At 39.1% G+C, this 72,089-nt stretch overlaps 6 protein-coding genes across 7 annotated transcripts; 2 read left to right on the forward strand and 4 right to left on the reverse strand.

Moving 5' to 3' along the window:
• Positions 1 to 1,105: 1,105 nt before the first annotated feature.
• Positions 1,106 to 10,925, reverse strand: LOC141910484 (serine/threonine-protein phosphatase 2A regulatory subunit B'' subunit alpha-like). Its single transcript, XM_074801176.1, has 12 exons — positions 10,671 to 10,925; positions 9,773 to 9,876; positions 9,253 to 9,355; positions 8,712 to 8,786; positions 8,535 to 8,621; positions 8,145 to 8,301; positions 7,003 to 7,051; positions 6,295 to 6,381; positions 5,479 to 5,623; positions 4,901 to 5,050; positions 4,375 to 4,478; positions 1,106 to 1,319 (listed from the first exon to the last, which is right to left on the reverse strand). Exons 1-12 carry the CDS (start codon positions 10,785 to 10,787, stop codon positions 1,106 to 1,108), a joined length of 1,392 nt encoding a protein of 463 aa, XP_074657277.1. The 5' UTR covers positions 10,788 to 10,925.
• A 36-nt stretch (positions 10,926 to 10,961) lies between these two features.
• On the reverse strand, positions 10,962 to 26,972 carry LOC141910485 (uncharacterized; the record flags this gene model as incomplete). The annotated part of the gene is made up of 3 exons (XM_074801177.1): positions 26,871 to 26,972; positions 25,405 to 25,846; positions 10,962 to 11,027 (listed from the first exon to the last, which is right to left on the reverse strand). Coding segments are annotated over exons 2-3 (387 nt in total), but the record flags the coding sequence as incomplete, so codon positions are not given.
• A 503-nt stretch (positions 26,973 to 27,475) lies between these two features.
• LOC141910743 (uncharacterized protein CG5902-like) lies at positions 27,476 to 38,585 on the forward strand. Its single transcript, XM_074801495.1, has 5 exons — positions 27,476 to 27,913; positions 35,268 to 35,378; positions 35,949 to 36,063; positions 36,587 to 36,677; positions 37,442 to 38,585. Exons 1-5 carry the CDS (start codon positions 27,501 to 27,503, stop codon positions 37,627 to 37,629), a joined length of 918 nt encoding a protein of 305 aa, XP_074657596.1. The 5' UTR covers positions 27,476 to 27,500; the 3' UTR covers positions 37,630 to 38,585.
• Positions 38,586 to 47,331: 8,746 nt separating this feature from the next.
• LOC141910760 (soma ferritin-like) lies at positions 47,332 to 51,230 on the reverse strand. Of its 2 annotated transcripts, none has more exons than XM_074801540.1 (4): positions 51,164 to 51,230; positions 50,343 to 50,575; positions 49,386 to 49,584; positions 47,332 to 48,809 (listed from the first exon to the last, which is right to left on the reverse strand). In XM_074801540.1, the coding sequence occupies exons 2-4, from the start codon at positions 50,535 to 50,537 to the stop codon at positions 48,682 to 48,684; spliced, it is 522 nt and encodes a 173-aa protein (XP_074657641.1). In that variant the 5' UTR covers positions 50,538 to 50,575; positions 51,164 to 51,230; the 3' UTR covers positions 47,332 to 48,681. The 2 variants fall into 2 exon arrangements, with proteins under 2 accessions (XP_074657641.1, XP_074657642.1); XM_074801541.1 differs by lacking the exon at positions 51,164 to 51,230 and adding an exon at positions 50,721 to 50,859.
• A 7,509-nt stretch (positions 51,231 to 58,739) lies between these two features.
• Positions 58,740 to 59,732, forward strand: LOC141910486 (uncharacterized). Its single transcript, XM_074801178.1, has one exon. The coding sequence runs from the start codon at positions 58,740 to 58,742 to the stop codon at positions 59,730 to 59,732; it is 993 nt and encodes a 330-aa protein (XP_074657279.1).
• An 11,236-nt stretch (positions 59,733 to 70,968) lies between these two features.
• On the reverse strand, positions 70,969 to 71,451 carry LOC141910487 (beta-1,3-galactosyltransferase 4-like). Its single transcript, XM_074801179.1, has one exon. The coding sequence runs from the start codon at positions 71,449 to 71,451 to the stop codon at positions 70,969 to 70,971; it is 483 nt and encodes a 160-aa protein (XP_074657280.1).
• Positions 71,452 to 72,089: the final 638 nt, after the last annotated feature.

Genomic DNA, 72,089 nt, shown 5'->3' on the forward strand with positions numbered 1-72,089 from the left:
GTCCGAGGCGGATCAGTTTAACCCTCTCCCGCCATACACGGTTGCGCACACAGTGGGAGCGACTGTATAGCATTTTCCAGTAAATTCGCCTGATCTTCGTAGGTGGTGCTGCCCTCTGAATACTTCCTACAATGAGGACTCTACGTTCACCTGGGGCAATCGAGGATTCCACCAGTGGCAAGCGTGGATCCACCAGGTTCGCTAGCAAGCATTTAGACAGCAACTCTCGGATTTCTTCTCAGATTCAATTAAAATCTAACCATGATTTCTCAAATTCTTTGAATGATGATTAGTAAAATTCAGCTATATATGAACCTAAAGATCATCTGAGTTTATCAAGAGGAGTGATTTCGCTAATTTTTTATGAGGGAGGCTAAAAATCGAGATGAAAGTTCATTTAACTAGATTTTGAAAGAGTTGTCGCTCTGATACGCACACCATGTAATGGGATAGCTGGTGGCATGGAGTCCTCATAAATTGATGATTTAAAACAGCGCCGACTAATTCCTACCCTGAAGTGCTGGAGATAATTTGAAAATTCCACCCCAACGCATTAAATTCATCATATATCCTTATATTCCACAATGAATGCTGCGATCAAGTATACACTGTGATGCGGTGTATTAGTTGAGTCGATTGCCGATTCATACATCACTGTGCGGTGTAGACGATGTTATTGTGTAAAGAAAACACTGAGCCACAAAAATTCCCAAATACGTTCGCAGTAACATAGAAAAGGGGCCAGGAAAGGGTTGAACTCTTCTAACAGAATTATCCGAAATCTAATTCGGACATTATTCACTACAGCAGTTAAGAAAAAAATAAGTAGAAACCAATTTCTTCAACGCGGATTTCTGTATAGTCCGGATCAATTCAATGCAATCGATCTGGATTAAGCGGGTTACGCTGAACTTAGATCTGATACGTAATTTTCCTTTGCGACTAATCGAGAGATATTCACCCGGTTTCGGAGAGAAGAGAGGCATATTTTTTTTCCCTACGCATCTTTTTTCGTCGCGATCGAAATCGTAGAATTTCCCCAGAAACGAAGCGTTCGCCGTCTTCCATCTCACGAGCGCGAGTCCGAAAGAAAAAATACGACTTATCAGTAGCCGAGGCCTTTCGACGAAAAATCGTACAGATCGTCCTCCGGATCGACGGTCGATGTCGTACCGGTGGCGCCACCGCCTCGTTGTAGCTGCGTATCTCCGGCGCCACCGATGCTGCCGTGGTTTTGTAGTTTAAAGTTCTGATTCGAGACAGAGTTCAAAGCGATCAGTTCCTCGTCGTCGTCCGGCGAAAAATCGTCCTCGTAATTACTGAAAAAAAAGAAAGAAAAAAGAAATGACATTTTTATCGCATTTTCATTCGCCTTTTTGGCATTTTTAGCTTAGTTGTATTGCGGTATCACGAGGGGATCGAGGGTCCTAAAGCTTCATCAGCCATGAACGCATTTTGCCATTTCTGGGATCCAGTTTCAGTCATGAGTTAAGAGTTAAATCAGAGTTAAAATTAGTTCATTTTCAATTAGTTAACTCCCGAGTCAAATCTTAACTCAGAACTGTGGAACTGGGTCCGGATGGACAGCTGTATTCACCATCGTACTACCGCGTACAAACTGAGCACAATCTCATCTGGAGGTTAAAGTCAAAGAAGGGCTTTGATTTTTTCTATAATTTTTTATTTTACACTAGGAGCTCGTTGGTGAAGTTTACTTGTAGGTAAAAAATGTAGCTTAGATAAAAAATTCCAGGTACTCTGGTCGTCCTTAAACTACAACTACGAGCCCCTGTGGTTACCCATCGCTTTATGTCATTTGACATCTTGGTTTCCCGAGACTAACCCTATTTTGACTACGCATTTAACCCCATAGCAGGACCACGGCTTTTGAAGTGATGCCCACACGCTATTAGCAGCCGTCGGGACTTGAGCCCACTTGTCGCTCAGCACTGATAGTGGATGCTACAGCATCACGCCTTATCTCACTGATCTACCGAGGCCGCTTAAAGATTTCGGCACCAAACCTGTCCTCCACACTTTTGTTAATAGATATTACGGTGTGTCCGTGAGTTAAGTGCAAATGATATATAAGTTGAAAATATCATTTAACTATATTGAATAACACTACCCTGAGATGAACACGCAGTGATATACAAAACTTACAGACACTTATAACCAAGTGAATATTTCAGCATTCAATCTGTCATTAGTTTAATGATTATATCCACATGCAGCAGGCATAAACGAAGAAAACAGAGAAAAAAACATGAATGGGTTGTGGGCTAAATACACAACAATTAAATTGTACACAACAGTTGCGTGGGTTTTATTTGACTCTGGATCCTATGCCACAGTTATGGGAGTTTGATTTGACTTTGAACCCAGTTCCACATGGGCGTGGGTATCATTTTACTGTGGATCCAGTTTCAGAGTAGTGTGGATTTAATTTAACTCTGAACCCAGTTCCACGTCAGTTGTGTGTAGGTTCAATTTGACTCTGGATCCAATTTCAAGTCGTTTATAATTTCGATCCTGAGTCAAAATATTTCTGTAATAAATATTTACAAGGCGATAATATAGAAGCTTGAACGTATGGATTTTGCTGTAACTATCGTCTGGTATTTACCGCTAGTTCTGAAGGAGACAATGAGACAATCTACGTACTTATGATAGAAAAACAAAAAGGAGACAGAGAAGAATGAACAGATACCCAGTAGATAGATAACGAAACAACGACCTTGTACATACAAAGTCAAACCAGATCTTATACAAGTATCAATCTATACTCCTGAATTACCACGTTAGATAGTGTGAAGTGTGGACGATAAGTTGTTGCAAGTGCACTGACAAAATGTGTATTGTCTGGTGTTTTAGTTCGTTTTTATTTGAAATGTCTCAGGTGAAGCTCTGAACACTTGACAAGTGCTGGACAATCAGTTTTTGAAAGTATGCTTATTAAAAGTCTCGAGTTTGCAATTCATTTTCTGAGATGTCTCAGGTGAAGCACTGAACACATGTGAAGTACTGGACGATCAGTTTTTGAAAGACAAAGTGTGCTAATTAGATGTCTCGAGTTTGTAATTCATTTTCAATGATGTCTCAGTTGAAGTACTGAACACATGTGTGAAGTGTGGACGATCAGTTTTGAAAGTATCCTGATAGAATGTCTAATGTTAAGTGTTTGTTGGTAATTTTCAATTTAGAATATCTCAGGTGAAGTTTTGAACCTCGAGTGAAGTGTGGGCGATCAGTTTTTGAAAGTGTGCAGATAAAATGTCTAATGTCTGGTGTTTGTTGTTCATTTTCAAACAAAAATTTCTAAGGTGATGTTCTGAACACATGTGAAGTGCGAATGATCAGTTTTTGAAAGTGTGCAGATAAAATGTCTAATGTCTGGTGTGTATACAATGTAGTTCATTTTCAAACAAAAATGTCTAAGGTGATGTCCTGAACACATGCGAAGTGTGAATGATCAGTTTTCGAATGTGTGCTGATGAAATGCCTAAAGTCTGGTGTTTTTAGTTCATTTTCTATTAGAGAAATGTCTCGGGTCACATGAAGTCTCCGTGCACTGAAGGCACAGTGATTAAGCGTCGAATGTTCGGGGGCGTCCGAGGGTCCAGGCTGTGTAGATTGATACCGGCATCAGATGCACAAATGACGCACAGACAGATACGTAGATATAACACATGTAAAACACGTTGCTGTGAATGTCGATATTTTACCGGAACGACGACGGTGCAGAATAAAGTTGTTGACATTGGTGCTGAAGTTGCCGTTGCAGATAAATTCTACAATAATTAGTTCCCGAAAAAAAGAGTTAATCCATTAATTCGTTAATAGTTAAGTGTTATACAATCACCGATTTAATGAGGAGCCATTGCAACCCCAGCTATCCTACCAGATGGCGTGCGTAGCAATATAACAACTTGTTCGAAACCTAGCTCACCAAGTCCTGGCTTTTTCATTTTGTTGTCTTGTGGATTTTTTAAAAGGTGAGTTTCATGTCAGGGGGTGAAATAAAAATATGAATACAATCGATTTCTCATATTTCTTTTCTAAATGATTGTTTACCCGATTTTATAAATAGATATTTTGCTATCTGGGGCAAGACCCACTAGCCAACCTTTCATCACCTGATAGTAACAGCACCTGCCTGATACTTTTTACATAGTATAAAGAAATGATCTTCTTCGCAAAATTGTCCGACTAATTCTTGGGCAAATATTATAACAGATTTCGAAAAGATTTTTACTGAATCGGAGAGGAAAAGCCGGCATTGTTGTCCGAATGCACACTAGCACCACCTGGTGGATCCCCTACTGGGGAGTCGTTACATATAAGTGAATGATTCGTTAAATTCTTTTCACTCACATTTCATCGTCATCGTTTTGACCGCCGCCTTCCTCAGCGACTAAAACTTCGTATTCCTCAGCTGCGAAGCGTTCCCAATCCGACATCTCCGGACCGTCTAAATCCTGCGGGAACAACAATAAGAATTGAATTACCATGAGCTGAGGGAACTGTGAAACGTGTTAACAGTTGTTGATGGAAATGTTGTCAACAGTTGACACCCATGAGTCAATAGTTCATGGAAACGTCTCAACATTCAATGGAAATGTTATCAATTGTTGACAGAAATATGTCAACAGCTGACAGCAATGTTGTCAACAGTTAATGGAAATTTGTCAACAGTCAATGGAAATGTTCTCAACAATCGACATGTGTCAACAGTTGACAGCAATGTTGTCAACAGCTGATGGAAATGTGTCGAAGTTGGCAGAATTGTGTCAACAGTCAATGGAAATGTTGTCAACAAGTGATGGAAATGTATCAACAGCCGATGGAAATTTCTCGAAAGACGAAAATGTGTGAACAGTTGCTGGAAATGTCAACTTACGCGAGTGTTCGCAAACGGATCTCGCTGTTCGTGGTCGAGATATTTCTCCAAGTTGAAAAACGTGTCGAAGAATATCGGCGTCAGTTTACACGCCTTCAAATCGCTCAGCGTGATTTTACCATCGTGTTTCGGTTTAACGATGTCCAGCATCTAGAAATAGAGAAATTCCGAAACGTAATTTTAAGAAGACCCTCGAATATTCAGTAGGGGAAAGTTGTTCAAAATTTCATAGCTGGTGGATAGCTAATAATTGATAAGTGACATGAGGACCCTGTCACTCCAGCTCTACTACCAGATGGTGTGTACCGTATTTTCCGGCCAATAAAGCGACTCGCCTAATAGGCCGAGTGCAGATTTAAGTCTAAAATACAATTATTCCTGCATATATACTATTCTTCTGGACCCAGTAACTCAAAAAGTTGGTTAAAAATAACTGGCTGATAAATACCACTTACATAGTAACAATGAACTTTAACTGTCATTATGTCAACTCTCCGCGGGTTAATTCAAACCAACTTTCAAGCAACCGACAACCAACAGGTTTTTATACCGTGATCGTAAATGTGAAAAAAACGCACCTGACACAAACAGTCTTCGAAAGGCAGCGTTTCGATTCCCATCGATTCCATGCGTTGTACTTGTTCCTCATAGAAATATTCCATTTCGTACATCGATAATATGCCGTCTCCGTCAAGGTCCATACATCGAAACCAGTACTCAATACTATACGCACACAGAAAAACAACAACAAAAACCTTTAGACAGCTGCCTCAAATAAATACCCCAACGACATCATCAAATTAGCCATATCGCTTTAACTATAGGGTTGTTACAGACCAAGGAAGCGAAAATTCCCTGGTATTTCCCAGACCCTTTGATCGATAATTCCCAAATTTAATCAAAAGAAATCCTCAGGGGGCTATTCTTTCGTAAAAGGGTGGCTGCACAAACAACACTCATCACCAAGATCAACAAGACACCAAAAATTGAAACTCCCTGATATTTCCGTGAACCTCGACCAAAAATTCAATTAAATCACAAGATATCCTCAGTGGGGGTGGACAGTCTGTTCACAAAAGGTTCCATGTGCCAATCATCAAGAACAGGGCAAAAAATCAAAATTCCCTGACCTTTTCCAGATCTCAAGAATTCCCAGATTTTCTTGTTCTGTACGAACTCTGCATTACAGAAAAGATGTCTGTCCCTTTATACATCACATTTGCCCTTTTCTATCAAGGATAGATGACTGCTTCAACCATGAATACCCCTACGATGCCATTAATTCCCTTATGCTTTCAGAAAAGATGGCTGCCACCATAAATCCCCGTGATACGATAGAATTTGCGCTTTTCGTTGCCTCCACTAATCAACATGGCAAGAAATTTCGTAATTACCTGGTGTGATGTCGTTTGTCCTCTTCCGATATCAAAAACCAAACGAAATCCGTATAACTCATCTGTCCATCCTTCTGAGATTTACCCCTGTGTAAAGAGAATGATAGAAAAATCTATGATGCATGCTGTGGTATTGCATGATGTTGCATGTTGATGAATGGTATTGCACTTCGTTGCATGTTGATCCATGCTATTCTAATTTGTTGCATGTTGATGAATGCTATTGTACTTTGTTGCATGTTGATGAATGCTATTGCACGTTTTTGCGTGTTGATCCATGCTATTCTATTTTGATGCATGTTGCTGTATGGTATTGCATGATGTTGCACGTTGATGAATGCTATTGCACTTTGTTGCATGTTGACCAATGCTATTCTATTTTCATGCATGTTGCTGTATGGTATTGCATGATGTTGCAGGTTAATGAATGGTATTGCACTTTGTTGCATGTTGATCCATGCTATTTTACTTAGATGCATGTTGATGAATGCTATTGCACTTTGTAGCATGCTGATCCATGCTATTTTACGTTGTTGCATGTTGATGCATGCTATTGTAAGGTCTTGAATGATGCTGTGCCGTTGTATGCTAATCGTATGGTGTATCATGGCATCACATAACCATGGGTCATGTTGCGTCGTAGTAGTCTAGTACTACCGACGTTCAACTAAGAATATACATTCATCTACTAAAAGGGAAGTTCCCTACCTAGTCACAGCGCCGGAGAATATTCGATCGATCATACGTGTAGATATAGCTGAAACAAACAATCAAAACATACTAGAATTAACCATAGTTGAAACACTGCGACCGTGTTGCGGTGCCTGCTTCCTGATATCTTAAATTGTAGAAGTCGTCACCGAAAACGAGAGTAATTTGACAACGAAAATAGTAGTTGAGTTGAACTAGAAATTATTCTGATTTTGAGAATAATTCAATATTTTCGGAATCAGTTGAGGTTTTAAAAAGAGTAGAAACTACTATCAAATAGTAGTCGTAGTCAGGTGTGGTGTTATAAAGACACATGTAATATAGAAAAATATATTTTTCATAGCTTATATTCACTATTGTATGATGTAAGTACCCCTACGTAGTATGCTAAGCTTTAGTTTTTAACCGGTTTTAATGCTGGACCTGGTCCCGCAGCTATTATTTCCAACTCAATACTAAATTCATTCCCAATATTTCAACTGTCATACTTCAACCAGATTTTAGCCCTTGTTTTTATCATAAAGTGTTATGTGGTCTCATCATTCTGGACTGTTGATATATCTCATTAGGCCTATCTAGTTATAACACTAGTATTCCCATACAGGAGAACATGACTAATATGGTATATTCGATATGTCGAACAGATATCAGCTCAGTGAAATATTTCATTCAGACTCCCTTTTGATTCCTTGTTTGGGATTATGTACAATATCAGAACACATGTCATCCTCCCCCGGCAGGGATTCAAACCTGATGGCATCGAAATTGCCACGGTACGAAACCCTGCCACACTAGACCAAGTGCGCAGCTACACGCGCAGCTTAGATGAAGTCATTATTAGCCAATAAGAAATCCTGTTTTATTTTAGCCCGGGTTTTCCAAGCTATAGTTCTTCCTTGAAATCTACCTCAGCGATTATACAATGAGCTATCTGATTGGTGCCGCGAGTTTTTGGGCGGCAAAGCTGCGCATATACCTGCACACCCGGTCTACTGTGGCAGGGGTCCTTTCCGTGGCTCAGCGAAGCGATGCCATCAGGTTCGAATCCCTGCCAATGAACACATGTAAACTCAGGGATTGAGATGGAGTAATGAAGGTTCGATTTTTTCATCCGAATCATGAGAAATAGTTTCACGCACCTGCGTCGTTATGTCGTCCGAGGTCCTCTTTACTGATGAACAAATCGTGGTCTTTGTCGAGTTCCCAGAATTTACAGTAAATCACGTAGAAATGTTCGTACGAAAAATAGTCGACGATTTGGTTGATGTCTTCTTCTTCCTCAATACTGCTTATAACCTGTAATTAGATCACGAATGCGTGTATGATGTCACTTTAACCACGGCCCACAAGATATTATATACCCTTGTTTTTAGTCAATATCTCATCACACCCTACGATGATCTCTGGGGTGAGATCGAAACGTCGCGGTGTCTTAGTATTTCGAAATGAATAAATTTTTGATTTTAAAATTCTTTTGATTTGTACATAGTAGGTTTTTATCTCAGTACACGTTGTATCTGTGTACTCACTTGTAATAGATTACTACGCCGTAGTTCGGGGATAGTGATTCGCCCGGTCCACGACCGATTCACGCAGTAGAATATGCGCGCTATTACCTGCAAAATAATACGAACAGTTAGAACGATGACATCTTGAAGGTCACGCGGGGACGGCGTCTGCCGCGGCGTGGAGTCCGCTATACTTACGGTGCTGACGTATCGCGAATGGAATTCAGGAGCGTCTTGTAGAAAGCTAAGACCGGGATGAGTTTCGACGACGTCCTGCAAAATAAATCGAATGTTTTCCATTCGTTTACAAACGTTTTCCTAAATCGGCGTCGACACTGGTCCGGCTAGATGCAAAACTGCGATTGATTGGCAATCAAAGCTCAGTTTCTATTAACACATGGAGAAATGGTCTGATTCTAGAATCTAGAAAAGACCTCGATCACTCTTGTGGCGTGTTCTAAAATGGAACCGATTTAGAACGGACTTTTCACTAGTGTGAAATGCTTGGCCGACTCATTGAGCCATCTTTTAAGGAAGGTTCTTTATCAACAAGGTAATTAGTGATGTCAAGGGAATTCTATGGAGTGCACCATCATTTCGATAGATGCCTATATATAAAATGACTAGGCAATTTGATGATGCTTTTAGGCAGCTTTGGAGGTCGGCCATCTATTCTGGAAGAGCATCACAACTCTCCCAAAACAGTCTTGAAAGAAAGACAAAATCATGTTTCGTTTACCTGAACTAAAGGAATGAAATCATCGCTTTCTAGATAATTTGTGTTGGGTTTTGCGGCCAATTTAACAAACCGCGACGTTTCATCAAAACTACTCTGACAAATTCTGGAACAAAAAAAAAACAACAAAATAGTATTGAGAAATAATTGTATGCAGTAGAAAAATATTACGAGTTGATTTAAGACCAGTATAAGCCTATTCTGGTTATAGGGACAATCTAAAAACAGAAGACCAGTCCAAGCTCATTTCGGTTCCATAGCCAAATCTCAACAACTGAAGACCAGTCTAAGCACATTTTGGTTCTATGGCCAATCAAAAAACTTAAGAAAAGTCTAAGAAGCTAATTTTGGTTAGTAGCCAATTTAACAACTTAAGACCAGTCAAAGCTCACTTTGATTCATAGTCAACCCAAAAACTTAAGAAAAGTCTAAGCTCAATTTGGTTCTATAGTTGTTCTAGCAACATAACACCGGTCTAAACCAATTTTGGTTCTAACAAGATTTTCTTATGAATAAAACTGACTTTTTCCACACGGCAGTAAATGTTTGATGCGTTATGTAACCATTCTTTTCTCCATCGCACGCTATATACATGAGATTCTTCCAGTAGAGGGGGACACCGCATGCCTAGAACAATAAATAAACAAATGATTAATGAGGCATGGAGTCAGGAGCCGTGGAACCGGGTTCAGAACAGTTGGTGATATGAATCTTAGCAGTACCGATGAAATGGAATGTTTACATCCTCATTTGGCTTCTTTTTTTTACATTTTTCACATCAAAATACCAAGATCTTTCACACAGTTTTTCCAAATTGTTCACATTTTTCCACATCAAGTTTCGATAAGATAAGCACTGGTTATACTCTGTACGGATTAATACAAATATTATAATCCTTCATACAGCTTTTGCATAAGCTACTAAGCTACACCGTATTATCGCATAAAAAGGGGATCAAGATTCGTATTATGAAAATTTTCTCAAATTTTCCACGCATATTCATGTTTTTTTTTGTACGAGATTTCTAGTCTAAACCCTTCTTTCACAATCCCTCCAGTGCATCTACACCAAAGTGCGGTGTACAAATCAGTGATACGTATACACTGTTAGTACACTGCATCGCGGTGTATTCATGTTACTAGCAATTTTTTTCTGCATTGAAAGATGGCAGCACCTGCCAAACATTACGAAAGTTAAAGAAGCTGATGATACACCGCACCGCAGTGTAGCATTAAAGCCGTATGCCTGTTATTCAATGCAATAATGGGGTGGAATTTCTAAAAAATTTCAAATCATCTCCGGCGCTTTTGGGTATCAATAAGTCAGCACTGAAGGGGTAAAGCGGATAAAGATTTTTTTTCAAATTTTACGCGCATATTTTCACATCAATCCGACGTGCCGGAATCACGAACGAACCTCACCTTCGTTACATCGCTCATGCGATTGCGGTATATCTTGCCGTCGTCATCGGCGTCTTTAAACACGGCCGCCACGCGCGACCACGTGTGCGTATCGTCGACCCGCGACGGCGAACCCATCGGGAAATAAAACGCGGGTATGTGAACCGGTTTCCGGTCGACGCCGGACGGACTAGTGCGATTATAGAGGGCGTCGTTAGCGTTTATAGACGGATCCTGTTTCGTCGCGTGTCTCGGCGACGGTTTCTGATGCTGCTGTTGATTGATTATATTATTATTATTATTTATATTATTGATCGTTGTGCTCGTCGCGTCTTTGTTGTTGTTGTTGTTCACTAAATTCGTCGAATCTTTCGTCAACTGAAACGATACAAAAATAGGTACGCATAAATCATAAATTATTATAACGTATAAATTATCATAATATACGCATCACAATATGCGCATGAACTATCATAATGTACATATAGGTTATCATAATGTACACATAAATTATCATAATTTGTGCATAAACTATCATAATGTACGTATAGGTTATCATAGTTTACGCATAAATCATCAAATTGTGCACATAAATTTTCTTCGTTTCGAATGAAACTGTCACCATTCTAAGCGAAGAAGTTTCCATGATGGCTGACCATGCAGCTGACCAGCTGGAGCCACCCTTGAATGTCACTGAACACTATCATTTGGACATTCTTGGAGCTACCCTCGGATTCAGATTCAGATTTACATTTATTGCTTCAGAAATTATATTTTCAATTTTTTCCTATTGCGTATTAACGAAATCTGTGTGCGAGTGTTGACTTCAAAACGCTTTTAGTTCCGCTTAAAACATGGCTTCGTCGCAGTAATGATTAATTTTGAACGATGAACTCGGTCTGAAGAACCGATGACTAATACTGTGTAACCTTTCGTTTAAACGCGACCGATTTTAATCTCAATCATTTACGATGAACTCGGTCCGAAGACTAACATCGATACAGTGACGACTTTCTAAGACTCTCGATTTCACTTAAAATTTGGCTCTCCTCCATCTCTCCTTCTCTCTCTGTGTGCTCTCATTATATCCTCCTCCCTCTTGTTCGTTCTCTTCCAGCCTCTTTGACCGTAGAATGAGTCTTTCGACTTTCCCTTCCATCTCACCCTCCCAAGTCTCCATCATGCCCTCCCTATTTCACTCTGCAGTCCTCTAACGCCTATCTCTCGAAAAATCTCCTGCATACCTCTCACTAGTTTCCCTGACTCTCCCTCCCTCCCTCTATATCAACCATTCTTCCTTCATTCTACCACCCATGATTAGAACGTATATATATATATATATATATATATATATATATATATATATATATATATATATATATATATATATATATATATATATATATATATATATATATATATATATATATATATATATATATATATATATATATACACACATACCCTGCAGAGGTAAAACAAGTGTACTATACAAGATTACCGCACGCGTGAGCATTGTAAATAAAACCGTATTTATATGTCTTTTATGTTATGACTAAGTATTTTAAAAAAAGAACTGCCTGCTGCCTGAAAAAAATCATGTTTTCAGGTGAAACATTCGCTCGCATGTTTCATCTTTTACTCTACTTAAACATTATGAATCACCGAGTCGCTTCGCAGCTGGGTTCTTTGCTGCCAGGGTTTTACTCTCTGAAGACGGACTCCGCACTTGAAACCTTGTATCCACCTTGTCTCAATGGGGGGGAGGGGGGTTCCAAAATGTTTCTTAATAGTGCCGGATTAGGCCAACCTAACCCTTCTTATTCGGGCCTGACCTGGCATGAGCCAAATTTTAACGCGGATCACAAATTATCGCGTGTGAATCGCAACTGGTTCCAGAAGTGACTCGCTTCGCTTTGGTTAAGCATTGTTTATTATGAGCCAGTGGTTAACATGTGAACGCACGTTTTAAAAGGGCACGGGCCAAATTTGACTTATATCTGATCCTGACCATGTCTGTTTGACCCAGGCCAAGTCGTCTCCATGTGACTGCGGCTTAGGCCTAGATGTTCTTCGATATTTCTTAGAATTTGGGTTTTAGAAAGTGCACGTTTATTCAACTATAACCATTTCTACAAGCAATCTCATCTCGCTTATCGTCCTTCCCCGTTGCATCCTAACAACATCATCTCTAAATATACTCGTAATTAAAAGTACGTTCCCAACCTCTCCCTCGCGCAGTAAACACTAATTCAAGGTTAAATCACTAATAACCCTCAGTTCTTCTTATTAGATAACAACATCTCACTATTTATAAGAAAAGCCTTCTACTTGAAACTCATGACAAACTGGCATCGGCTAGATTGTTCAGAGTTTTAGTGTTAGAGTTTAAAGCACAACGTACACGACGCAAGGGAACGAGAGAGAGAGAGAGAGAGAGAGAGAGAGAGAGAGAGAGAGAGAGAGAGAGAGAGAGAGAGAGAGAGAGAGAGAGAGAGAGAGAGAGAGAGAGAGAGAGAGAGAGAGAGAGAGAGAGAGAGAGAGAGAGAGAGAGAGAGAGAGAGAGAGAGAGAGAGAGAGAGAGAAGAGAGGGAGAGAGAGGGAGAGAGAGCGAGAGAGAGCGAGAGAGAGGGAGAGAGAGAGGGAGAGAGAGGGAGAGAGAGGGAGAGAGAGGGAGAGAGAGGGAGAGAGAGGGAGAGAGAGGGAGAGAGAGGGAGAGAGAGGGAGAGAGAGGGAGAGAGAGGGAGAGAGAGGGAGAGAGAGGGAGAGAGAGGGAGAGAGAGGGAGAGAGAGGGAGAGAGAGGGAGAGAGAGGGAGGAGAGGGAGGGAGAGGGAGGGAGCGGATCTGACGACTTCGGTATCTACCTTTGTAGTATTCCGATAATTTCTATAGTTCTATAGTTTATTTTCGGTTAAAGTACTATTTCAGATGTCAAATCATGGAGAGAATTACTGACACCAATCGACATCTAAAATAGTATTTTAATCGAAAATGAACTAGAAATTATTCTGATTTTGAGAGTGCTCCGATAATATTGGTAGTAATTGAACTCGAACAGTAATGTCAATCAGGTCTGAGATAGTACACATACTTATAACGTAAATTACTAACTGAATTGTTTTCAAACCCAAAACTCTTCCCAGTATCACTGTCAGAGAACATAAGAATAACCTTATCGAAGTTTTGATTTGACCCGTATGATTGAACAAGAGGGCCTCGGTATAACTACTTTCATATAGGCTATTTCATATTTCAAGTATTAGGTAAGTAAGCCCCTCAGTAACACCTCTTAGACCCTCAGTTCTACCTTACACGTATTGCAAGGGGCAAGACCTCAAAAACATCTTAAATATATTTCAAGCTGGATAAGATCCTCAGTTCTACCTTTCACATATTACAAGGGGCAACCCTCAATAACACCTTACATATATTTTAAAATGGGTAATACTCTCACTAACACCTTACACATATTTCAAGCTGGGTAAGACCCTCAGTAACACCTCACGCATATCTAAAGCTCAGTAACACCCTACACATATTTCTGGCTGGGTAAGACGCTTAGTAATACCTTACACATATTTCAAGCCAGGTAAGACCCTCAGTAACACCTCACGCATATCTAAAGCTCAGTAACACCCTACACATATTTCTGGCTGGGTAAGACCCTCAGTAACACCTTACACATATTTTTGGCTGGGTAAGACCCTTAGTAACACCTTACACATATTTCGAGTTGGGTAAGACCCTCAGTAACACCTCACGCATATCTAAAGCTCAGTAACACCCTACACATATTTCTGGCTGGGTAAGACCCTCAGTAACACCTTACACATATTTCGAGTTGGGTAAGACCCTCAGTAACACCTCAAGCATATCTAAAGCTCAATAACACCCTACACATATTTCTGGCTGGGTAAGACCCTCAGTAACACCTTACACATATTTCTGGCTGGGTAAGACCCTTAGTAACACCTTACACATATTTCTGGCTGGGTAAGACACTTAGTAACACCTTACACATATCTTAAGCTGGTTAAGACCCTCAGTAACACCCTACACATATTTCAAGCTGGGTTAGACCCTCAGTAACACCTCACACATATCTAAAGCTCAGTAACACCCTACACATATTTCTGGCTGGGTAAGACCCTCAGTAACACCTTACACATATTTCTGGCTGGGTAAGACCCTCAGTAACACCTCACACATATCTAAAGCTCAGTAACACCCTACACATATTTCTGGCTGGGTAAGACCCTCAGTAACACCTTACACATATTTCTGGCTGGGTAAGACCCTCAGTAACACCCTACACATATTTCTGGCTGGGTAAGACCCTCAGTAACACCTTACACATATTTCAAGCTGGGTTAGACCCTCAGTAACACCTCACGCATATCTAAAGCTCAGTAACACCCTACACATATTTCTGGCTGGGTAAGACCCTCAGTAACACCGTACACATATTTCTGGCTGGGTAAGACCCTCAGTAACACCCTACACATATTTCTGGCTGGGTAAGACCCTTAGTAACACCTTACACATATTTCTGGCTGGGTAAGACACTTAGTAACACCTTACACATATCTTAAGATGGGTAAGACACTTAGTAACACCTTACACATATTTAAGCCAGGTAAGACCCTCAGTAAAGAATTCTACAAATTCCAGGTATTTTAGTTTAACACCAAACAATGCCAAACCAAATATCAGCAAACAGTGGTTAATTGTTGTTCATATTAATATCGTTATATATAACATCCGAAAGATATTCATCCACGAATATCAATTTACTGCAAAGAAGAGTTTCGCACAATTTAGAGGCAACGCATTCGCTAAATAACAGTGAAAGAGAGAAATACCACAAGAAATAACGTTCGTTTGCGGCTCAATTTCTGTCTATCTGATCTAAAACAACACACACACGCTGGGAAAAGAAACATCTTACTTCACTCGGTTATAATGGCTGCTGATAATGGCAGGGTGTCGGATAATTCATTTATTATATTGAAGGTCGTTACATTCGTCGGTTGTGAGGGAAATACTCAACTTCCCTTCCCATAAATGAAGAAATCCCACACTTCGAATTTAATTATAGGATAGAATTTATTATTTCCACCTGATGATGGCTGTTAGTCAACAGCCGAAACGTTGTGGTTTCAAAATAATAAATTCTTTCCTATAATTTAATTCAAAGTGTGGGATTTCTACATTTAGGCCTATCTACAGTATACACGGATTATAGTGTTTATTCGACAACTTGCCTTCCCATTCTTCAGCCTCTCCCTCCTGTCATCTCATCAGTTCCCTCACCTCATATTTCTGCTCTCACCTCATATGTCTGCCCTTACCTCATATCTCTGCCCTGGCCTCATCTTCCTCCTGTCACCTCATTTCTCTCCCCTCAATTCATCTTTCTCCCCTCACCTGACATTTCTCTCCTCTCATTTCATATTTCTTCCCTTACCTCCTCGTTCTCCTCTCATTTCATCTTTCTACCCTCACCTCATTTCTCTCCCCTCATTTCATCTTTCTCCCCTCACCTAACATTTATCTCCCCTCATTTCATCTTTCTCCTCTCATTCCATCTTTCTACCCTCACCTCATTTCTCTCCCCTCATTTCATTTTTCCCCTCACCTGACATTTCTCTCCCCTCATTTCATCTTTCTCCTCTCATTCCATCTTTCTCCCCTCACCTCATTTCTCCCCCCTAATTTCATCTCTATCCACCCCTCCCCTGCATCCTTCTTACCCTAATCATTCACATCATATATTATCACACCTTATCTCAACTCATCTCTCCCTCTCACCTCATCTCTCCCTCTCACCTCATCTCCCCTCGCCTCTCCCTCATCTCTCCCTCCCACCTCATCTGATTTCTCTGCCCTTATTCATAAAAACAATTCATCGAGGGTGGAACTCAGTAGCGTCTAGGACTTACCTGCGATTCGTTATCGAGGCGACCGTGTTGGTACGCGGCAGCAGCCGCCGAGGCCGGTTTCACCATCGTCAGGACGCTGGACTGGTTATCGGCGACGGCCGTACACAGTCCGTAGTGGACGGCGCCGCACGGCGTGCCGACGCGCGACTCGACGTCGCACACGTCGCAGCAATGCACCGAGCGGTGGCGCCTCAAATCGATCAGACTAGAGTTATACACCGTCAAACGCGAGCGCACGTAACGTATAGGCGGCGCCACCGGCGTCATGCTCGGCGAGCGATACTCGCGTTATCGAGGACGACGCGAAACGACGCATGTCGCCGCCATCGGAAGAAAATTATCTTTAGAAAAAAACTTTCTCGCACTTCCTAAAGATTCTTATACGCGAATTTTTTTTCCTCGTTTTTCGTTTCGTTTTTTTTAAATCCGGGACTTCAAGAATCCGACAAGCGAATTTGTTGCGACACTACTTACGTCCTATTATCTAATGCAGAACATCGTATACGCGAATTCCTTCCGACTGTTTTGATATTCTATCTAATCCGTTGCTACAGGAATCCTATACGCGAGATTCTGCTGCAGATGATCTTAATATTTTAAATTTTTTCAAATCCAGGGAATCCGATATGCAAGTTTCCGCGTTCGTTTCTACAATCGAGAGCTTCGATAACACAGCGCGAAAAGTATCTCCAATCCCGCACTTCCTCGCTTCGACAATCCTAAGCGCTTTGACGCTCAAACGCGGATTCAATGAAAATCCTTTTTCCGAAACTACGTCCTCGAAGTCAAATATTTCTGTGCGTAATCTCCGTTCGGTTTAACGCCCGGGCTACACTGGAAAAGTGATTCTACTCCGAAGCCCCCCAGAACCGGAAAACTGAAAGTTCACTTTTTTCGTATCTATTTACAGATGCTATACAATGTACGTCGCATCGAAATTTCATCCAAACAGTTGCGTCGAAACGTTCGCAGTTTTTCGTCACTTCCACGCTTGATTCGTACTTCAGAGGCTTCGTCACAAAATCGGCAGACTTCGACTTCTTAAATTCCGATAATCCGTCGATAGTTTCGTACGAGAAGATCTTCTGTAGTAACGCGGCACAAGCCGAGGAGCGGAAGCTGTTAAATACAGAGACACATTTGAAAACCGAACCGTTCTCAAATTCGTTTTTCGAATACGCGTAAATACGGGGGTCCCTACGGCTCGGTCATTCTTTGATAGGCCTACAAGAAGTTTTCACGAAAATTAACCCTTTTAGTGTGGGTACACCCAAGTGCGGTGTACGAATCAGTGATGGATTTTGCTAGTACACCGCACTGTGGTGTATTAATTTAATTAGTAATTACTAATTATCTCTCTTGAAAGATGGCAGCACCTGTCAAACATAGTGAATTATAAGTAACTAACGATACACCGCGCCATGGTGTAGACGCACTATAGTGCTATTCCCGTTATTAAACACACTAGGGTGGAATTTTTCAGAATTTTCAAATTATCTTCAGCACTAAAGGGTATTAATTAGCCAGCACTGAAAGGGTTAAAGGTGAAAATTTCAAATTTCGAGGATCACATGTATCACCTTCAGGCCTAGACTCCTTCCCTCTCAAGTTGGTACTCAGTAAACCACTTATCCGATGGTTTCTTAGGTAGATTTTCATCCGCCTAAACTTCTAATTTGGCAAACGCCTGATCGGCTAAAAGAAACAAATCCTGGTCCCCGACTGTAACCGATTTAGGCGTAGTCTACTGTACAACGCAAACTAGACAAAAATCTCTAAATTGCCCGTTTCTCAAAAATGAAGGAATTTCAATGGAGTTTCGAGAATTTTGCCCGAACTTAAAGAGTTTCAAGTTGCATTTAGAAGCATTTTTGGTTTAGAATGACAGAGCCGTATATAGGATATACCCTGTAATTTGACTGCGGAGTAGAAGCTTGTTTATTCGACTTCGGAGTCAATGAAAACAACGCAAACTAATGATAGAGTCCTTTGATGCCAGGATAAACCCCATCGGAGATATCATACAAAAGATTTATAAAGAGCATTCCCTTTGAAATATATTTTTGGAAATATGAAATATGCGCCACACCACCAGATGGCGTGCCTAACAGTCAGCCTGTATACTTTGTATAAGTCTCCCTCCGTGTACCATAGAAATGGTTGGAGTGTAAATAAAATCCTAATCCTAATCCTAATCCTGACGAAAAGAAAACCAATTCGTTTTTTCGATGATTTTGAACAGGATTTTTAAGCTGCCGAATATGTTCTAATGTTCCATGTTCTAATAAAGTGATCATAGCAGAAACATGTATTGTTTTACTTCTATTGTTTTTATTACGATTAATCAGCGATTAAAGGTTATTACTCGGGTAAGTTTTCTATCTGACTCGCGGGAATGAATCTTCATCGTTTTACTATCATCATTAGAGAAAGTCGGCAATAAACGCGCCGAATTTGACCGCGGTTAATTTGGGCCTTTGAGAACGGACGAACAATCCACGATTCGGCGAGAGTATGATTTAACCCAATAGTTTCAGCCCATTAACAATTATCTAACTTTCAAACATTGAATTTCTGCTCATAACTGTAGAACAATGCCTACAATGCCTGGTCTTCATTAGTTGGTGAGTAATTAAATGTAATATCTTGGACGTTTGTTATTTGTTTTCACGAAAATATGTCCCAAGCTGATGACTTATCATTTGAAAATCATGGTTGTTTTTTTTTCCACATGATCTGAAGCCCGCACTCCTGGGTCCCAACAACAATGTAGTTGTGGTATGTCTTTTAAATACCAGGGCCAGGACAATGCCTACGAAAGAAAATTAATCGTTATCATCGTGAAATAGGTTTCAAAACGGTCCATGAAGCCATACTCGACGTTCTAGCGGGTTGATAATGCCGTTATCGAACTCGCAACTCTGTGAGGTGTGAGGTTATTACCCCGTCGGAAATCATCATCATTCGTTAAGCGTTAAACGAAATCGTCGTAATTAACCTGAATACACCTGAATACCGATCACCGGTGAAGTCCTGTTTTAGAAAACGCGCGCGAACTAGGCCTTTATTAATCCGCCGCAGCAGCAGCAGCAGCAGCAGCAGCAGCAGCAGCGTCAAAAGCAACGCGGCTTATTCTTTAAGAGAGGTAATCCGCGAGCCTGGCGAAGATTAACCCCATTCCGACGATCGGAGCGACCCGGCCGCGTGCTCATAGGTGTAAAACGGATTCATCTAAACCCCGACCCTTCGATCCTAAGAAAACTATTCGCATTTTTGCCCCCTGATCGCCAGGTGCCAGTCCTACATAATCGAGAGCTAGATTGATACGAATTAACCGTCGATTTGACTACACACTAAAATTGACCGACCAAAAACCATCTATGAAATGAATTCCAACATGAAGAAAAAAAAAATTCTAAACAATGTTCTCCGTAATTGCAGAAATTTTAAATGGACTGCAATGTGACATCACGGCTGCTGAAACCACAAGGCTTTCGAGCCCACAAAAATACAGAAAATCTAAGCTCATTTTTAGCGTAATGTCCTATTTTTTCACATAAGCTCAATATATTTGAGCGCAATTATGAGCATTGATAGAATATTGACATCCACTCTGATAGGGGCTGCAGTTATTTTATAAGGGGAAGATGTAAAAGTGAAAGGGGTGGATATAGGCCTACATGTAAAAAAGAAGGGGGTTGCCGCCCTTATAAAACATGGAGACTGTTAAACATCGGTAAAACTGACCAACTCTTTTTTGCGGTTAATCGAGCGAGTGAAAAGTTGCTTCCTAGATGAACGCAGAACTTGAATTCAACCAATAGAATTCAATAAGGTGAATTCAATCAGTTATCTCTTCTATAAATTGAACCAAAAGGAATTCAAACAATTATTCTATACGTAAATATAGCTACAAGTTGAACAGAGATGAATTCAATCAAGAAATCCAAGCTGATTATCCGAGTTGCTTCTTCTGGCTGAATTCAAACAATAATCATTGCGGGTGATAATTCTACAAGCTGCATCAAGTTGAATTCAAACGGTATTCCGGTGAGAATTCCGCAAGTTGCATCAAGATGATCCCGAGTTGAATTCGAGCATTGATCCTGCGAGAATTCTATAAGTTGATGCGATAATAATCCTACGAATTGTGATAGTCCCGTCCCGCGAGAAATAACGATCGAATTCCGCGGCACCACATTGGCCCGGAAACCGGGTCTCGCAGCACTCACGTGGTTTAGATTGTACGAATTCTGGCGTGAAGATATCAGTATCTAAAGAAAAATTGGCAACAAAACGATATAGATGAAAATCATGCGCACTGGTTTAGTTTATAACCACACACACAACATCTACACTTGTGAGTTGTGGCGGTGCAACGAACCGTGCCTCATTTATATAAAAACAACCATCCTTTATCGACGATGAAAGATTACAACAGCATCCAGCTGAATATTTACAATGCTGCGAGAGTGGAGAGAGAGGGGAGAGGGGGAGAGGGAAGAGAGAGGGAAAAGAGAGAAAAGAGAGAGGGAAGAGAGAGAGAAGGGAAGAGAGAAGGGAGAGAGAAGGGAGAGAGAACAGAGAGGGATGAGAGAGAGGGAAGGGGAAGAGGGGGAAGGGGAGAGAGGGAAGAGAGAGAGGGGAAGAGTGGGAAGGAGGGGGAGGAGAGGGAGGAGAGAGGGAGGAGAGGGTGAAGAGAATGGAGAGGGAAGAGAGGGAGAGAGGGAGGAGGGGGAGCTGGAGAGGGGAGGGGAAAGGGAAGAGAGAGCGAGAGAGAGGGAAGAGAGAGAGGGGGAAGAGAGAGAGGGAAGATAGGGAGGGAAGAGAAAGTTCCATCAGTACTGAGTTTACATAGGTAGATTATTATTAACCGTTAACAGCTGTTGATTATACAGTAACCTGTTCCAGCCCTCACTCTCTCCCCCTTAACTATCCTACGCATCGCATCGATAATTATCCTGTATGAGGATTGTCAGTTCGATAGAGTCGAAACTGCAATGCTACAATATATATGCCCCAATAGAGGATTCCACTTGGTGGAAAGTGGAGATCCACCAGGTGTCGCAAGTGAGCGGTAGAACATCACCTACTGCGGCAATAGCGGATTCCACTTGTAGCAAGTGAGGATCCACCAGGTGTCGCTAGTGTGCAGAAGGACATCAACTACTGGGACAAAAGGGGATTCCACTTATAGCTAGTCGAGATCCACCAGATGTCGCTAGCGTACATAAGACATGAACTACTGCATGCGGTAATAGAGGATTCCAGTAGTAGTTAATGAAGATCCACCAGGTGTCGCTAGTGTGCATAAGGACATCAACCACTGGGGCAAGAGACGATTCCACGAATGGCAATTGAGGACACACCAGGTGTCACTAGTGGGCAGTAAGACATCAACTACTGCCACAATAGACGATTCCATGTGACAGTACAAAAGTGAATTTTATAGGGCCTTCAACTTCGAGGCTCTTAAAAATATACTCGAGTTCTGTAGTTATTCTTACAACATTAGACTGACTGTTCATGACGCCATCTGGTTACCTATTATTACCTGGAGGCCTACTAAGATCAGGTCACCTCTTACTGAACTCCTTAATAATGCAGTTGTGATCCTTTGGCCTGACTTGACAAAAATCAAGTCGACTTTCTTAGGAATTAAAATTCTTAATCCGCTAACTACATTTCGAACTAACTAATTAACGAAAAGATATTTTTACAGAAAGTAGAATTCAAACTATAACAATTGACGTAAAACTGTGAGATGTAACCTGCAAGATATATAGCAAAAATCAAACTGGCGACCATCAATCAAGTCAGCGTCTAGTCACCGTGCTAGTCACCAGGGGCCAGTTGCATAGTCATGACTTAGATTTAAGACCAGTTTAAGACCAACTTTGTTCTATAGCCAATATAACAACTTAAGACCAGTCTTAAGATTTAAGACCACTCTTGGACTTAAGTCACGACTGTGCAACTGGCCCCAGGAATCAAACAGCATCTTACGTAGTTGTCACGAACGGACCAGCTTCTAGTCACCGCGAATCAAGCCAGCCTCCAGTCACCAGCGAATCAAACCTGACAGCCCGATAACTCTCAATTCATCTAGTCCAGCGTATCGAATCAGCATCTAGTCACCGCACTAGTCACAACGGAATTCAAATGACCACCGATCCAATTAAATTTTTAGTAACTTCCATTCAAACCAGAAAAGCACGAAATTGAACCGCGAAAGTACGCACACTATTAACCGTCGATCGCGACGCGAATCCTTTCAGAAAGTTCCTAGTTATATTTCATCGAAAAAATGTTCGTTTAAATGCGAAAAATATTCATTTTCTCCTTGCGCTTTAATACATGCTTTATAACGTACGTCCCGTAGTCGGGAGAGTTCTCTCCGAATCGCGTCGGTGTTTCTCACGCTGCGGGCGTTTCGACGCGTTATGACGGCAGCGGTGGTGCTGCTGGTGGTTTTCACCTTCTTCGATCTCGATGAAGAAGTTCTCTATAGTTCTATATATAAACCGTGCGCGAGTCGTAGGATGATACGTGTGTTCGGTAGTAGAGATGGTACAGGTATATACACGTACGCGTGTATATTCTACTAGGAAGAGTTCTGTTTTACCAGTCGACCGAGGGGGAGGAGACAGGGGCAAATCAAAGGGGAGACCTTAAAGCGGCCCGGGCCCCCTATATTTAGTGCCGAGATAACATTTTCACAACCTGGAGGGGCCAAATCCGTTCACGTACCAATTATGTTTTAGGCCTCAGATATTTTGAGCCCCCTATTCGAAATTTCTGGATCCGCCCCCGGGAGGAAGAGAGCGACATGCATAAAAGGAAGGGGTCAGGAGGAATAGGAGGAATGCAGCGGAGATGATGGAAAAAGGAGCAAGAAGAGGGGGCGAGGGAGAGAAGGAAAAATAAGATGACGAGGGGGTGAGGAGTGGGGGAGAGTGAGCGGGTTAGGGGTGTGAGGATGGGAGTAGAGAGAAGGGGTTTTAGAGATTGAGGAGCAAAAAGGAGCGAGGGAGAGCGTAACGAGCGGGGTGAGAACACAGAAAGCAGGCGATGGATGGAGAATGAAAGGGAGGCCTGAGGAAGAGATGAGGAAGGTTATAAGGGGGTAGGGGAGGAGGAGTAAGGATGAGGGGAGCGAAGGGGAATACAGAGAGTGGGGGTTTGAGATTAAGGAGCAACAAGGAGACGGAAATAGGCATGGGAGAAGAGAGTATAGGGGGATATAGGGGAGGTTAGTCAGGGGGATGGAGACAAGGAGCAACAAGAATGAGTCGGTAAGCGACGGTATAACACGCGCTGTATTCCAACCCAACCCCTCGCGAAAATTTACTTCGTTTGAACAGATCGGGGCTGTTCAAAAACATTCGACGCTTTTGGTTTCAAATTTACACCGCGCGAATAACACCAACCTTCGCGGCTACTTTTATCGCGGATGGCCGATTGGGATCGTTAGTCCTCAAAAGAGCAATGTACGGGCAAATATCTTTAAAAAATCCATTATTTATGAGTCCCTTGATTTGATTACCTAAACTTATGAAATAATGTTGTACTTGTTCTCGCAGCAGCGTCTGAAATTTTTGTTTATCAATTTAATAGAAAATTCTGACCTTAGAAGTCGAGACGTTTCTCGTACAAGTACGAATAGCACGCGCATGCAAAAACAAACAAACTACAACTTACACGCCTGGCGCCGGAATTCCATCGCAACAAACAACCTCTTTAATATTAATTCAATCACAAACTGTTCTCGATATGAAATTCCAGCCGAGATGATTTACTTTATTTTCTACGCGGAGAAACTTCAAGGTGAGAAAAAAGAATCATGGTGAGAGCAGAGAGACCGAGAGACTACATGCTCCAAACTTCAGCGAAATATTTCTCAACGCTACTGAGTTCCCTGATTGTCAACTCTTGTGAAATATTTACAGCAGTCTCAACGCTACCGAGTTCCCTGATTGTCAACTCTTGTGAAATATTTACAGCAGTCTCAACGCTACCGAGTTCCCTGATTGTCAACTCGGTGAAATATTTACAGCAGTCTCAACGCTACCGAGTTCCCTGATTGTCAACTCGGTGAAATATTTACAGCAGTCTCAAACGCTACCGAGTTCCCTGATTGTCAACTCGGTGAAATATTTACAGCAGTCTCAACGCTACCGAGTTCCCTGATTGTCAACTCGGTGAAATATTTACAGCAGTCTCAACGCTACCGAGTTCCCTGATTGTCAACTCGGTGAAATATTTACAGCAGTCTCAACGTTACCGAGTTACCATTGTCAACTCGGTGAAATATTTACAGCAGTCTCAACGCTACTGAGTTCCAATACATTGGGATGGAATCTTTTTAGATTTTCGAACATAGTTATACAGTTACATGAAATGAAAATTCCCAGGTTTTTCCCTTGAGCATTTTTCAATTTTCCCAAATGGAAACAGGGGCCTTCATGAAAATGAACAGATATCATCATACTCCAGTCGACATTTTAGAGGTGACTGGTTGATGAAAAGGTGATTTTCAAGGGAAATTGTTGAAGAAAGTCGCCAGGACATGAAACGTAAATGAATTTCCCAAACATTTCCCTGATTTGAGGAAAACTTCTCAAATTTCCAAATATTTCCAAACGGGGAATCATCATTCCAAATTTCCAGTTTCAAGTTTTCCCTGATATCCCTGTTCCGCAGGAACCATGTTCAAATCATTTCCAGCACTTTCAGTTAGGGCCTAGTTATTAATTAGTAAATGAGCCCTGAAAAAAAGGGTTAAGCGAAATAGAAAACTTCTCATCCCTACCTTAGACTGTCCGAGTTGCTGTTTGTTCGTCTGTTTCTGGAATTTGCGCGGACTCCGCGGACTCGCGATCTTCTGCCGGTCACCGGACGTCGGCGAGCACGGCGGCGTGTTGGGCGAACCCGGTCGCAGTCGCGGCGAATTCCCCGATTTGCCGCCGACGACGCAGTTGCGCGGACTCGCGACCGGCGCCGGGAACGAGATCGTCTCGTTGTCGCGGATCTGACGCAGGTTCTCCTTCAGCGTTTCGAGCGCGTCCGTGTCGCCGAGCCATTTCATGAACAGCTCGTCGGCTTTCAGGCGTAAAATCGGCTTCAAAGCCATTCGGCAATAATTTTCGTAATTTCTAAATCGAACGTTTCAAAAATTCCTTTCGCGTAATTTTCGTCTCGGAATTACCCCCGCGAGACGTTGGGCGTAGTCGCGAAAAAATCTGGCATCTATCCTGAAATTAGATTAATCTCAATGTATGAAACACTTTGTCAATGTTATGAATTAGAAAGAATATCATATTCCGAATGAAAAAGAGGGCCAGAAAAGATTTCCTTAAATAGTGAGGCCTAATGATTTATATTTCAACGCTGTTAAAACCATCATTAATAGGTCCAAGATTTTACATTGATAGTTCTAGTAGGCCTAGGGGGGGAGGGGGTTCCGTGCGGGTCGATGTGCGCTTCGTCATCAAAATAACAATTATACAATGTGAATTTTGGAGTTTGTTTTGCAATCATAATTCTTATTCTATAACAGGCCTATTTCATGAATTTGGATAATTAATTTCAAGGTCGAGTCCAAGTAAGCTACGGTACAGGGCCAATATTTGGCATCTAGGGCAACAGAATGAGAGAGAGCGAGTGAAATTTCATGGAAGAGCAGTTTTTTACTAAACTCCTCGACGGATCCAGATGTTAACTTCTTCCCCCAAAATTTTTGAATGGGTATAGGCCTATAGGCCTATACCCTACGTCAAAGGGCTTGTCATAATTAAATTCATTTGTCAATAATATTCAAAATCATTATTTTTTTAGAAATTGTTAAATTTCTAGGGATTTTAGGTGGAGAGTTCAGGTAGGGCCACGAATACAACCAACGAGTTTACGGTCCACCACCCACATCCATTCGGCATTGCCATCGTATTAGACTAGTGTGAAAAACCTGTGCAAAATATACGGTTGTTTCTAAAAAAAGGTAAAAATGGCCCGGCGTATCTCCAAACTTTTCTGCAGCAAAGAAAGTTGGGAAATCGTCAACGATGAAAGGGTTAAAATGTACATTTTTGCGGAGAAATTCGTTATTACGGTGGCGCCACCGTCCGGAGGACTTCCGCAAATCGTAAATCTTTTCGAATTTGAAGCCTTGTAGTTGCGCTGAAAACGTAATCAAATACTCGATCGTTTCTTGAAATAGAAGCTCCGTCGAAGCCGGTTAGGACAAGATGGAAAAATCTACGTTCCACTATCGTAATTTACCTTTTATCACGAAAATCCCGTAGAATTTAGAGAAAATAGCGAATCTCGGCCGCCATATTGTTTTAGTACCGAAAAGAGAAATACGCACGAGGAACAACAAAGTTTTGAAAAGCTGAACGGAATATGTTGCTGATTACCCTCTCAAATAAAGATAACCAAAAATACGATGTCAGAATACGTGTAATCCAAATTAAATTGATTTTCTTGCGTTTTCGTCCATTGCTATATGCCAACCAAAAACGACAAAATTTTTAAGTGATCCAATTCAATAGTTTATTTATTTGATGCTTTGTTATAAGCCTACTCATGATTTGTGAAGCTGAATGATAGAAAATGGGTTAAATTATCGAATATCTATTAGAATTTTCGTTGTGATAGTGTTCAACTTGAAGAGTGTTTAGTTTACACTTCATGATAAAATGATGGGAAAATAGTTAGTGCCCTGCTTGACATAAGCTGTAGCATTAAAATTGAACAATTTATCGGAAGGCATCGTATTAGCTTTGGAATTTAATTTTTCTGAATGCGTTTGTTAGCTTAATAGACCGGTTGCCGGAATTTGACCAACAATCAGTCTACAATCCGATCCCGGATTAGGCGAGCGCTATTTCAACGTCTCCAATTTGGCGCATGTCGAATCCTGATCCACCTAGCGGACGTAGCTCGAACGAAACTAGGAAACATTCCAACAAAATGGCGGCTGGCTGTTGTGGTGTGAAAAAACAGAAATTAAACAACTCTTTACCGGCCATTTGCTGCAACGGATCGGCCGCCGTTCACCCGAACCATCATCACTGCAGCAAAGACCAACAGCAGCAGCATCAACAGAACGGGGGTCATTTATACTGCAGCAATGACGGAGGAGGACATCATCATCAGCATCATCACCATCATCAACAAAACGGATTTACAGCGGCAGCATCATCATCAGCACCAGCAACCGTCGTGAAAGCGGAGATGTGTTACTATTGTTTTGATGTATTGTTGGGTCAGTTGAATAGCACGGACCCGCCTCGTAACCCTCCATTTACTAACGACCGATAGTAAGTAAACGCCTCTTTCTTTTTTTTTACTTTTTTGAGTTTGACCACACATCAAATCATATCATCATCAATCAAAAATACTGATTCACTGTTTTCAGAGCGGTCCAAGGCCGAGTACTTCTTCGTCCTTCTTTTGTAGAAATGTTCAGACAAACATCACTTTTTCTTCTCTTTGATGAAAAAGTCCTTCCAAATTTCGTTATCATTTATTTATTTTTCGTGGGCAATTTTGTCACGCAAATTCAACAGTTTGTTCGCGTTGCCGTTGGGAATTATTGAGCTGCGATGTCTTTTTCTTGGTGAAGGCGTTGCGAAAATGTTATCTTACGGGTCCACATTTTACTGGAAAGTACTTCTTTCTCAGACAAACGATACTTCCTTTTTGCTGAAATTGCCGAAAAAGTACCTCTTCTGCAGTGGGTCTTGTGGGATCTTATACGTGACTTCTGTATTACGAAAAGTTTTAAGCGCCCATTTTTTTCTGAACACTGGTCCAATTTTGCCCAAAATAATTAATTGAAAAATGGCAATTTATTTCTTTAAACAAAGGAATCAACACTTTTCAGAAATTGTTGAATAAGGCAAAAATTGCATTTTAATTCCCTGTTATGAAAGTAGTAACAATTTGCTCTATTTTCATCTAAAACTATGCATTTTCGCCAATTTGAGGGGTAGCAGGATTGTTTGTTTTGATCTGTATGGCAAGCATACAAGGGTGAGTCCATTTCGTTGCTCAGAGGGGTGGCAGCAGTGTCGTTAGTAAACAACAAAAGTACGTAAACAAACGATTAATGAATGCCAAGGAGAATTGTGCACCATGACCTTTCCTGGTAATTTCCAGTTCAGATTCGCATTCATTGTCGTTGATTGAACTTAGTTGGAAATCAGGCAGGCGAGGAAATAGCCTATGTCAGGTCGGGTGGGTTTGTTCCTAAATAGGTCAGATTGGAAACGTCCCCTGAAAAAAATTGAACCCCAGAATTAAGAGACTCCCATGGCAATTCACTAGATATAACAAAGGTCTTAGTAACTTACATACTTAGCCCTTATTCGCGCTGTAAGTTATAAGTAAAATAAAGAATATTTTTTCATAATAGTTTTTGTAATAGTTTCGTAATAGTTACATATTTCAGCTTAATTAAATGGCCTATTTTTGAACCAAACACAATAATAAAGCCTTTTTCTTAATAAAGCCAGCATATGGGCGGACCATTGTCAACAATGATCGATGGCCCGAACCCCCTGCATCCCCCCTATACGCACGTTGGGTTTTTTTTATTGGAAGCCGGAAGACCTAAAGCTACGTTGGCCTAGCTCAATTTAGTCCGAAAAGCTCGTTGTATGATTCCGACTTTCCCGGAATAGGCTCAAAAACATGATCTACTCTAGGCCTAGCCCTGAATGGGCTGATAACCATTTCCAAGGATTCAGACTTTTCACGAATATGCTCTAAAACATCTACATCTAGCTCAAAATAGGCTTGCAAACGTTTCTGATGTTTCAAAATATTACCTAACAGGGGCGGATCCAGGGACATGCTGTGACCGTGTCGACCAATAAAAAGGGCATATATTCTTAATTTAGGGCGGAAAGGCGTATCAGCAAAATTTTTGAAATTTTACTATCATTTTAGAGTTTTCTGGGCATCTCTGAGAGGCATTTAGTCAAGAAACATGGGTTATATATTTAGGAAAAATATCTATTGCGTATCTCAGGTGGTTACAACGGCAAATTTTGATACAGAGAAAAAATAAAAAGGCACTTTAAAATTCCGACTGTGTCGGGCGACACGGTCTAAATCCGCCCCCACCTAATAGGCCTCATAAAGACCTAAAATATAGGCTAAGAAGGTTTTTCGATGATTCAGAGATAATCGCAGAACATTAGGCTCACAAAAAGACCTGCACCGTAACATATAGGCCTACATATTTTTAGTCCCGAATAGGCCTATAGACTGAAAAGCTTTTTTAATGACTCAAACCTTTCCGGAATAGCCTCGAAGAAATGTCCTACATAGGATAGGAATGAGGACAATAGTCTGGAAAAGCTGTTTCGATTAAATTTTGAGTCATCGCTTGATATGGGATTTTAGAATTTCTAATTTTAGATGAATAATTGATCGGCTTCGACTGGCTGTCGCCACGCCTAATCCATACGAGGCCTAACGAAAGTAGATCATCAACTAATTAGACAAATTAAAATTGTGGATCAAAATATCGCATGCGTAGGCCGTGTCGTGATATAGGCCTAGATCGAGTCTATTTTCTGAGAAAAAAGAAGTCAAAAATTTTGAACAAGAATTTCGAATGAATGGGGGTAGGCTACCCGCGCGGCAACTGTGGCAAACGAGGATTCCACGACGTATGGCAGGTGAGGGTCCTTACCTTCCCCTGTCAGAGATTGCCCCTATCCAGCGAGACAGCAGCTAATAGTTAAAACTTTGATTTCCGAAAAAAAATGATTTCTAATTTTTTTGAATCTCGAAACATAATCGTACCCTTTTTGAAAAAAAGTAGCACTTTCGGATAAATGGGCGTGCTAAAAATATCGAAGCCGATCGAATTAAATTACTGGTTCAGGTAGTTCACTCAGCGCCCTTTTTGAATATCCAGTGCCCTAGGCCTATGTTTTTTGCGCAATGTCAACAGTCCCCAGGCACCGTGCTTAAAGTGTGTTTGTCTGTCTAGCGGCTTACACAGCTGTGCTCCATGTAAACCTATAAAGCAGGTCATCGCAAGTTCATATTCACTATTGATTGAACTTATCAACTAATAATGCACTTGATAAGCGTCACATGAGGCTGATCTATTTATAATAACAGTGTAATTTATATAACGTAGGTATCCAAACTAGAGTCTGTTCAAATGCGCGCCAAACTATTATTACCCCCATTCTTTAACTATATTCATGTATCAGTCATCTTTCCCTGGGTAGAAGTAATATCCGAGCAGCTGCTAGGCACTCTGGAATCATCTATCAGAACAGGACCCATTTACTGCAGGGTGAAGAGAATTTATGTCGTTCTCGAATAACTTTGAGGGCCTCGTGAATGTAAGGCCAAAACTGCAATTGCTTTTTCACCATATTCAAACCCACAGGACTGCCGCCCGGGTCGCATTGAACCCGCGCAACTGTGGAACTGGATCCAGAGTCAAACCAAACACGCATTTAACTGTGGAACTTGATCCACAGTTGTATTGAACCCACACAACTGTGGAACTGGATCCAGAATCAAATCAAACCCGCACAACTGTGGAACTTGATCCAAGCGCGCATTGAACCCGCGCAACTGCGGAACTGGATCCACAGTTGTATTGAACCCACACAACTTGAACTGTGTCTAGGACGCCCATTCAAACTAGCATTTTTAAGGGAAGTACTTTAATCGATCTGCTGATGTGATAAGTGGAATCTGAGGCGTCTATGATATATGAACTACTACGGTGTGCGGGGGGGGGGGGGGGGCGGGCAGGCGTAGAAACAATAGACGCCACAGCTGTAAAACTAGATTAACCAGGACTCAATTCAAATTCCTTATTTCCGTATTTTCATATAGATCTGATGCATGCGCTTGTATCTTTATAGAGTCTGTTATTGATCTCATCGATATCACACGCAAGTGTGTACAATATGTGACTGAGTACAGTGTGTGTGTGTGCTTACGAAATAAAACTTCTTAGAAATCGTTTTTTGAATATATCTCTCTAGGAGAGAGATGTCGCCCGTACACTTGGTCAACGCCCTTCGTCTATATAAGTAACCAGGTCTTTTAGATAACCTGTCAATAGTTAATGCGTCGAGCTATATTCGATACAAGGCAAAGCTCCATAAAATATTATCAGTGGGAAAATGGAAAATCCTCGCGCTAGGCCCTAACCGAATTTCGTATTTAAACCATTTGATAGAAAGGATTGCGTCATTACCTCAACCCGTTCTAAACGCTTGTCCTCTCACCCGGCACAAGTATGTTCACTCGCGGGCAAGTTGGTTAGTCGTTTTCACTTGTCCGCCAGGCTCTAGCATATTTTGATGGCCGCCAGTTGGACTGCCTATGTACACGACAAGTACATTTTTGATTTCACCGAGTTGACAATCGGGGAACTAGGTAGTGTTGAAAATTCTTGCTTTTTCTCCGAATACATATTTCGACGAAAATTCTGCTTCACTCGACTTAAAACGAGTTAACCGGTACTACCGGAGAATAGAGCGATCTATCTGTATATCAGAAGAGAAATTTTAAAAAGAACTCTCTTAGACGTTGGTGCCTGACTCTTTCTCTCATTAGTTTGCGGTTTTCGAAGTAACAATTCAATCCTGAAATTTGCTGCGCAGCGAGTTCATCACATTCAGTTTTACGACCCTATTTGGTTGTGCGGCCTTGTTTTGGATTAGAGCGGCTTCTCTCCGGGTTTCGGCATCACCCCGATACACGATACACACGCCTGGTGTATATAATCGTGTAATTTGTCAAAATGTCGCAACAAACAGATTTTTCTTTGAATCGCCCGGCTCGAGTTCGCGGAAATTCGAAAAGGCCATCAGCAGACGTCGTGTCAGCGAGCGAAAACAAACCAATCATCACGAGCGAAGATCAACGGTTTAACCGGAGTAATTGTCACCGGCAGATGACGACCGTGATCGGCTGCTGCGTGCGTGTGTATATTACTACTACACGCGCAGCAGTTCAATCTGAGCGCTGAAAATAGAATCGTCGATATGCGCGACAACCCGAAACAGAAGATAGCAAGATCCCTGCGCTCTGTCGCGAAATAGGTTTTCATCTTTGCCGCTGGTGGTTTAAGTGATCTTTAAACGTTTTACCTTTCAGTAAGCCTTTTTCTACAGCCAGCTTTGAGACCATATTATAACCAGTCTAAGCTCATTTTGGTTCTGTAACCAATCTAACAGCTTAAGACCAGTCTAAGCTCATTTTGGTTCTGTAACCAATCTGACGAGTTAAGATCAGTCTCAGTTCATTTTAATTTCTATAGTCAATCTAACAACTTAAGACCAGTCTAAGCTCGTTTTTGTTCTATAACCAATCCTACAACTTAGGCTAAGACTTTGTCTAAAGTAGTCCAGTCTTAGACCATGTTTGGTCCTTCATTATTGCTAGGACTGCACAACTAAGTGATGGGCTCAGTTATATTGTTTAGTCCGAACATGTCTTAAGACTAGTCTTAAGAATGGCTATCGAACTAAGATGGTTTTAGACTGATCTTAAAATCTGAGCGTTGACTACATATAGCTAAGCCTAGGTGTTAAAGTTATCACCGCGTGTCCTTAATGCCGCCCTACTCTAAAAGACTTTGCCTCGCACCAGTGTATCTGGTGAGCGATATTCGAGTTGATATATCGTGTGAGTGCGGCTTAGAGAGCCAGGCTCGGATGAAGAAAAATATTCCCGGAAAATTCAGCAGCTTCCGCACGCTGATAGGCGCCAAAGATGTTTACTGAGAAATCCACTGCGGCATCTGCGTTCAGTTGAGAGTTCTCGCGTATGAAGTGCTCAGGCGGGATGTTGATCTTTATTTATGATCGGTTCAACTATTTTGAGTATTTATAGATTTATCATCTCTCTGTCCTCCCTCCCTCTCTCCCACCTCTCTCTCCCCTCTCCTCCCCTTCTCTCTCGTTCCCCTTCCATCTCCCCTCTCCTCCCCTTCTCTCTCGCTCCCCTTCCCCTCCCTCCCTCTCCCCTTTTCCCCTTCTCGCTCTCCCTCCCTATCCTCCCTTCTCGCTCTCCCTCCCCTCCCACTCTCTTTCTCCTCTCTCCCCCTCTACCTCTCCCCCTCCCCCTCTCTCAAACTCACACGACCGCGAGCCGGGATAGAAATAGATGGATAAAGGACCTTGAAGTTCATTCTTTATCATCAAAAAAAGTCCTGCGTTCAGCAGATCTAAAGATGAGTTTCTTTGAACGGCGTGCATCTAGTTGTTCTGATCTCTGTGAATGCGGCGTTTTACAGGATTCCTACGATTCCCTGTGCGCTAAAAAAACACTCGTCTATATTGAAATCACTGTTAAAGGAGTTTCGTACTCCTTTAATCTGAGTAAAATACACAAAACTCCTTCAATTTTGATGAACAGCCAATTAACAGATATTCGTTTGGTTTGTAGTTATACAGAGGCCTAGATTACGGAATAGGTTAAGAATTAGCTTATTAAGCCATGGTTCATGAGATGAAGCAGTACCGATTTAGTAGTTCTTTTTTAGCAGTACTTTGTATATACAAGTGATGATGCATTTATTAGTATTGTGCAGACGTTACCTTGAAACCCCCTTATATTTAGGAATGACCTTGTTTTTGTTCGGTTGAAATCTGTATTTTGCCTTGGTCAAAATAAACCCTAGGGGTCATTCATTTATTGCCTACGCATCAGGGGAGGGGGAAGGGTCAGTGCAATTGTGTACTGTAATGCTTTATGTATAGGCCTATGAAAAAATGGCTGATTTTGCAGAGGGGGATTGAAAAATTTTATGCGTACGTAATAAATGAATGACCCCTAGATACATTTATCAGTGGTTGGCCGTATTTGGTAGAGTTCTCCCTGAAAAGTTCTCACAGGGTCCCTACAACTCCTTGATTCCTTAAGAACTTGTTCTGAATGGAAAGTGATTTTAAAGGGTGCTCGAAACTCCTTCACTTAGAGCGAAATGTCCGAAAATCCTTTAAAATTCAATTATGAGAAAAAGACATTAATTAACCCTTTCAGTGCTGACTAGTTAATACCCTGTAGCGATAGAGATATTTTGAAAAATTCTATCCCAGTATGTTGAATAACGGGAATACCGCTATAGTGTGTCTCACCTCGGTGCGGTGTATCGTTAGTTACTAATCTAACTATGTTTGACGGGTGCTGCCATGTTTAATAGAGTTAAAAACTAATTACCGATTACGTTAATACACCGCAGTGCGGTGTACTAGCAAAATTCATCACCAATTTATACACTGCACTGCGGTGTTGACTCACTGAAAGGGTTATGTAATTTACAGTAAACTACACCTGAATCGTACAGTTTCAACCCGGATTTGTTTGTATCCATGTGAAGCATTTGCCAAATCAGAAAGCGAATACGCTATAGGCCTAGTTAATGTAAAGCATAGATTATACAAAACCACCAAATTAGCGTCTAACTGAGATAGACAGTAGTGACCATTTCCTCCCCCTCTCCCTCCCTCCCTCCTTACGGTATTGGGACGAAAGTGAATGCAGATACTTCCTTGGAATTGGAAATTTTTCCAATCCTGGTATCCTAGGAATGACCGATCTGTAGGGACAAATCCAACGCGAGTGTTTCTTCCGTTTATCGTGAATCGAGTTTTTTCATTTTTTGTTTTTGTTTTTCAGTCCGTTGTTCGTGACGTGGAAGATCGGTAAGGACCGTCGTCTACGCGGTTGCATCGGAACATTTTCCGCTATGAATCTTCACAGCGGCCTCAGGGAATACGCCATTACCAGGTAACGCACGGAGGATATTCGGAGAAATTTGAAATGACGAAATCTTGGACTCAGTTTTCGGATAGAATCCATTGAAACAGTGAACTTTTTATCTAATTTTCACGTTCAACTGTCCACTGTTTAACGCTAACCAACTTTAGATCAACTTCAGTCCCCGCTGACTTTGAAATCTGAAAAAAAACTCTAGAAATCGGCATTGATTTAGATAAAATCCGGCAAAGTTTTTTTTACGAATTTGATCGTATGGTATCGTTACAACAGTCCAGAATAGCCTGGACCACTGAGCTGGAAAGCCCGGAAAAATCGAAGAATAAAAAAAAATCTGGAAATATCAGGGAAATTGACATATTTTGTACGCACTAAAATCTGGGAATTCGGATAGTGCTATTGACCATGCGTTCCTTTAGTATGTGATTCGATGAATGATGAATGAATTGTTAAGTTTTACACCTAGACATTTCTCGCGTGATCGCGTGGACAAATCAGGGAAAACTCAGGCAATTCGTAAATGGGCGGAGGAGTGGTTAGTCGAAGAAAATGATCATTGTTTTCGTTTTCATTTTTTTCAAGCGCTATGAAGGACAGCAGATTCAGCCCGATCGCAAAAGACGAACTGAATCGACTTTACTGTTCGGTATCGTTATTGACGAACTTCGAAGACGCGAAAAATTATCAAGACTGGGAGGTACGTACGCGCTAGCACGGCTGCCTACTGTAGATCCCCCTATGACATCATCAATTTTGATCTTGAATCCCCCTGGAGGCAGCCGCATTTCCATGATACTTACATTTGTACGGCGAGGAATTGGCTTGTCCTATATATGTGTAACACGGGGTTGACGGATCAAAATTGATGATGTCATATGGGAATTTACGGAATTAGCCGTATTTCTATGCTCTCATGACATCATCGAATTTGATAGTTTGAGTACTTTAGATAAACGGCGGCCTCCTGTAGATCCCCCTATGACATCATCAATTTTGATCAATCGACCCTGTTCGAGTATTATGGAAATATTGCTGCCTCCATTATTCCCCCTATGACATCATCAAATAACATTGGTATTTTGACCTATGTTCCTGCCTATAAATCCAGCATGACGTCATCAAGCACCAAACAGATGAACTTAAACAGCCTTCCACCAAATAAGGTTGCCCGATATCCCCCACTATGACATCACTGTTTCAACTTGATGCAATATTTCTAGGTCGGGGTTCATGGAATTAGAATCGAATTCAACAACGAGAAGGGACAGAAGAAAACTGCCACCTATCTTCCAGAGGTAGCTACTGAACAAGGTCAGTAAATCGGGGGCAAACAGGTAAATATTTCACCGAGTTGACAATCAGATGACTCGGTAGCGTTGAGACTGCTGTAAATATTTCACCGAGTTGACAATCAGGGAACTCGGTAGCGTTGAGACTGCTGTAAATATTTCACCGAGTTGACAATCAGGGAACTCGGTAGCGTTGAGACTGCTGTAAATATTTCACCGAGTTGACAATCAGGGAACTCGATAGCGTTGAGACTGCTGTAAATATTTCACCGAGTTGACAATCAGGGAACTCGGTAGCGTTTGAGACTGCTGTAAATATTTCACCGAGTTGACAATCAGGGAACTCGGTAGCGTTGAGACTGCTGTAAATATTTCACCGAGTTGACAATCAGGGAACTCGATAGCGTTGAGACTGCTGTAAATATTTCACCGAGTTGACAATCAGATGACTCGGTAGCGTTGAGACTGCTGTAAATATTTCACCGAGTTGACAATCAGGGAATTCGGTAGCGTTGAGACTGCTGTAAATATTTCACCGAGTTGACAATCAGGGAACTCGATAGCGTTGAGACTGCGTTAAATGTTTCACCGAGTTGACAATCAGGGAACTCAGTAGCGTTGGGAATTATTTTCCAATCCTTTGTCTACCTCGGACTGATTTTTTCGTGGCGCCACCCCATGTCGCATACATTGCCCGACAGTGAACAGCTCAGTCCCCGGTGCGGCGACTCATCGTTTTTCGTGTATTTCTATTCACGCGAGGTATTCTATCGGTATATTTTGCAGGCTGGGACAGGGTACAAACGATCGACTCGTTGCTGAGGAAGGGCGGCTACAAGACGACGATCACGAACGACGTGCGCCACGCGATCAAGCTGACGCGTTACCGCAGCGAGAAAATGACAATCGGCTATAACGAATATGTCGCGCGCAAACAGCAGAAGCTCGGCGGCGACAACAAGACGCCGCTATGATATTACGTTACATCTAGTACAGTCGTCGCCACCAACACCACGCGTTAGGTCGATAATAAAATCAACGACATCGCCGATTCATCGTATTTCGGGGGCGTTCCGACGTGGCGCGTACCACGTCGGGACGATCGGATCCGTAGTCTCGTGCGTCGAAATTCGATTTGTTTTCCCCTTTTCGGCGCCGACTAATTTATATCCGAAAGCGCTGGAGACAATTTGAAAACATTTCTAAACGTTTCGCGGTGCGGTGTATCCTTAGTTGCTAATATTTCACTATCTTTGAAATATGCTGCCATCTCTCAGTAGAAAGGCCTATACATGTAAAAACTAATTATTTATTACATCAATACACTGCAATGCGGTGTTCTAGCAGAGTCCGTCACTGATTTTTACACCGCACTGCGGTGTAGGAAATGCTGGAAGGGTTAAGCATGTCGATACACCGCACTGTGCGAAGACAATATAGTGGTCATACACCGTACCGGGGTGGAATTTTCCCAAAATATCCAAATCATCTCCGGCGCTTAAGCGTCCAAATCGGTCGGTTCCGAGAAGAGTAAACAGTCGTTTATTCAATGACTCGATTTCAAAGTCGATCAAGTATGCGCGCGACTACGAAGTCGACTCCCCGATCATCAAAATCATCTGCTAAGTTTACACTCAACGTAGCACTTTGAAAAATGATTGGCCTAATGAATTTTAGCGTTAAAACAACGAAAACAGCAAAAGCAAATTTGCGCGCACTGTTTCGATCGTGAAAAGTGTGTGTGACCTGTCGATTTCTATTGAAACGATGCATTGTAGTATGATAACCAAATTCCGACGTGAGCGACAGTGTCTGAAAGTATATTGAACCCCTTCCCCTTATTTCGAAAAAATTCAGTTTTACGTTTTATGGAGTTATTGGATAATGATGTCCGCTACGTTTATTGTGAACTTGGTTCTTCGACCATCGTCGTCGTCATCGAATATATATATAATATATTATATATATAAATATATATATATATATATATATATATATATATATATATATATATATATATATATATATATATATATATATATATATATATATACATATATAGTGAGCTGTGATTGGCCGAGTCGGTATGCTCTGTTCTACGATTGGCCGCTCACTTAGTACGTTAGGCTTTCGTTATGTGTATGTACTTACTTTGATCTCCTTGAATTAGTGAAACGAAAACTGTTTTGACTTGGATTCATTTCTACCGTTGCCGGGGTTTGAATTTACTCTAAAATCAGTTCCACAGTCGCGGGGGTATTATTCGAGTCTCGACCCAGTTCTACAGTTGTGTGGGTTTAATTCATCTCTGGATCCAGTTCCACAGTTGTGTGGGTTTAATTTCACTCTGGACATGGTTCCACAGTTCGTGTACGTTTAATTCCACTGTGGATCCAGTTCGACAGTTTTGTTGTTTACAATTTGACTCGAGCCGATCACAGCGCAAACGAACATATCAAAACACCATCATTTTCATCCACGCTATAGACCCATCTGGAAAAAATGGCCGCCTTCGTAAGCACAACTACGACATCGTCAAATTTCATTCAACCGCAATTCAAAATAGAAAGCCAAATGTTGATGTTGCGGTGTGTAATAGTTAGATGATGTCATAGGGGGATTTCATGCAGGCAGACATTATGTTCTCGAGAAGTTTTTATATAGCGATATACAATTAGGGTTTGAATCGAGAATGAATTTCAATATTTTTCTTTTTGTGTCGTTTTTAATGGATGCTTCGATGACTGTTGTCGTGCGATCTTACGAAACAAACAATCGAGTTTTCGCGCTAGTCGTTAATTCGTCCTGCCGGGGATTGGGGCGCGAGCACAAAATCCTTAATTTCAAATGAACGCCGAATTTAACCGACTTAAAAATGAATTATTTCAATCAATAATTATCCCTCGTATGCGTGTACGTATGTTTTTTTTTTTAACCAGAGATTTTTTAACCGGATTAGACAGCGAATTTGAAAAAAAAAGGTGAATACTAGCACCCTATCCTCACTTGCGTAGGCACGGTTATGAACCATAAATCATAACCTAATTGCCAATAATTGAATCGACTGTAAAGAATAATTTGCACGGTCGTAGATTTTAGTTGCGTTGTAGAAGATCAGAATCTCCCTTTTAGAGTGCGTTTCATTATCGGTACGTCAATGTTTAGGGTCGTTTCTTACTAAAAAAAAAAAAACGGAATATCGAAAACCATCTATGCACTGTTAATAATTTCTACTGGGACAAGTGTTTCACCGATTTGATCAGTACCGAGTAGGAAGCAGTTTGCTGTTGACAGAATTATTCTACCTAGACAAGTTAGTTACTGTCTTGATCGGTACCGTGTAGGACGCAGATTACTGTAAACAGAATATTTCTAACCAGACAGATTAATTGCTGTCTTGATCGGTACCTAGTATGAAGCAGTTTACTGTAAACAGATTATATCTACCTAGACAAGTAATTTAGTCCTTTCAGGGCAGTATTAATTGATGAGCTCTGCTTGTCGGTACGTGGCATCGGGTGTACACCACAGTGCAGTGTATGAATTGATAAGCTCTGCTTGTCAGTACATCGTATCGGGTGTTCGCCACAGTGCGGTGTATAAAATTGATGAGCTCCGCTTTTCGGTACATCACATCGGGTGTTCACCGCAGTGCGGTGTATAAAATTGATGAGCTCGGCTTGTCGGTACGTCGCATCGGGTGTATTGATATAGTTAGTTATTGTATTGTATGTCTCTAAAAAAAATATGGCAGCACATGTCAAACACTGTGAACTATAAGTAACTAACGATACACGGCACCACGGTGTAAACGCTTTTCAGTGGTATGGCCGTTTTACCGTATCCTTGGGTGGAATTTTTTAAAAGAATCAAATTATCCTTAGCATAGAGTAATAACAAGTCGGCAATGGAAGGGTTATTATCGTTTTCAGTAGCCAGTAGTTCACTGTAGGCTATGGTCCAATTTTGTTTAAAACGATCTCTAGTATTGTTTTATTAGATTTTAATACGAGAACGTACGGAGTTTTTAATTAACGAAATATTACGCTACGTAATTAGCACACGAACATTAACGAAGCACTTGCATAAAGATATATATATATAAACATATTAATATTGATATTACTACGGGTGTTGAAAGACTATAGCCGCGATCACACGAGCATTTTTGGCCCGGGCCAAATCTTCTCCGTGTGATCGCGGCTTATGTGTCGTATGTTTGTTAACATTATCATTTACACTAATTAAAAAAGCGATATATCTATTCAAACAAAGTATATTGATTAGCGATTCGATATTTCGGAGGTGAGATTGATGGTGCATTCGAAATTCTAACATTCTGAGGTGAAGGAAAAGAACGAAATTTATGGAATTTTTTTTTTTTTTCGCGAAAAAAAACGAGTTCTCCCGAATAAGCATCACCAGCCTGTAAGCGGTACATTTTTGTCCACCTCTTTCTTCATTTAGACGCGTTTTTTTTTTTTAAACTTATAGTCGAAACAGATCCCTATGCCTTTGGTCGTATAATGAGAATATATAATGATCATAATATTTTGAGAACGTAAATCGAGTTCCACTGGTTCTAATGGGCGGATTTAGGGGGTTGTCTCTGGGGTGCTGGGAACCATGTCTTTTCTAGCGACAGCTGGTGGATCCTCACTTGCCGCAAGTAAAATTGTCTATTGCCGCAGTAGTTGATGTCCTACTGCACTCTAGGGACACCTGGTTGATCCTCACTTGCCACAAGTGGAATCCTCTATCGCCGGAGTAGTTGATGTCCTACTGCACACTAGCGACACCTGGTTGATCCTCACTTGCCACAAGCGGAATCCTGTATTGCCTGCCTTTCATTAAGGTTGCCCTTTTCGTCCAGGCGGAGATCTTTTTGCGGTTAATTTCTTTAAAAGAATATCAAATACTGATGGCAGGGATTAACTGCAGGCTATCGACGTGGTTGCTTTACCAGAGATACGCCTTTTCTTCTGGAACCCGGCCTTCCGATTTTTCCTAGATCCACCTCTGAATCATCGTTCGTTTTGTTTGTCACCTTTTATTCTGTCTAATCAAAATTTCGGTAATAATTATCTGTGTCTAACCTCCTACGAATATATATATATAAATATATATATATATTTATATATATGTATGCTTGTACGAAAAATAGTTATAAAATAAGTTAAGTTTTTTCTTCCGTTTTTGAGATGTATGTGAACTGTGTTTTTACGGATATCCGTGTATTTTTAAGTTTATACGTGTACAAGCTCGTATCACCGTCGAGATCAGAAAAACAGCTTTGTGAAATTTGTCGATTATCATCTTACCGCGACCAAGAAAATGTTGTGCCATCTGGTCAACCTAAACTAAAAGTTCAACGTCACAAAGAAGTAGAAATTTATATTTTGGCTTTTCAAATTGGTCATCAGAATTCGGAATTAGATCAGATTTCACTGAATTTTTAGGAATTGTTAAAAATGGACTCTGAAGCAAGACAAATTTTTTTTTGGGACTTGAACTGTGTGCGTTTTAGTTTACTCGGTCAACTATAATGTCGCGGTAAATTGAAACCAAGTTGCACGACCTAAATTCCAAAGTGGTCTTAAAGGTTGAAACCGGTCTTAAGTTGTTAGATCGACTTCAGACTTAAGATGGTCTCGTATCTAAGCCATATCCATATAACTGGGCAACTTTGACCGTCGTCTGTCGAGACTGACCACCACCCGGATGAACTTCAGTTCTCGTAATTAGTCGACAGGTGGTCGGGACTAATGACCGAGCGCGCAATAGGTCGGTCGAAACGCATTTCCAAGCATCGGACATCTTGGAATTTGGGCCGAACTACAGAGACCAGGTTCAATAGCATGGTTCGCTATATCCGGACTCTATTCCGAAAAACTGTCCTGCAGTTTAGCTTATCTCGTGACTCGTCGACGCGATTACCGAAGCTCGCCGAGGTCGGCAACTCGACGGTGATATCGACAGGGTCTCTAACAACTCCTTGATTCGAATTCATTGAAAACTCCTTCTAGGGCTTAAACCAAAAATGTAATATCAAGGTGCTCGAATGTCCTTGAATTTAATCAAATTGTCCAACAAAAGTCTTGAAAACTCCTTGAATTTTGAGATATTGGCCCAATTACAAAATAGATTATGCAATATTGAGATTTGGCTATTACAAAATGTTCAGGTCTTGGGCCTACCAGCAGTTATTAAACGTATTGATTCCTCTGAATTAAATGGTTTACCGAGAGGTGTCTATGAAACTTACGCATACACTCCTCGAAATTTGAAATTTTCCGATTGAAAACTGCTTGAAAAAGCACCTTGAATTCCGTAATCACCGATCTTTAGGGACCCTGATTGAGATTTATTGTACACACGCGTAGATGTCATTTTTAACATGTATGTTTATACGTATGATACGATATTTGAAATATTTTGGGGCCAACATCCATCCTATGATAACGTGTGTGTGCGCGCGCGGTGCTAAAATTAAACTATGTCGTCGTAGCGATGTTACATCGACCGGGAGAAGTCAGAAGGCGTTTTCGTGAGATGATTTGATTTCGCGCCGTCGATGAAGTACGTGCAGGGCCGCGTTGGGGACGGCAGATAAAACCCGAAAAGGGGCAATTACCTAAAATCAAAAATTGATGTACCGATTCTTTTTTATGCCCTAACAAAAACTCTGTTAGGCCTATAACAAAATGCTCGGTGAATTTCTATTGGATATGATTGTTATATTCGAAAAACAGAGCGTTTTTCCCGCGGTTGGGGGCTGGTCCAAATTTGCCCGTGGCAAACTTATTATCGCGGCAAATCAAGTCGTCTCGCGAAAGCGCCTCGCATGTTCCGACGTATGACTGCAGCAAAACCCGAGCATCCATCTGTATGACTTGAGTGATTGAGTACCGAACAACGAACTTACGATCATATCATAGTCGTCCATTATTCGTCGTACGCCTGCCTGACGGCCGTCTTTGATAAATCGCGCGTCATCATCGCCACCGACATTGATCATCGTTTCATACGCCGAAAAAAAAACACATCTCTCATCGCAATCGTTTTCGAAAGCGTCGACTGTACTAGATGACGGTTTTTAAATCTAGAATTATTATACCATTTCTCCGCGAGACGTGTACCACACACGTGCGCCCTCTAGTGGCCGTGTCCGAACCTTGGTAGTGCCGGGATGGACGCCGTTTTCTTATTCGAATTGTAAAACCCGATTTATAACACACGAAAGTCATCCGTCAACATCGTATCTCGGTTATTGAGGAATATTTTCAGTTTTAGGGCGCTGCGACATCCTTGAGCGCGTTTTTTCCGAGATCGAACGAGAAATTCGGGTCGGATTTGGAACTGTTTTTCCGAGGAGGCGCCGGATCCGGTTTGATCCGGATACCGGATGTCGATCTAGCCGGGATATTATTTCTAATCGTTTTATCGTCGTCGTTAGTTCGGGTCGAGGTCGGCGGTTTACGACGCGGGCTGACAGTTCAAAATCCTCGAATCTAATCAATGTTTCATGAACGAATTCGCGCGCGGTCAAACTGGCTTGATCGCGATATAGTCGATTACAGTGGAATCTCGTTATAACGACCATTCATCAGTTATCAAAAATCAATATTTTCGTTCCGAATTCTTATAATTTGATACTGGATATGTAACAAACTCAGTTTTTAACGAAAAGATTTTCTGATCCCCTGAAGTTCGTTGTAACCAGGTTCTACTGAATGTAGAACTGTAGAACTATCAGTTACAACGAACAGATTTTCTGAACTCTTTCGTTGTGACAAGGTTTCACTTAATACAGAACGACCGGTTATAACAAACAGATATTCAGGTGCCCTGTAGTTCGTTGTAACATTTTCCGGGGCATGAAGATCGTTGTAACGAGGTTCTGCTATTAGAACTATCGGTTTTAACGAACGGATTTTCTGATGCCCTGAAGTTCACTGTAACGAGGTTCCACTGTATATAGAACTATCAGTTAAAACAAATGGGTTTTCTGGACTCTTGAAGTTCGTTGTAACGAGGTTCCGCTGTATGAAGAACTATCAGTTATAACGAACAGATTTTCTAGTGCCCTGAAGTTCGCTGTAACAATTTCTGGGGCCTGAAGTTCGTTGTAACGAGGTTCTGCTATATGTAGAACCATCAGTTGTAACGAACAGATTTTCTGGTGCCTTGATGAGGGTCGACTGTGTTTTTTGGACCACGTATACGTCAATGAGCATAAAATACAATGTTTTGATTCAGATTTCTGATGATCCGGTCCCGACTGATCTGGATCAAGCCGGTTTGACTGTCGAACGCGGAGAGCGAAGTAAATATTTTTCTGGTAATCGCTCATCCCGGGTACTGTTTCTGGGGTACCGGCATATTATCACTATCATTATTACTATTACTATTATTATGAAATATATGTATATAATCGAATATGAATATTTAGATATAATGTAATGAATTTTTAACGAGCTGTTTTACTTCGAATGAAAGGTTTCCATTCGTTTGTTCGTATGTCGTGCGTAGAATAAAAACTAAAACTATGAAAAAAATATTTCAAAAAAACAAACGATTTCTTATAATCGTGAACAAAACAAAAAAAACGAAATAAATAATTATGTACGTATATGTTTTGAATTCGAAAAAAATGATGAAATAAAATGCACACATGACGCATTGCATCGATTTGTTTGTTTCTAAAAACTGGTGGTGGTGAAAAGAATCTTTGATTTGCCAACTTTTTGAATCGATTGTTAGTGAGTTCGCTGAACCTTATGTTGTACACAGTAAACCTTGCCCGACTCTGGACCGTGGCAAAATTGGTAAAAGGTGAAGTCCGAGTTGATGTTGCGTCCTCGCTTGCCAGGGTTTTATTGCCTGCTGTCAAAACTCGCGCTGACACAAACCCATCTGTTACACTGCCCAAGATTTTTGGGCAAACGGGTTCCCGCTAGGCGGCCGGCGGTCTATTTCTCTCTTGCTTATCAGATGCGTAGCAATCTGCAAGTAGGTAGGAAACAACCCATCCAATTGGCTTAATACAGACTGGTGGCCGCCGAGTGGAAACCTGTCTGGAAATCTCGGGCAACACAGTGGATTTAGGGGGTGGACCGGGTGGAATGCTCCACCCCCTACAAAATTCGAATGTGCCCATCGAAAAATATTTTTTGGAAAGAAAATTTTAAAAGACTATAAAATAAATCCAAATAGATCTTGATAAGGACAAGAGAAGCCCCTCTGATTGCCCCAAATGTTCTGTGGGAAGGGCCACCAGAACCCTACCAATGCGTACCAATGTTTCGCTTGCAGCCCTCGCATTACCAAATCTGCCCTTTCAAATTAAGTGTCCATTCGAATTTCAAGGTCCACCCCTTTCAAAGAATCCCAGATCCGCCCTTGGGCAAAGTAATAGACCAATGAAGAATTTAACGGTCAGGGTTTGTTTCATGGCGTACTCCTTGTGCCCCTGTCTGGATCCACTATCCGTAACATTTGGTCCTGCTCGATGAACCCACAATTGATGGTCTTTTAAAAAGCTTTTATTCTAAACGTTTTAAAGTTTTAGCTAAACCTTTTCAACAGAAATGAAAATACCTTAAAATCTTAGAATAAAAATTCTTTTTGAACATCAGTTGTAGGTGGATTTATGGGTTCGACTGTGTGGACTAGAATAGTTTGATTGTGCTCTCCAAAAATTATGGAAATTTTTTCTAGAAGGACAAAAACCAAATTGTCAGTGGTGAGAATTTTGTCCTAAACCAGAAGCCCACACCAATTGCCAAATCCGCCCTTCCAAATTAAGTGCGCCATTCCAAATTAAGTGCGTCATAACAACTGTTTTCTTTGTTGTTTACAAATTTTCAGTCTTCAATATTTGACAATCTGCCAGTGACCTTCGAAAATTCTAGATAAACATCATGTTTGATAGATATTGAGCTCTTGAGGATTAACCGTGGGTTGAACTTACAGAGTTTACTGTAAAGTACATGTACCATCGATATACCTCCCATATACCGCCAGGTTTTCTCAAATAGATAGTAAAAAACCCCGATATACCGCCATACTCTCTATACTGCCAAAATCGTTCCGCACCGATGTGGGCGGTATATCGGGGGCTGACTGTACTACCTTTTCAGATTTGGTCTCTCGTTGGGGCCAGATTTTCAAATAAGGAATATATTAAGAATAAATATCAAGAAAATAATCATTTTTGCAAGTTTTAACCTTAGCCGAAATGACAAACACAAGGTATCAATTTTTCAGCCTAAACTACATGTACTACATTTGATGTCATACTACTCTTAATTTCTTCATGAAAACTACAAATTTACGGACATCGGGTGGTTTGGTCTGACACATGACGATAGACCGTCAAATCGTAACTCGGAAGTTATGCGTGGAATAGCCGCATACCTATGCCGGATGGATAAGTATCAATGCTTGGTTATCTAATGGGGATGAAAGGGGCGCACTGGACTTTAAAAAAAAAAGATAATCGCGTAATTTACGAACATGGAAGGTCTGTTTACATAGATCACTTATTGCGTTACTGTTCGGCGACCAATATGGCATAGTCAAGTCGAAAAGGCACGTGTCTACGAGACATCTCAAAACTGATTGAAAACCGCGATACGAATATTGATTAATTCAAATTTATTCAATATATTTTCAATGCAGTGTATAATAATGAAGCAAGTACCGATAATAATATTTCCAAAAACAGCGCGCGCATACAAAATATACAAAGTTCTATACGATGATCGATGACATGATTGTTCGATAATGATAATCTACTAATTAAGTTTGTCCAGTTTGATACGTATAATCAAGAACTCCGCTCAAGTCCGATTGAAACATCTCGGCAGGTAAAAACAAAACCGTTTAGCTCGGATATCCATAGAAGCAAAAACAGTAAATTTTCATATCATACTGGTATTTATATGAAATAAGATGAAGCTAATTGCAAACAGAGCCGTTATTTATTCTATATAAATACCGGTATATGAAAATTTAATCACTTGCGCTATGCCAGAAGAGAGAAAAATGTAACTCCCGAAAACGTTAATAGCTAGGATAAATATATATACTTATTGGGAAATGAGGTACTGTTTTTGCTTCGATGGATTTTCAACTATTTGAACTTGATTACCAAAGATCTAACTCTGATATCGCCTTCAAGTCAAAAGATCTGGACTTAAGTGAAGTTTACCGTACTATCAAACTCTCGGATATCGCTGTCAATGCGGGCGTCTTTAATGAATTTTGTAAATACTTCGCTGAGTTGAGTAATACGGAGGAGTGTCACTTTAAACTATTCGGTAGGAAACATTTTTGGACACGAATATTGCCGGACGCCAATCACAAGGCGGGGCCTCGATACTACGTTCTTAAAAAAGTATCAATTTTGGTATGAAGTAAAATTCAAAAACGAGTACTCCGTGGGCCTCGAACCCCGAATTTTGATGTTCGTTATATATTTTATTGTAATAACAATTATTTCGTTGGTATCATGATCCGATTCATTTTGAAAACACCAATCTACACGAGAGATGAAATCCTGCGTTAAGGCCTTTCTCAACGCTTTCAATGAATCTACACTGCAGTGCGACGTATTAGTCGGTAATGGACTTCGCTTATACACCGCACTGCAGTGCCATTTCTTATATTAAGATTAAATTAGTAACTAATGATACACCGCACCATGACGCACTTAATGATATGCGACTGGGTTTGAATTTTCAAAATTTTCATCCAATCATCTCCAGCATCTTATGGTAAACACTGAAAGAGTTAAGCCGATGTTGAGTTTCACATGTGAGGAGACCCCGATACAGCCAGCTTTAAATAGCAGAGTGATGACTGTGACTATGAGTGTAAAGTAAATTAATTGCGTAGACGCAAGACTTTAAACAGACCCGCAGACAGCCGGTCGGAAACGAAGGCGGCTTTTTCATGCTCTCGCGTAGATTGGCCTCGACGGAGATGATTTCCCTGAGATCGATGTCGCATCTGCAAACGAGTTACGAAGACTTCTCCAACAGTTCTTTGTTGAACATGTACTCTCCTAATCCGACACCGGCTAGTTTCGCTCGTGTCGTCAAATCGACGATCTCTTTCATCGACTCTACTTGCGGCTTCAGAAATTCACCTGCAGAATAATACACAAACAACGACGACTTTATTTCAACCTTGATAGCTTGATCGACAGGGAGCCTTACAAATCCAGTTAGGTGCCGATTAAGGGGTTAGTCATCTAGCGGCAGAACTAGACGTTAAAAACTCTAGTGACATGACCTCGAAGATGACCTCATAACTGAGGAACGGGGTCGAAATTAAAAAGTTGTCGCGTCGAAATTTAGCTATCGGCTCTATAGACAGAACATTTTTAAAATCATGTAATCGATTTCTGAACTCTGGCAAGACGGTCCCAGTTCGTCCAAGTTAGGCGAAGTTTACTGTAGCGAGCGACTCTCACAAGTGGAAACCTCTAATGCCGTAGTAATTAGTGTCCTAGCGACACCTGGTAGATCCTCAACTGACATAAGTGAAATCCTCTATTGCCGTAGTTGATATCCTACTGCTCACTAGCGACACCTGGCGGATCCTCACTTGCCAAAAGTGGAATCCTATATTGCCGCAGTAGTTGATACCCTACTGCTCACTAGAGACACCTGGTGGATTCTCACTCGCCACGAGTAGAACGGAGACATAAAGCGATGCTTACCTTCGAGATAATCCGTCAGATTAGCGTCGGAATGTTTCGAAGCGATCGCATGAAGTTCCAGCAGCGATTCGTTGACTTTTTTCTCCAACGCCAGCGCCATCTCGAGCGAGGCCACACCGGACGCCCACTCGCTCTGAGCTGGGGCTTTGATGTCTTGCAGGACAATGCGACCTCCGCGCATGTTCTGATATTTCATCAACTGTAACAAATCGTTGAGATGTTTGAGTCATTATGTAGATTATTGAAATTAAAATACAAGTTTTCTACGGATCAATCATTCCGGGATAGACCCTATAAGGAGTTCGAAAAGAGAGAAAATTTCAAATTTCGAGGAAGCGTCTACATGACCTTCATATTCCAATTACAGTCGACTCTTCTTAAATCGATATTGTTTATCTCGATACATGTGTAATCCAAAATAACTGGATTCCGTCTACGGACAGACGGACGAACGAAAAGTGAACGCGATAGCCCGCTAGGACTTAAGTTCCAAGTGGGCTAATAATCCATGTCCAACTTTTATAATATCGATTAACCTTTTATCCAACTACAAACCAGACAAAAAATTTTAATCGCTTAAACCCTCAAAATTGGAGTTTAAAAGGAGACAGTCGTAGGGACCCTGTCTTAGGCCTAGGTCTTTAAGGATGAACCAAACAACATATAGGCTCGACACACAATCCAGTTACTGACAAGAAGACAAAGTCTAGTTTTACTGATTGAACCATAGCCCGGTTACTGACTAAACCACAATCTTGAATGATACTGATTAAACAATAGTCCGGTTACTGACTAAACTGCAGTTCAGTTATTGACTAAAACCTACAGACCAGTTACTGACTAACCCACCTAACCACAATCTAGTTACTAACTAAACAGTAGTCACTAGACCGGATTCCAGTTACTGACTAAAACAGAGTCCGGTTACTGACTAATTAGTAATTAGTATAATCTTACCATATCGGCGTGGCCGCGCTCCTCGTCGGAGTTCTCTTTGTAGAACTTGTGGAAACCGCTCAACGCGACGTCGTCCCGATTGAAATAATGAGCCATCGACAAATAAACGTAGCTCGCGTAGAGCTCCAGGTTGATCTGTTTATTGATCGCTGCTTCGCATTCCGCATGGTAATTCTGTCTGACGACCGACGACATTACGATAGATCACAATTCGAGACTCTGAGCCGCGAGATCTGAAATTCAATTCGATAACTTTAAAACTGGAGCGACTTAAGAATAGGGGAATATAGCAATTAAATATTTAGTAGGCCTAGCCTAGTAATTAAATAGATTAGGGAACTAATCCTAACGACCTAGTCCCCTATTCTTGAATCTTACCCAACAGTAGTGTTTTGGCCCTTGTCTGTTGTCGTCCCTGGTAAGCCTACAGGGCTCAGTTTCACAAAGAAATTAAACTCAAATTTTTGGTGTAGGCCTAATTGCCATTATATTGGTTAGGCCTACTTCAGTCTTCATGTTTTCAATGAGGACAACAATTCAAACTAAACAGTTTTAGGCTTAAACTTTTTCGTGAAACTGGGCCCATATCTAGGTCGATTATAAAAGCTTCCCACCACCACCAACACCAATGCAATGGCAACGATTTAATGATTAGGTAACAACTCAGTCAGTCAGGTTGCAAGTAGGCTACTTGTCTTTTTTAGTTTTAGGCTTATAATTTCTTATTTGCAAGAAAAAATTGTTACATAATTTACAAAATAATGCCTGGACGTCATTTAAAATCGTCCAGGCTGTTCTAAGTAAAGAGATAAAATGCTTACTTCAAGCGTTGTGGTGACGAGTGTTTGTCACTTCTTCTCGAAGTCCTCTAGTCCTTGGCTTTATACTATTTCCGGGTTAGTGTACCATTCGGCCGCTGCGAAAAATATAGCAGCACCTGAGGGTGTTGGTACACTCAAAAACAATAAGGCCCCAGGCATTGATGGAATCACGAATGAGCTGTTGGGAGTTAGTCAGTATCCGTTTTTAGTTGATATATTACAAAAATTATTCAATTTAGTTCTTAAAACAGGATATGTTCCAGAGATGTGGTCTATAGGCGTCATCAAACCCATTTTCAAAAAGAATGGCGATCCCTCTAATCCTGATAATTAGAGGTATTACCTTAGTTAGCTGTCAAAGATTGTCAACATTTCTAGATACGAATCACATTATAAGTGAAGCCCAGGCTGGCTTTAGATCGAAATATTCCACCATTGATCATATTTACACGCTTAAAACAATCGTAGAGCTGTATCTTTGTCAGGGAAGAAGTCTTTTTTGCGCCTTTGTTGATTTTAAGAAAGCTTTCGACTCGATTTGTAGGGTAAAGTTAGCCTATGGCGAAAATTAATTGCTAACAATGTTAATGGAAACTTTTTCAATGTGGTCAAAAATATGTATAACTCCATAAAATCATGTGTTGAATTAAATGGTTGCACCTCACAATACTTTGCAGCTGATAGAGGCTTAAGACAAGGCGAAAATCTCTTATCTATCCTCTTTTCGTTATTCTTAAACGACATTGAAGAATTTTTCATTGATCGTGGAAAACCGACTTTGTCATTTATAGAAAAACTAAATTTGAATCGTGATCAGGATATTGATACTTTACTGAATTTATTCATAATACTATACGCAGATGATACAGTTATTCTTGCTGAGGATGAGAAATCTCTTCAGCTACACTTAGATACCTTATTTGAATATTGCGCGGCTAATGGTCTCACTGTTAACTCAGAGAAAACTAAAGTACTAGTATTTGCGCGAAGTAAATCCCGGATAAAAACGATTTCGAAATTTATGTTTGGTGATCAAGAGTTAGAGGTATGAAGATTATGTTTATCTCGGAGTAAAATTCAATTGGAATGGTAACTTTGCTAAGGCAAAAAAGTATCTTTACGATAAAGCTATCAGAGCTATGTTTTCGATCGTTCAAAAAGGCAGACGTTTGAAATTGCCCATAGATGTTATGTTTAAATTATTTGATACGTGTGTTGCTCCAATAGCCATGTATGGGTGTGAGATCTGGGGATACGAAAATCTTGATTTATTAGAAAATATTCATTGCTTCTTCTGTAAAATCTTAATGAAAGTGACGAAATATTCTCGCAACTTACAAGTTTTATCAGAGCTAGGACGTTACCCTTTGAATATAGATGTTAGACGCAGGATGATTAACTTTTGGGTTAAAACAGTATCTGGAAAGCAAACCAAACTTAATTCAATTCTCTATAAAATATCTTTCAATTTATTTTTAAGGGATAAATTTAAGAGCCCTTGGTTATCATATATAAAGAAAACGTTTGATGACTGTGGTTTGTCCTGCATTTGGACGCAGCAATTCATGACTAACAGTAAATCTTTTTCAAAACGAATAAACAGATACTCCGTGACCAGCACCTTCAAGAAACTTTATCTGCCATAAATACTAATCCGATATACACTAACTTTAGGCAATATAAAAATGATATTAGGTTAGAGAAGTATATAATAGAACTTGGTGATGACTTAGGAACTATTTTATTTGAATTTAGGGTCGGGTCCTATATTTTACCTGTGAACAAATTTTCAAACCTTCATTTAGACAGAGCCGATAGAATATGCCCCACTTGTAATACTTTAGGTGACGAATCCCATTTTCTGTTAGACTGTACCTTACTTAACGAACAACGCAAAAACTTTTTGAATTTGAATACCTTAAATACCCTTGATATTCTGAAAAACCCAACGGTCAACTTAGCTAAATTCAATAAGACCGGCTTAGATGTATATAGATCCCTCCAATAGTATATATATAGTATTGTAAATAGTTGATGTATATATATATTTCGTTACGTTTTCATTCTCTAAATTTCTAATCACTTCAGTGTTGTTTTGTAAATATTTGTATATACATGTGTAATAGTTTTCCTCCATATACCATGGAAATGGTTGGAGTGTAAATAAATCGTAATCGTAATCGTAATCGTAATCGGTACAAATGTTTCTGAGATATTTAAACGACCAAGCTCTTAGAATAGATTTCAATTTTACGTACCAACATGAATAAACATACCCTTTGTCATGGATATCTATGCATATTATAGTCCAAGTTAGTTACTTTGTTATTTCTGTTTGTTCATTTAAACAAGTTTATTTTGTCATCGAATTTGTAAATTTTCTACAGTGTCATAAAATTAGTAATTTTTTGTGTTGTCCAATACCTGTAATGGGTTTGAGTGTTAAATAAATGAATGAAAGCGATTTTTTCACGGTGTTGGTCACGGTCTCTCCAAAACTGAGTACATTAATTACTTTTGGAACGAACTGCATCATGATAAAAGGTGTTGCTTTCATAAACTCGCCAAAATAAATTTTGGTTTGAAACGTACGTATCTAAACTTGCCAGCCGATTTAGCTCTTACTAAGTAGCTGGTACATAACAACTTCATTTGTCTGTGTATCAACATATTCTGTGTACCATCCTCGCTTGCCAGGGGTCCTGTATCACTCCCAAACTCGCTGGAACAGCTTTAGCGTAGTGGGTTCGAATCCCTTGACGGGTGAAGATGTCTGTGTACCGGTGCAGGTGTTGTGTTCCTTTGTCTCGGTCAAATTTTATTGCTTATTCTATATTTTACGTTATGTTTTACAAATGTAAATACATACCTCTCGTAGAGGTGATGAGTGTAAATCAATTTCATTTCAATCACGCTTTTATATGAAAATCTGCCCGTTCATCGAAATCGAATATATGTCGTTTTTTCGTGGATAGGCCCTAATGCCATTTTTATAAGTAAGATACGCCCATACTTAAGGTCCTGGTTGCAGGAATTTGATAAAAAAAACAGGTAAAATATCAAAATGTTCTCTTCCCTGCAGCGATCGCACAGTCCAGCCCACCGCCATAACCATCTTGGGTAGGCCTACCTTTTTTGTGACATTGCCCTTTTTACCCCAAGTAGAACCCCCTAGTAAAAAGAATCCTGTGTACGGGCCTGGAACCTACGAGCTATTGCCGGTATCAATTATTGAGATAATTGCTCGTAGGTCGAACTTATCTTAGTAAAACCTGTAGTGAACAGGTCTGGAAGCTATCGTACTGTGTCACTGGTCATTCTACATCGTCGCGCTCTTGCGTTTGGAAATTCGGCGGCTACTTTTCCCAATTAGTCGCAGATTCCGCAGTTTTAACTTTATCTTACGCTAATTGTCTTTTAAATTCGTTTTGCCTCGCACTGACTCTCTGCACTGCATCAATTTATACACTGATGCCCGTTTTAAAGTTTGTTCTCTTGCATCCAAAAGTCGGTCCTTATCACGATGAATTCACCTGATCACTTGTCAAATCTATGAATTTTTAATGGCGCTTGCCGTCATATTTCTTGGTTAATAGTACTTAACGATATCTCTACAACGTGCGGCAGTTAGTTGTGCTCGTCCCATTCACATCTAGTTTGATATGTACACCGAGATTCTCTAGATATGCTAATATTGATAATTATAGTGAATGTAATGTTTCTCTCACACCTGTTTTGTCGATGTATACATTTTTCTGACCGGTTTTTCGGATGTTACTTCATAGAATTATCCGATCAAATAACATATTAAAACCATAGTTGTCTTTTACATCCACGGTAATGCCATTACCTTTGATTGGAACATCAAATTCTGTAGAAGTTCAGTTATCCAATAGGTTCAAAGATGGTTTCGTCTTAAAACCACAAAATGCTCGCAGTTGCAATGATTATTTAACTTCCATCTACTAATTACCGTACTGCATTTTTGCCAGTCTCACCGGAACAAACAGATGATGATTTTGTAGGCCTACTTGGACGAAAATTCGAGAATCCTTATTGATATCCTCATGTACAAGGAAGGATACTGGGAAATCGATGTAAATGTTCTGTTATGTTTTTGATTAAGTTTAGTCGAGTGTCTGCTGAATCACTAGCTGAAAAGCTCAATCGTGCCATACTTTCCGACATGAAGTTATGTTTGAAAATAAAGTGTTTTATTCTGGTTCGTCACGATTATTTGTTTGTTAAACAGTAGAAATGAAGCTGGTCCTATCGATATTCATTCAATAGAGGCGCTGACTGGTTCACTGACAACAAGGGCCGGGCTGGAATCAAAATGACTTGACCGAATCGAGAGTTATTGGTATAGTTTTCATGCTAATGAAATTTCCTATCCATCTATACGAAAATTGAAAGTCTGTAATAAGTGGAAGTATGAGGTAGCATTTTCTCCACCAATCTGTATAACTGTTCTCATTTGTTGATGCAATACCGGGAATTTTAAGGCATAATTGCTGCTATGATATTTAATACTAATTGGATTGATTTTGTAGAAGTGCTAACTAACTGGTTACCTTAGTAGATTTAAAAAAGGAATCCCGTACGTGATCATTAAGCTTACGTAAGTAATAGGGAATAAGTTGTTTCATACCAAAGGTCGAAGGGTCGAGCTCATAAAAAATAAAAATAAATTCTCGCACGCTCGAATTTATTTTTTTATTTTTTACTCACTCGCCCCTTCAACCTTTGCTATGAAACAACTTATTCCCCATTACTCTAATATTTTTATAAATTAAAAGAGTGAGTAAAGTGTGAGTAAATCATTTTCTGAATTAACTTTTTTATTCTTTATATTTCTGTGATTGTTTCCATTAAATTTTTTTCAATTTCTTATTCAATTTCGTATTTTCATTAATCAAATCCTTACTAATATTCTCGTAATAATAGTATAATGCAGCCAATATTAGCCCTCCAGCAACTAAATAATGCTTCAAATCACTTTTTCCAATAGGAATGCTATTAAAAGTAATTTGAAATATCTTATTTTGAATTACTCATACAGCTTAATCTTATTTCAATATAGAATTATTATTCTTTCCATATTTGATATGTTTAATTGTCTGATAATGCTTTGATTTATGTGATTTTAAATATTTGCCGCCGCAATAACAATACACTTTTTCATTAGGATTGAATTTTCTAAATTCATCATCTAAATTACATAGAATTCCAATATCTTTATTAGAATTATTATTAATTGATTCACATAGAATACCAATATTTGATGAATTATTATTATCTAAATCACATTGAATTCCAATATTTGATGAATTTTCATTATAGATAATTTGTTTATTATCAAAAATAAAATAATATAATTGTCGTTTTTCAATTCTTAAGTTAATCTAATCGTTGTAACTTTTAGAAAGTATTAAATCACTATCTCTTTCATTAAAAGGAGTTTGAAGAATATCTATTATGTTTTCTACTAAAGTTCCTTTATAATTTAAAACTGTATCAAATATTTTAGGATTTTAACACCATTATCAAAAGTATCTACTAGTTCAGTAATTAAATATGTTTCTTTTGATAATATTTGATTAATCATTGTAAGATTATCAATTTTATATGTCTGGGATATAATGTTTAATGTAAAACTGTGAAAATAATTTATTGGTTTCTTTTATTTCGATTTTAAATTTGGTTTCTTCTTCTTCTTTCTTCATTTTTATAACAAGATTTTTATTGAAATAAATCTAACTCATTCAAATATAAATATTCAATGTTAAAATATGAATTATTTCAATCACACTTTACTCACACTTTTATGTTTAAAAATCTAACTCATACAAATTTAAATATTAAAATATGTTTAAAATATAAAATTGATTCGATCACACTTTACTCACACTTTTTATGTAAAAAAAATTAAGAATCTAACGCATATAAATATAAATATTCAATGTTTTAAATATGAATTATTTCAATCACACTTTACTCACACTTAAAAGTTGAAAAAAGAGTTAGAGTTTGCTGAAACCTTTCGCTCTAGAATATTTTTTACCCCTTATTGGTTACTGAATGATTGATTACATGTATCACATTTATATGTTTCTTTTTCATTTAATTCTTCATAGTAATACATAAATATATCATCTTTATATTCTAATTTCAATTTATTCTCTAAGTGAGATTTAATTTCATTATGTCTTGCTTTTTGAGATCTATCTATATTGATTTTACATGTTGGACAGTAGTACTTCTTATTTGCTTCAATTTTAATATCAAATTTTTTTATTATAATTGATTTTAGAAGTTATTCATATATAAATTATTCATTTATATATGTTATTCGTTTATATGTTATTCATACATATGGAATTATTAGAGTAATAGGGAATAAGTTGTTTCATATCAAAGGTTGAAGGGGTGAGTGAATAAAAAATAAAAAATAAATTCGAGCGTGCGAGAATTTATTTTTCATTTTTTATGAGCTCGACCCTTCGACCTTTGGTATGAAACAACTTATTCCCTATTACTTCTAATAATGATGAAACTTTCCGAATACATTTTTGACTTTTTTCCCCATAGAAATGAGATTTTTGTGGAAATTTACCCTCTTTTCTAGTAAACTGTATAATTTGTCCACATAACAGATGAAGTAAACGAATCAAAGATTTTGACCTCCCATATCCCTGACTAGAGAGAATGATAGTTGGTATTGTTAGCGAACAGAGTCGCCGCACGACTGACTGGTCATCACAGTTTTGTTTTTGTATTGAGATGTACATTGAGAAAACCTGGCGGTATACGGGGGTGGCGATACATGGGAGGGCGGTATATCGGGGGTTGGCTGTAATTGTCATCATCTTGTCTCTGGTCTAACACGCTTTTGACGCATGTCATTTGGAATGTCCTGGCATGGAGTAAAGATGACAAGGCTTCCAGTACTCCATCAAACGAGAACATTCATGGTCCTTGCCTACAAACGATCAGAGAACCCTTATTGATGATACTACACATGTACAAGGACACTGGGACATGGACGTATATGTTCTGCTAAGTTTTCGATTAAGTTTTGTTGAGTACCTGCTGAATCAGCAACTGAAGCAAAGCTAAATTGTGCCATGCCATACTTTCCTACATAATGTTGAGTTTGAAAATAAATTGTATCTTTTCGTTCGGTCACGATTATCTGTTTGTTAAACAGTATAAATGGAGCTGGTTCTATCGCTATTGGTCATCCAATGGAGGCGCTGACTGGTTCACAACAATGACCCTGGAATCAAAATGACTAAATCGAATCGAGACTTATTGGTGTAGTTTTCCTTCTAACGTAATTTTCTATCCATCTGTATGAAAATTGAAGGCCTGTGGTAAGTGGAAATATGAGTTTGCGTTATTTTTCGACCACGCTGTTTAACAGCTTATAAATTTGTTGATGCAATACCGAAAATTTAAATACACAATTCTATGATTTTACTAATTGGATTGGTTACTAAGTGGTAACCTTAGTAGATTTGAAAAGATCCTGTACGTGATAATTACGTACACTGGATTAGTAGATCTCTGGAAGATGGCAGTCACTGATGCAAACTCGACAAACTCGACAGACGACACCGTTACAATTAGTCACATGCTTCTATCCGGTACGTGGCAGAACGCTGTTTGGTACACGTTCAATATTTACATATATTTCTGGATGGTGACCGGTGTTACCGGGGGTTTACTGTCTGCAGTCGTCATGTTCCGTCTGCGTCGCACGTTAGACGCGTGCACCTTCCAGTATTTGGTACCGCTAGCTTTCTCTGATTCGATTTATGTCGTCACTTTTTCGTTGAAGTCTCTTGAACGAATTCACATCGTGGTCGGCACCGCGCACGGTGTGTACGTTTTCTACACCGTGAACGATTTCACCTGTAAATTTGGAATGGTGCTCAACAATTTCGGAATCAAAACCTCTACACGGATTCTGTCGTGTTTTGCCGTCGAACGCAGCATAGCCGTTTTGGTTACATTGCGAGTTGGGAGACTTATGACCCAGGCTCGCCGCCGGAATGTTATCGTATCGGTTTTTCTTTATCACGCCGTTACGGAAAGCGCCCAAGGAGTCACTTACCGCATCAAAACCATCGGGCTTGGTTTAAAAAACTGTCAAATGGACACCGTTTCAGAAGTCGTAGCACAAATCAACGTTATCTATTCTTACACGACGGTGACTATCATTCCTTGGGTTGGTTTGATATTTTCGACGGTTTTGATCGCTACTCAGTTCGCCAGACGAGATGTCAAGTTCAAAAACAAGAACACTTCCGAACAGGAACGCAGATGCGTGCGCAATCTGATTTGCATAATCATAGCCTTTTTCGTATTCAACGCACCAATTACCGTATTGAACTTAGTTTACTTTACGTGTGACAAACTGAGGCATTTACCAAATCCAATACAGCATTTATTCTACCTTATCGGCGGCGTTTTTATGATCACAAATAGTGCGGTTAATTTTTTCATATATATCGCGAATTTGAAGTCATTTCGAGACGAACTGGTGCGCATAGTGAAACACTGAGAACGGAGGCTCGAAAAGATCACATTTCCATATCATAAGTAATAGGGTATTAGTTGTTCTATACTAAAGGTCGAAAGGTAGAAAAATAAATTCTCGCACACTCGAATTTATTTTTCGACCGTTCAACCTACCCTATTACTTCTATATAATTACAAGTCTCATAAATTTACAAGCCTCGACACGCTGAGTATTGCGTAATACATGTAGTTTTCTAGAATCATCCATTTAGAAAACTACATTAGCCAATCACAGTTGAGTATTACTCTAGCCAATCATAGTTGAGTATTCCCTATTACTCTATCCAATCACAGTTGAGTATTAATCTATCCAATCACAGTTGAGTATTCCCTATTACTCTAGCCATTCACAAGCCTCATAATTTACAAGCCTCAAAACGCAGCTGGGGATTCCCCACTGTTGAGTAGTATAAATAGGCGGGACTCACACGTGGCGGCGGTACGCGTTGAGAGGTAAGTGTCGAGAGGTAAGTGTTATGTTCAATTTTAATAAAAAAATTCGATATTAAAATGGAGAGTAAACAAGTACACAGTGAGAACAACAAATCATTTCTAGATAGATACTATTATAGGATCGGCAATTGTTAACGCTTTGGCATTTACTGGTGGTGGATATTTATTTAAACATATTGATAAAAATAGTTCATTAGGAGAACAAAGAAGACATAACTTAGCATTAGAGAAATATAATAAAGCTGCAGAAGAATATAGAGAAAAAAGACAAAACTATATGGATTACATCAATAAAGAATTATATAATCAGAAAATTACACATAGAGATTTTCAATCAGTCGATGAAGCTATGAGTTTATATAACGCAGTAACAAATAAAGAAAAATTACATTTGTACAAACCTAAATTATCAAATTATTATACCCCAAGTAAAGAACAACAAAAATATGAAATAATTTGGATTTTAGGTGGAACAGTTATTGTCATATTTGTTGCAAATAGATTTACTAATTAGTAATTTCTTTTCTAAATAAATGGCTGATGAAGTTGATAATATTGATATTATTCCTCATGATATAAATAAAACTAAATTAAAATTATATTTGGAAAAACAAATATTAGAATTTGAAAGTGACTTAAAGATAGAAAAAAAATATTTAAAATCTAAAATCAAATATTAGTGGTTCAGTTACAATTAGTTCTGTTATAACATTTTTAGCAATATTAACACCTTTATCTATATCAATTGGCGTGTTAGGATAAAGTTCAAGTGTTTTAACCGGAATAAGTTCAAAATTGAATATAAAAAAGTAATAAAGAAAAAATAAAATCTAATATAAAAGAAATTAATGAATCAAAAAATACATTAGATTATATAATAAGTTTAAATGGTAATATAACAGTTGAATAACAGGATAAATTATTAAAAGAATTAATAAATTATTAATTTTTTTATTATATAAATGGTAGATAGTTTTCCAAAAGCTTTCCAATATAATAAATAAATTAAATATAATATTCCTGCAATAGATTTTAATAAAGATATTTCATATAGGAATGAAGTTTTAAATTCATTAATTAATTTAGATATTTATGTTACTGAAACTAATAATTTCAATGCAAAGATGGAAAATATAGTTCATGTATATTTAATTAATTTAAAAAAAATGAAAGATGAAAAACAATGGTTATTAAAATCTAATATGAAGTATTGGCAGAACAAATTAAATTTGCTGTTTATTGTGCTAAAACAGGATGTGGAATAAGTTGGAATGATCATTTGAATAATTCTAAATATAAATTAATTCAAAGTTTATTTAGATTCCATACTTATTTTCAAATAAGATTAATATTAAATGAATTAGTGACTCCTTTGCCAGAATCTAGATATTTTAAAGAATTAGATAATAATATTAATTTAACAAATCTAACTAAAAAAAATCCATTTTTATATCTGTAAATTTTAATCCACAATCCCAAGTTAAACCTGACACTAGAATAACAATGGCAAGGATCAATATTAAAATATTTTAGATTTACGTCTCTAAACCTTTCAAATATATCAGTTAATAATATTACATCTGATTTTAGATATAAATCTACTAATTGTCCATGATTTTTTATTCCAAAATGATTCCAAATATTCAATGTTCTATTATATACTTCATCTTGAACATATTCATTTTTTAATTCATCATAGAATTGTTCTTTTAATAATTCAGTGATATTGAAATCATTATGTGATTTATAAAATGAATATGGAATTGCGCCTCTATATCTCATTAATTGAAAATCATCATTATTTGGATAGTGTTGCTTTAATATTTTCAATTCATCATTATCTAATGAACTACCTAAAAATCTATATGAATCTATAAATCTTAGGCATCCAAATTGGAAAGATATATAATTCTCAGATGTTTTATTAGCTAACTTTTTAAATTTATATGTTGGTATTTTATCTTTTGATCTATATGAATTTACTCTTTCCATTTCATTATTTTTGATGAATCTTTTTAATAGTATTTGAGGATCTGAATAATCAATTATATCATTTTCATAACAATTTAATATTTTTCTTTTATGATATATTCCTTTTCTATCTTGATCAGTTAGTTCTTTATTTAATGATTCAAAATCTCCATATATTACAAATGTTACTTTATTTTCGTAATTATATTTTTTGAATTCTAATACTTTATCCTTTTCATTTGGTAAAACGGCCGAAGTCCGATATACGACATTATAGTGCAACGTGTAGAGATACTTTTGGAGTAAATCGGGGAATTAATGCGCAAGCTGAAATATAAAAGCGTAGTAATATGGAACTAAAAGAAGTTCCATGAAAATAGATCCTTGATTGGGGATCCATATTCTACAGCTGATGACCCGCAACACCTTACATACTAGGGTGATGACTCTAAATGACGGTTGACAGATGACACCCAACACACCAGTTAGGTGACGACTCGACAGGACGGTTGACAGATGACACCCTACACACCAGTTAGGTGACGACTCGACAGGACGGTTGACAGATGACACCATACACACCAGTTAGGTGACGAATCCACAGGACGGTTGACAGATGACACCCAACACACCAGTTAGGTGACGACTCCACAGGACGGTTGACAGATGACACCCTACACACCAGTTAGGTGACGACTCCACAGGACGGTTGACAGGTGACACCATACACACCAGTTAGGTGACGACTCCACAGGACGGTTGACAGATGACACCCTACACACCAGTTAGGTGACGACTCCACAGGACGGTTGACAGGTGGACACCCTGCACACCAGTTAGGTGACGACTCCACAGGACGTTTGACATGTGACACCCTACACATCCTCCCTATGATAACCCAAGATGAACGACACGTCTGGATGCATTAGAAGAGAAAAAATTTCATTAAAAAGTAAACGTCGTGGCCATCTGCAATTCGATCGAATTGAAACCCCACCGATACGATTACGAGCGCAGCGTCATACCACTAGACCAACGAGCTCGCTGACATCTAACGTGAAGGATAAACCCATAACGTGAAGTATAATGTTGTAACGTGAAGGATAAACTCATAACTTGAAGGATAATGTCATGACGTGAAGGATCAACTCACGTCATCAAGGATAAACCTATTATGTCACCAGATGGCGTGCCGGTCGGAAATAGACCGGCAACCAGTCTAAAATAATTTCGGTTAAAATGCAAATTCATTTTATTCATCATACGATTCAAATTCAATTCAATTCAAAATAACTCTTTACGGTTAAGAAGCGTCGTAAGTTTTACGGCGGACGAGTGGAGGTTAAAAAAAGTTTATCTCGAAAAGTTTTGTATAGTATAATGTGCTCGAGTACTATTGTCTATTATGTATGGGGTACTTCTGCAATTCAGTAGGCTTAATAAAGTAATTAATGATTCTCTGTTAGTGTTGTTGGCCGACATATTTTGCGTGTAATTTTCCGCACCGGAAATCAAAATTACCTCCACTCCACCTTAGAAAAATACGCATTTTAATCGCAATTATTTTAGACTGGTTGCCGGTCTATATCCTTCACGTCAGATTAAGGTTGATCCTTCACGTCATGACATTATCCTTCACGTTATGAGTTTATCCTTCACGTTACTACATTATACTTCACGTTATGGGTTTATCTTTCACGTGATGACTTTAGCGTCTGTTTGGCGGGGATGGCCGCCCATAAAAGCCACACTGTAGTCATGGTTGACAGGTTGCCTCTCGTCGTTTACTCTAACTGTCAACTGTCAACTGTCAAACGCTGTTAACACTGACCGAAGAACGCAGTGTAACTCTACACACGCACTATAATGTCGTATACTGGACTAGCGCCGGTAAAACTATTTTACAATAATCATGATTTTTCACATAATTGTTTATGATTCAATAATGCACTTTCAGTTCTGAATTTAGTTATACATTTTCTACATAGATATATTTTATTATCAAAATCATTTTCTGATTTAAAACTAAATCAATGCGTTTTATCCACATATAATGATTCTCATAATATAATATATCTATAACATCATTTGAATCATAATCTTTTGATAGGTATAGAGGTTTTAATGTAAAATGTTTAATATTGTTACCTTTTGTTTTTGGTAATTTGACTAAATCAAACACATTTATCTTTATATTATTATCTCTTTCTATTTTTGGAATATTTTTAATTCTAACAGGATAATAATCTATCTTATAATTATTTTCAAATGGTTTATAATTTGTTAATCTAAAACTATGAGTAATATCTTCTGTTGGATGTAAACAACTAGTAATTGACCATAGAAAACATTTATTATCTTCATTTTGAACATTTATTACTGCTTTCGTTGTGAATGGTAATTAGCTTGTTGCATTTATATTATCATCTTTATAATATGATGAATTATTTTCATCAATTGGTTTTGATTTAGTTAGCTTATTATATTTTGTGTTATAAACATGATAAGTCATAAATATTATTTCATCGAATATTAAACCTGATCCTTCAAAGTATTTCTCTTCTATTTTACTTTTTATTTCATTATAACATTTATCTAATTTATCTATATGTTGTTTAGATATAATATGTTGTGAATGAGAATTTATATTATATATTGGTTTATCTTCAGATTTTATAAATTAAACTTTAGAAGATATACTAATTTTAGGGTATTCAACATCTGTAATTATTTTAATAATATTTTTCATATTTTCTAAATGTTTTTTATTTTCTTCTTATGTTTTTCCTTTATGAAATTTAAACTCGATAGCTTTTGGACCAATATCACTTTTAAATGCTTCAGTTATTTCTATTTCTTTTTTATTATCTAATGAATGAATATAATTTCTTACATCTTCCATGTATGGCGTTTTATTGTTTATTTTATTTTTTATTCTTTTAATTGTCTTCTGTTTCTTATCATTATCATTATCAAAATAATCTTCACCTAAAATATCATGATTAATAGAACGATAACCACACTCAAACGTGGTGAACGGATAATAAGATCGTCACGACGATGATCTCTAGGGTGAGATCGTCGTGTCTTTTATATATTTTAGATTGAATAAATAAATTTCTGGTTTTTAAATTCTTTTAATCTGTAAATAGTGGGATTTTATCTTATTATCATTATTAATATTTCTAATATGACTTTTAGATTTTAAATGTTCTTTATAATATCTTTTATCACTGAATGATTGATTACATGTATCACATTTGTATGTTTCTTTTTCATTCTTCAATTCATCTAATTTAGTTTCTAATATATCATCTTTATATTCTAAGTTTAATTTATTCTCTAAATGTGATTTGGTTTTATTATATCTTGCTTTTTGAGATTTATCTATATTGATTTTACATGTTGGGCAGTAGTACTTCTTATTTGCTTCCATTTTAATATCAAATTTTTTATTAAAATTGAACATAACACTTACCTTTCAACGCGTCCCGCCGCCACGTGTGAGTCCCGCCTATTTATACTACTCAACCATGGGGAATCCCCAGCTGCGTGTTGAGGCTTGTAAATTATGAGGCTTGTGATTGGCTGGAGTAATAGGGAATACTCAACTGTGATTGGATAGATTAATACTCAACTGTGATTAGATAGAGTAATAGGGAATACTCAACTGTGATTGGCTGGAAATACTCAACTGTGATTGGCTATAGTAATACTCAACTGTGATTGGCTAATGTAGTTTTCTAGATGGATGGTTCTAGAAAACTACAGGTATTACGCAATACTCAGCGTGTTGAGGCTTGTAGATTATGAGACTTGTAATTATATAGAAGTAATAGGGTATTAGTTGTTTTGTATCAAAAGTTGAATAGTCGAAAAATAAATTCGAGTGTGCGAGAATTTATTTTTTGACCTTTCGATCTTTGGTATAGAACAACTAATACCCTCTATCATAATCCATAAAACGTAAATAGTTCTTGAAACTACTAATTTATTAGGTTATATTTTACCTAATGAAGATCCTTTACATTACTAGCAAGTGTCTTAACCTATCTCTACTGATTTAACACTAGGTTAAGGCGGCTCCTCTACGAAAATAGATAATCATGATGATTTTTTTATTCAATTTCAAAACCTTAATATTGCAGTATCTGGTAAACTGTTCCACGAGGATGGTGCAGCAAAAATGATACATCGATTGCTATAAAAAAACCCGTTCCGGAATTAACTTGAAAAAATGTGACATTACATCGCAATATAAGTGGACGACCCGCTTCATAAGGACTAGGAAATTCAGTTTTACCTCACGAGGTCATCTTTGTTCAAGTAATTGATTCGGCCCAAAATAAGTTTCTTGGTATTCGTATCGACGACGAGCGAAAATGGGATGTTCATATAGATTATGTTCGACTGGCTTCAGTGTCGAATACAGGGAAATATTGCAAGGGTGATGGAACATATTCTATACGTGGATTCGGTTCTTCATTTTGACGTCATTCGAATACCAATGGCATCTGAAAAGGTATACTGGATGTCCGGATGACTGGTTGACTGGACGACAGGTCGACTGGTTGACTGGACGACTGGATGACATTACTATCATCACCACGTCCACCTTCTCCATCAACTCCACAATCACCTCCTCCAGCACCACAATCATCTCTATCACCGGCATCAACATTACCTTCAACATCACTACCGTAGCACGATTACAGTCTCCATCATCCCCACCATCTCTGTAATCATCACCATCATCGTCTCCATCACCATCACCACCATCGCACATTGAACCATTCATCCAGACGACCAGTCGTCTAGTCACCCAATCACTCAGTCATCCAGTCGTCCAGTTGCTTAGTCACCTAGTCATCAAGTATCCAGTCGCCTAGTCATCCAGTCGGCCAGTCATACAGTCGTACAGTAATCTAGCCGCTCGGTCATCCAGTCATACTGCCAACCAGTCAGGTGTGCATATTCGTGATCATTCCTTGTTTCATTGGCGTGAATGTTCTAAAAATTCATGAATTCAACAATTTACAGCTGGGTCGTTTTATGTTTAATGATGTAAGTCCAAATACACCGGCTAGTTTCAGAACTATTTCCAATTCATTTTTCAGGTCCATGGTCGTCAGACGCAAAGTGTAAATAATCTACACATTACACCGAAATCAAACACGAATCTTATTTCCAATATTCTTTCATAGTAATACCTTATCCAAACATAAGTTGAATCACCGGTCCGAATTGTTTATACTAAGGAACAGGTTTACTTTAAAACAGAATTTCCCTGAACTAACCCAGTTCATAATTCAGCATAAAGCTTGAAATGATTCTGGATATCGTAAATTCGTTTATATATATATATATATATATATATATATATATATATATATATATATATATATATATATATATATATATATATATATATATATATATATATATATATATATATATATATATATATATATATATATATATATATATATATATATATATATATATATATATATATATATACATATATATATATATATATATATATAGAGAATTCGTACAAATTATTCGGCGTATTAGCTATGCCAGTGTGACCCGATCACAAAAACTACTGCCATCTTTTTAGATGTGAGCCCAGACGAGTATATGTACATTTATGTGCATGCATGTACGTTTTGACATGGTCTAAATACGAATCTAATTTTTGAATGTAATTATACGTGGTCTGGTGCGATACCTGGTGCTGCAGCTTCCGGCCAACCAAAGATCAACGTGTTTTGAAAAATGTGGTTGTAGGTAAAAACCCCACATCTTCTAAATAGGTATAAAAATCCCCACTTTTCCAAGAACATTTCAAAGCAAGATATATCTCCAATTCTATTCATTTGCCCAAAAACTATAATTCCATTGAAATGTGCTACGAATTCTTTCTGTCTTAAGAGTTATTTCAGTGGCAGTTTCTTTTTTTAAATTTAGTCGGATTTAGTTCCCTAGTATTTGAGTAAATCCTGGACTGCGCAGCCTGGCCCGTGGATTTGATAACTGACTGACACCAACAAACCGTTCCTAATTTAAAAATATGAATTTTGCAATAAATTCTAAAATTGTGGGTTTTGCACAACAGAACTGCGATGACCCGCTGTTTAAACCAATTGTCCGCCCCGGGGCTTGTGAGGGAGTCGAACAATCCCGCGCGTACTAATCCCATTGAACGATATACAAATTAGATTCGCTAAAATTCGTAATCCCGTCTGTTTACAGATTAATCATTGTAATCTCCCTTTCAACCCCTTTCAACAGTCGAAAACCATCTTTTCATGTTTTATTCTCTGAAATGTCACGGAAATTCGCAGACGATACTTCTGTCTTAAATTTATCGGATTAAGGTATCAATGATCAGAAGGCAGCATCTTTTAGGAAGCGCCATATATAAATAAGAGCGGGTTATCAGATATTCTCTGCTGCATTTACGTATTTGCGCAATCCGGGTCCTGAACGACAGTCGAGTTACGGATATCGATTAACTACAATTATAAGGTACGATTTTAAGGTTTACTCATACTTTTTGTTGCCCGTGAGAACCACGCGTCTCACCTACGAGCAATCCTCTCAAGAGATGATTGCTCGTAGGTCTCACGAAAGCACTTAAGATTTACTGGTGGTGGCAGCCTTGTCATTGCTGTCGGGTGTGAGGACCCATGGGCGCAGGGTTTTGGTACACTGTCCATCTTGGACGGCTGCGGCGGGGATGAGTGACTAAAACAAGCACATGGGTTCCCGATGAACCCCCTCACAGCTGTGGTGAAAGTGAGTGATTACAATAGACACGTGGAGTCTTGGTGAACCTCCCTCAAAGCTGTGGTGGGAGTGAGTGATAAGAACAGACCGTGCGTGGAGTCTTGGTGAATCTCCCTCACAGCTGCGGCGGGATTGAATGACTAGAGCAGGCACATCGGTTCTTGCTGACCTACCCTCACTATTTTCTGCGACCGGATTCTCTAGATGGCAATTTGACGTTCCGAAATAACAATCATAATTGTCTTGTTTAGCGTTCAATCTTTAACGATTCAATTTCATTTAATAACGAATTTTCACGTATATTCACTAATGAACTTCAATCCCAATTATTGTTAGCGTGTGAGTGGATGAGTAATATGTCGTAATATCAGGGCCATGCTAGACTGGTTGCCGGCAATTGAATTAAATTGAATTGCTGTTTGCCATCGAAACACAGGCACCGAGTTAGCCAGATGTCATTATCGACACTTATGATCAATGGGGAACCTCCAAGCAAGCAGGGATCCACCAGGTTCGCAAGGAGTTGCGCAGATCTTCTTGCGTTGAATCTCTTTACGAAAGACAAGTGGTTTGATTTTGAAATCGGAAATCGAACTACATGTGATCGGCGGTCGAAAATAATGTCACGGTTTTTACCATCTGACCTTGCGAGGTTTTTCACGAATTTGCAAAATTCGGCCTCTTTGTCGGTGGAAAGAACGCGTCGCATCGTTCCAATAATGCGCCTACGGCATTTTGTGCACTTAAATGAAACACGAGATCACTGGTGGATATGGTAAAACTGCCTGCATATCTAAATATAATCATAGACCTATGGACGTATACCCTCCTATTCGAGACGCTCGTAAATTCATCAAATTCAAACTTTATTCAGCATAAAACACAGAAGTACAGATCTTGCACGGAATCGAGAAATACAAAAATAGAAACGCATTGTACAAAATATATCAAAAATTTAACACGAATAATACAAAAATAATATGCAGGTATGGGAAATTATGATAATAACATGCAATAGCATTGTAGAAAATAAAATGATTATATCGATGAATTTTACCCGTATAATATTTGTATTATTAGCTGTCTTCTAAACTATGAAGTGTGCTCTACGGTATAAAGAAAATATAGATATAATATCTCTCAATTGAATCTCAACTGGTCAAAGCATATCAAAGTTTCGATACGAGGTGTAAAAATGGTCGGACTATAACGTTCATTCTTGGGACGGGATTCAAATGGAATAGGACAAGTGAGGCTAAAAGCTAAATAATCCAGACGATGGCAAGCCGAATCTAATGGACTTAACAAACTGTTCACTCCTCTATCTCTTAGAGTCCGTGATTTACCGGGGATAAACACTGTGGCATATTCCTGGCAGATGATCCAGTTAAGTTGAAGTTAGTAAGGATGAGAATTATTCGATTTCGCAAAGCGGAACATTTTCGTGGGACATTTTATCCTATAATTATCATCGCTATCAACTTTGCATTGTTGATGTATATATTGCCACGCTGGCATTTATTGCTTATTTATATTTCTTTTCATCCTTTTCTTGTTTACCTTTGGTTTATTTTTTGATCGAGGTTTTCTCTTTTTCATACGTTTTGAAACCTTTTTCGGCGGGGGGCAGGTCTTACCGGCCAGTTTTTCTCGCCATATTCCTAGCATATTTTCAGGTTTTAACTCGTGCGTCGTGATATAAGGCTTTACTTCGCACCAGTTTTTCAACGAAGGCGTAAAATGTATGCGTTCATCGTTGATTTGTTTAACACCCTTTATTTTCATGCCTACGATAGCCGTCCACCAGACATCTTCAAATTTCATTAGATTAGTTTTTAGAGCCGTATCCCACATGTCGGGAATTATGTTCGTTTAAAACCGTATCCGCTGCCGCAACAGTGCTTCGGGAAAGTAGACAACGGCCACGATTCTCGGCCGACAAAAAATTTACTTTTTGGATCTCGATTGACGTTTGGGCGTTAAAATACTTTACACACAAATTACGCGTTCTGATCTGCGTGCGCATCTAACGCAGACGTGAACTGTGCCGCGTCCAAATACATGTTATCGTCGATTTTGATGACGTATTTCGCGTGTCGGCAATAATCGTAAACCCATTTAACCATACCACCAGTTTTTATTGTCAGTCTGTCATACGTATCTTCAACACCCAGCTGTATAATATCGCCGTACGTGGCCATTTCGGCGGACAGAAACCAATCCCAGAGGTGATCGGTCGCATCCGGCAATCCGATCAAGAAAGCAAATTGATTATCGCTAGTTGGTTTGGCCCAAGTTGCGCGAATCACCCGACGCTGTTGGTAGTTATGTACGCGTGTTATGATGAAAACAATAGTTTTGGGATTTCCCCAGCATATTGTGGTATTGTTGATAACGAATGCGATATCTCGTAAATTCCCAGTCAAAGGAGTTAGCAGTGGTATCTCGGCGATTTCGAGTGGCGACTCATCAGCTCTATCCATATTTTGTACCTCGGGTGATTTAAGTAGTGGCTCGATTTTTCTGTCTAGGTCGATGAATAGTAGTAGAATAACACATAATGCGGCTAGAAATATCCATTTGTATCTGAAAATAGATTAAAAGTTTTCAGGCTATGGAAGAAAATAGTTTGAGCAGGTCGATGCGGTTTGATATCATCATCTGTCCGGTATGGTGGCCGATTCGACAGTGTACCAAAACCATGAACTTTTTTAAAATTTCGCATTTATCGTTTTACCGACACGTTAAAACCAGCCTTTAGTTTTGACGCGGTTTTTTGTTCGTTTTTAACGCTACGCCGAGGTTTCGTTGGGATTTATACTCCGAAAACGACAAGACGAATCCCCATGCAGAGTTTTGGTTCCACTGTTGCGCATATAGCAGAAGGTTCACGCATTTAGCAGAAGCTGTTTTACCACTGGCCAAGTGGACTAGTTCTGTTGGTATACTGGTTAGCATGCTTGTATTCTACGCGCACGAGACCCAGGTTCGATCCCGGTGAGTGCACGTAATTTCACTGTCACTTCTCTAAATGATGTTATCGTAAAGCATGGTCTGGATCATATGATGTTTGCTGACGATACGATTATACATCGTTTGTAAAAAGCCCAATTCTATTAAG

This window comes from Tubulanus polymorphus, chromosome 9 (assembly GCF_964204645.1).
Source record: "Tubulanus polymorphus chromosome 9, tnTubPoly1.2, whole genome shotgun sequence".
Lineage (NCBI taxonomy): Eukaryota > Metazoa > Nemertea > Palaeonemertea > Tubulaniformes > Tubulanidae > Tubulanus > Tubulanus polymorphus.

Excerpts from the sequence above, each read along its gene's own strand:
- LOC141910484 (XM_074801176.1), bottom strand. The coding sequence starts at position 10,787 with ATGGGTTCGCCGTCGCGGGTCGACGATACGCACACGTGGTCGCGCGTG. Across the intron at positions 5,051-5,478 it reads TCGAAGACTGTTTGTGTCAG|ATGCTGGACATCGTTAAACC; the intron begins GTGCGTTTTTTT and ends CTCTATTTCTAG. Across the intron at positions 4,479-4,900 it reads ATCCGTTTGCGAACACTCGC|GATTTAGACGGTCCGGAGAT; the intron begins GTAAGTTGACAT and ends TTGTTCCCGCAG.
- LOC141910743 (XM_074801495.1), top strand. The coding sequence starts at position 27,501 with ATGTCGAATCCTGATCCACCTAGCGGACGTAGCTCGAACGAAACTAGG. Across the intron at positions 35,379-35,948 it reads AGGGAATACGCCATTACCAG|CGCTATGAAGGACAGCAGAT; the intron begins GTAACGCACGGA and ends ATTTTTTTCAAG. Across the intron at positions 36,678-37,441 it reads AGAGGTAGCTACTGAACAAG|GCTGGGACAGGGTACAAACG; the intron begins GTCAGTAAATCG and ends TATATTTTGCAG.
- LOC141910760 (XM_074801540.1), bottom strand. The coding sequence starts at position 50,537 with ATGTCGTCGGTCGTCAGACAGAATTACCATGCGGAATGCGAAGCAGCG. Across the intron at positions 49,585-50,342 it reads AGCGCGGCCACGCCGATATG|TTGATGAAATATCAGAACAT; the intron begins GTAAGATTATAC and ends GATTTGTTACAG. Across the intron at positions 48,810-49,385 it reads TCTGACGGATTATCTCGAAG|GTGAATTTCTGAAGCCGCAA; the intron begins GTAAGCATCGCT and ends ATTATTCTGCAG.
- LOC141910486 (XM_074801178.1), top strand. The coding sequence starts at position 58,740 with ATGGCAGTCACTGATGCAAACTCGACAAACTCGACAGACGACACCGTT.
- LOC141910487 (XM_074801179.1), bottom strand. The coding sequence starts at position 71,451 with ATGGATAGAGCTGATGAGTCGCCACTCGAAATCGCCGAGATACCACTG.